At 45.1% G+C, this 72089-nt stretch overlaps 1 protein-coding gene across 1 annotated transcript; it reads right to left on the bottom strand.

Annotated features, from left to right (window-relative positions):
• Positions 1 to 14527: 14527 nt before the first annotated feature.
• LOC140690061 (P protein-like) lies at positions 14528 to 32766 on the bottom strand. Its single transcript, XM_072951581.1, has 7 exons — positions 32701 to 32766; positions 29654 to 29710; positions 28450 to 28574; positions 25183 to 25321; positions 19894 to 20026; positions 15678 to 15825; positions 14528 to 14741 (listed from the first exon to the last, which is right to left on the bottom strand). Exons 3-7 carry the CDS (start codon positions 28539 to 28541, stop codon positions 14528 to 14530), a joined length of 726 nt encoding a protein of 241 aa, XP_072807682.1. The 5' UTR covers positions 28542 to 28574; positions 29654 to 29710; positions 32701 to 32766.
• Between the last annotated feature and the right edge of the window lie 39323 nt (positions 32767 to 72089).

Raw genomic sequence — 72089 nt, forward strand, 5'->3', positions numbered from 1 at the left:
TCCCTGCTCGATTCAAGGATGTGGCTGCAAACTTCCAGCAGCAGCTTTGACGTCAAAGCTAGGAGTAAAGCTCACAGCTCCATTTCAACACCTGGCAGCTTCCAGTCAAGTTTAAGAAACACAACGTGTGGCTTCCAATCAGGCTCAGGAAACAGCGCGAGTACAAGTCAGCTGTTTTTAAAGAGGTGAAATTGAAAGAATAAAGGTGATCTTAAAATACTGATCCTATTGTTTTGCTGCAACTAAAGTTTCCCACCAGTAGTGATGGGGAATGTGGGTGGGCAGGACCCAGCTGAGCAGCCCCTTCCTCGCCACACCCCTCCAGCCCCTCCCGCTCTCTGCCCTGCGGACCACACATCAGGAGGCTCTCGGGCCCAGGACTCTAGCTGGGCTGTGCCAAGGGGAGCCCCAGCGGGAGGTGGAGTGAGGGTGAGAGGGCTCATGGCATGCGCTATTTTGGACCCCTCCCTACAGGGACTTTTCACTGAAGGTCTCACAGGTCTTGTCAAGGTGGCTTTGTCATTGCATCCTTTTAGTTCCTAGGAACCTCTCTCTCTCTGTCATACACACACACACACAGGCTCGGGGACACCACTCTACCCTTCATGGATTCCTCTATCTTGCCCACTGGTAAATTCTATTCAACTTACCAAGTGTGAGTATATGCAGTCTGTTTTCTGGGAGGGCTCTGAATGATACAGTGAATGTATTCATTAAATCATTTAATCAACATTTTCCTTGAACTATGGCATACATCCAGAAAAGGGCATCGATTTCAAAATATAATATAGCTCAATTATAACGGAAATACAGGGGGAGGGTATAGCCCAGTGGTAGAGTGCTTGCTAGCAAGCACAAGGTCCTGGGTTCAATCCCCAGTGCTGCCATTTAAATAAATAAATAAATAACCTAATTACACCACCCCCACCAAAAATACTGTATTCCATGCTGTATCTCAACTATATCGCAATAAAAAATCTGTAAGGAAAAATTTAAAGGAAATACATTCACGTAACCTCCTCCCGGGGAAAGAAACGGAACATCAGCGACGTTCTAAAAGCACAATTAAATCTCCTTCCATTCCTTAACACTTTCCCTTCAGCCCCTGACTCCTAACACGATAAAGTAGACTTGCCTGTTTCTGAGTCTTCATTCTTACACAGAATCATACAGTATGCACTCTTTTGTATCAGACTTTTTTTTTTTGTTCAACATGTTTGTCACGCTGTTTCAGTTTCAATAATCCATTTCTTTTTATTTCTGTACAGTGTTGCACTCTACAGTTATCCCACGATTTACTGATCAGTTCTAGGGTGGATACATATGTGAATGGCTTCCAGCTTGGGGCTATTATTATAAATAAATATTATAATAAATATAATTTAAAATATCATAATTAATATAATCAATATCATAAATAAATATCAGGATTTTAAGACATGTCTTTTATGTGCATACGTGTACATTTCTGTTGGGCGTATAATTAAAGACAGATTTTCTGGGCAGTAGATACGCATTGTCCTAAACTTTAGCAGATGCTGCAAAGTCATTTTCAAAATGACTTTGTACAAATTTGCAACCTTACCAGCACTGTACGACATTTCCCCCTGCTCTACATTCTCTAACATTTGGTGTTGCCAGCCTTTAATTTTAGCTATTTACGTATGGATATAGTGGTGTCAAGCTGTGGTTTAGAATCACATTTTACTGATGACTTAGGAGGCTAAGCACCTTTTCACATGCTTATTGGTAATTTCAGTTATTTTAACATCTTTTTTGTGTGAAATGTCTATTCAGGATTCCTGTCCATTTTCTATTGGATGTTCTGCCTTTCTCTTACTGATTTATAGGTATTCTTTTTATATTTTATATTTTAGTTATATTTTCCTTTTAAATTTATTGGTCATGTTTTAACATGTGGCCCCCATTACCCTGGTCATAATTTCTGGATTAGGAAAAAAAGCTAATCCAACCAGGGCCAATCAAACTCTTCACCAAGGAGTCTGGAATTCAAAATAGCCTTTTCTCTCTGTGTGGCTGAAACTGAGATCCTATAATCAGGAAACTAATGAGACCATCTCTATTCAGCCATAAGCAGAAAAAAGACAAGAAAATGGTCCATGGAGAAGTAAGGCTGTTCAGGGGCGGGAGCACACACACCCTCTGTCTGGATCCTTTCCACTTCCTAAGTCGGATGCCCCCCCGGCCCCCCTCCCGGAGCCCACTGTCCCTTGGAATCTGCCGGTTAGCCCAGTATCATTCTAATTTTCCCCTCTGTTGCTTCAGAGTGGTAATGTAGATTGCTTTATTGGTAGCTAAAAATACTTTAACAAAGACAGTAAAATTTCTCAACAGAGGACACCAAAAGACATTGACAATACCGGCAGTTTTGAAACAATATCAGGGAAATAATTAGAGAAGTATCTCCAGAACTGAAATCTAATCAAACACACTGTGAGAACCTAGGGGTTCTCTAGTTCTGAACTAGAAAGTTGCTAACCAAGGTTATAAATGTCAAAGCCAAAGATAACATTTTAAAGTCGGCTCACCGATTCTTAGAGATCAGTTGTCTGCAATTCTAAAATCATAAAGTTTAGAAAAGCAAAATTTTTTTTACAAGTTCTATGTCAAAATTCAACAAAACCTGATCTGAGCTAAAATAAGGCTATTTGTCATCACAATTTGTCCCACTTTGTGTAAATATTCACATTTCACTGCAGAAATATTAATGTTTGAAGGCCAGGATGTTGGTCCCAAACACCTCAGGGGTGTTACATTATGTACAATTCAGTGTGTTCACTTAATTGTCTTTGTAAAATACAAACAAAAAGTCTGAATTTTGAAACATCTGGCACCAAGAATCTCATGTGGGGACGACAGACCTGTCTGTACATAACAGCTGGGCAATCTGGGACTTAATTCCAGTGTATGTTTGAGATAAAGATCCTTGCACACTGGAGTACTATCGCTTTCCCAGATGCACATGAACTTGACCATGGCCCTCTTGACTTTCTTTCTTCGCTGCTGTTCCACCTCTTGCACCTTTGGGTGTCCCTTGGGGTCCTCCTGTCACTCACCAGAAGTCAGTGGCAGTGGCCAGCTCTGTGTAAACGTGCCCTCCTACAGGTGCATCCTGACCAAGTCTGCCTTCGAACCCACCCACCAACACTGCTTCCCAGCTGGGGCTCCTGTGTTGTGTGGCCTTCGTGTATGTATCAGCTGGATGCACATGCAAGTTGGCATTCCATGGGGAGGAACTTGGACCAATGGGTGATGGGTGCCAGTGGTGAACACTGGCTCTTTCTCCCACGCAGCCTCATGGACAGTCCAGAGACACATTTCCTATTTCTTCTCAGACAGTCCTATGGGATGGAGTGACCAGTGGCTCATAATGGCGCCTAAATGATGATTCAGCCTTTTTTTGACTCACTGCCTCACCATTCTGCCTCTCTGTCTCCAACTTCTCTTCCCTGGGATAACACTCCCCAGTGAAGAACCCCTACAAGCCTTTGCTTCAGGCTTCGCTCTCTAGACAATCCAGGCTGAATCAGTAATATACAAAATTCTCACAATAATGAGAATCTCAGCAATGTTCTCCTAGGGCAGTCTACCCAGGCAATAGAAACAAGCAAAAATTAACAAATGGGACCTAATTAAACTTATAAGCTTTGCACAACAAAGGAAACTATGAACAGAACAAAATGGTAACCTGTGGAATGGGAGAAAATATTTGCAAGTGATGAGACTGACAAAGGTTTAATTTCCAGAAGATATAAAAGCTCATTGAACTTAATAACAAAAAAACAACAACCCAGTCCAAAAATGGGCAGAAGACCTAAACAAGCAGTTCTCCAGTGATGACATACAAATGGCAAATAGGCACATGAACAAATGCTCAATATCACTATTAAAGAAATGCAAATCAAAACCACAAAGAAGTATCACCTCACATCACTCAGAATGGCCATCATTTTAAAGTCCACAAATAATAACTGCTGGAGAGGGGATGGAGAAAAGGGAACGCTTCTACATTGTTGGTGGGAATGCAGTTTGGTGCAGCCATTATGAAAAACAGTATGGAGATTCCTTAAAAAGCTAAAATTAGATTTACTATGTGATCCAGCAATCCCTATCCTGGGCATATATCCAGAGGAAACTCTAACTTGAAAAGATATATGCACCCTGATGTTCACAGCAGCACTATTTACAATAGCCAAGGCATGGAAGTAACCTAAATGTCCATTGACAGATGACTGGATAAAGCAAATGGTGTTGGGAAAACTGGACAGAAGCATGTAAATCAATGAAGCCAGAACACTCCCTTACACCATACACAAAAATAAACTCAAAATGGATCAAATACTTAAACATAAGACAAGATACAATAAACCTCCTAGAAGAAAATACAGGCAAAATATTATCTGACATACATCTCAAAAATGTTCTCCTAGGGCACTCTACCCAAGCAATAGAAATAACAGCAAGAATAAACAAATGGGACCTAATTAAACTTACAAGCTTCTGCACAGCAAAGGAAACCATAAGAAAAACAAAACAACCTAGAGAATTGGAGAAAATTTTTGCAAATGATGAAACTGACAAAGGCTTGATCTCCAGAACATATAAGCAGCTCATATGACTTAACAAGAAAAAAACAAACAACCCCATCTAAAAATGGGTGGAAGACCTAAACAAGCAATTCTCCAAGGAAGAAATACAAATGATCAGTAGACACATGAAAAAATGCTCAGTATCACTAATTATCAGAGAAACGCAAATCAAAACTACAATGAGGTATCACCTCACACCAGTCAGAATGGCCGTCATTCAAAAATCCACAAATGACAAATGCTGGAGAGGCTGTGGAGAAAGGGGAACCCTCCTACACTGCTGGTGGGAATGCAGTTTGGTGCAGCCACTGTGGAAAACAGTATGGAGATTCCTCAAAAGACTAGGAATATACCTACCATATGACCCAGCAATCCCACTCCTGGGCGTATATCCAGAAGGAACCCTACTTCAAAAAGACACCTGCACCCCAATGTTCATAGCAGCACTATTCACAATAGCCAAGACATGGAAACAGCCTAAATGTCCATCAATAGATGGCTGGATAAAGAAGATGTGGTATATTTATACAATGGAATACTATTCAGACACAAAAAACGACAACATAATGCCACTTGCAGCAACATGGATGTTCCTGGAGAATGTCATTCTAAGTGAAGTAAAGCAGAAGAAGAAAGAAAAATACCATATGATATCATTCACATGTGGAAACTAAAAAAAAAAAAAGTCACTATGAACTCATCTACAAAACAGAAATAGATTTGCAGACATAGTAAAAAATCTTATGGTTACCAGGGAAAGGATGTGGGAAAGGATAAATTTAGGAGTTTGAGATTTTCAAATGTTAGCCACTAAATATAAACATAGATTAAAAAAACAATTTTATTCTGTATAACTCGGGCAACTATGTTCAATATCTTCTAATAACTTTTAATGAAAAAGAATATGTGTATGTATATGCATGACTGGGACATTGTGCTGTACACCAGAAATCGACACATTGTAACTGACTGTACAATTTTAAAAAGAATCAATAAGAAGCTTGTTTATGTATTCTGTAAACCTGTATCTTGTATCTACTAATGGGTCAGGTGTTAACACAAGGAACTGAGTAGAGAAAAGCTTAGAAGACTAGGATCGTGTGTGAATCTAACTGGGCAGGGTAGCATACCAGGGCAGAGAGGTAAACAAGTGATTATATGAACGTGTGAGTTCTACATTTAAGGCATAGTCCACCTACTAGAAGAAAACATAGGCAGAACATTCTCTAACATAAATCTTAGCAATGCTCTCCTAGGGCAGTCTACCCAGGCAATAGAAATAAAAGCAAAAATAAAAAAACAAATGGGACCTAATTAAACTTATAATAGCACAGCAAAGAAAACTATATACAAAATGAAAAGATAATCTACAGAATGGGAAAAAAAAATTTGCAAATGATGAGACTGACAAGGGCTTAATTTCCAGAATATACAAACAGCTCACATAACTCAAAACAAAAAAATAAAGAAAAAATCCAGTGAAAAAATGGGCAGAAGACCTAAAACATTCCTCCAACGATGACATACAAATGGCCAATAGGCACATGAACAAATGCTCAATATCACTATTAAAGAAATGCAAATCAAAACCACAAAGAAGTATCACCTCACATCACTCAGAATGGCCATCATTTAAAGTCCACAAATAATAACTGCTGGAGAGGGGATGGAGAAAAGGGAACGCTTCTACACTGTTGGTGGGAATGCAGTTTGGTGCAGCCATTATGAAAAATAGTATGGAGATTCCTTAAAAGACTAAAATTAGACTTAACATATGATCCAGCAATCCCTATCCTGGGCATATATCCAGAGGAAACTCTAATTTGAAAAGATATATGCACCCTGATGTTCACAGCAGCACTATTTACAATACCTAAGATGGAAGCAGCCTAAAGGTCCATGGACAGATGACTGGATAAAGAAGCCGTGGTATATTTATACAATGAAATATTACTCAGCCATAAAAAAGGATAATGCCATTTGCGGCAACATGGATGTACCCGGGATCATCACACTAAGTGAAATGAGCCAGAAAGAGAAAGAAAAATACCACATCATTTATATGTGGAATCTTCAAAAAATGAGACAAATGAACTTACTTACAAAACAGGAACAGACTCACAGACATAAAAAAGAAACTTGTGGTAACCAAAGGGGAAAGGGGAGGGAGTAGGGATAAACTGGGAGATTGGGATTTGCAGATACTAACTACTATATAAAAAACAGGTAAACAACGAGGTCGTACTATATAGCACAGGGAGCTATATTCAATACCTTGTAATAAGCCTATAATAAAAAAGAGTATGAAGGAATGTGTGTGTGTGTATATATATATTTAAACTGAATCACTATGCTGTATACCAGAAATTGACACAACATTGTAAACTGACTATACTTCAATTAAAAAAAAAAAAACTTGGAATTTCAAAAAAAAAAAAGAGGTATAGTCTAATCATGCCAAGTGCTGGTGAGGATGTGGAGCCGCTGGAATTTCCTACCTACTGTGGAAGTGCAAAGTGCTACAGTCACTCCAGAAAACAGTGTAGCAAATTCTTTGAAAGCTAAACAGACACTCTGCATATGACCCAGCAGTCCCACTCTTAGGTAATTACCCAAGGAGAACAAAAACTAAGGTTCATACAGAACCCTGCACATGACTGTTTGGAGTAGCTCAAGTTGTAATAGAAAAGAACAAATCTGACTCCACATTAGATCTGTTCCTTTGGCTTTAACCCTGTGCCATGTTTCCTAAGCTTGGTCTTGCTAGCTCTGCACTTACGTAAAGATAACAAGTTGCAGAATAGAGAGCAACATTTTTTGTTGGAGGTTTTGCAGGAGCTCCATGACCTGGCCCTCGTGGACAGCTGCAAGAACAAAGAATTCCTACACCAAGAAGTTTGCAAAACCACCCCCCCTTTTTTAATATAAAAGGAGCCTGTATTCTGATTGGGGGAGGATGGTTCTCAAAGATGTTAATTAGTGTGCCATCCTCTCGGTCTGCCAGCTTTCTGAATAAAGTTGCTATTCCTTGCCCCAACACCTGGTCTCCTGATTTATTGGCCTGTCTTGCAGCCAGCAGAAGGAGTTTGGATTTGGTAACATACAACCACCAAAAACAGAAACTACCCAAAACGTCCTTCAATGGGTGAATAGATAAACAAACTGTGGTTCACCCATACCATGGAAGACTACTCAGCAACAAAAAGAATGAACTACTGATACACACAACAACTTAGATGAATCTGAAAGGCATTATGCTGAACGAGGGAAGCCAGTCCCAAAGGCTGCAGACAGTCTGATTCTGTGGATATGACCTTCTCCAAAGGACAAAACTATAATGATGGAGAACAGATTGGAGTCACAGGATTAAGGCAGAAGTTGATTACAAAAGAATAACACAAAGAAATTTGGGGCGACGTGATGGAACTATTCTGTATTTTGATTGTAGTGGCAGTTCTGTAACTCTACATCTTTGTTAAAATTCACAACACTATGAATTTGACGAGAATCCATTAAAGATATGCTAATCAATTTTTTCTCCTTTATAACCTAATTCTTTCCCATCATAATGAAAATGCAAATATACAGATTATGTATTCCAGAATCCCCATATAAAATCATTTGTACACAAAACTGAAAACACAAGATTTAAAAGCAGAAATGAAATACACTCCTCAATCCCTGACGCAGCAACCACACAAAAGGGATGCAACATCTTAGTAAAAAGCAAAGAATTCTTAGGCTAAAATTTAAAATTTCATAGTAATCAAGATTTTTAAAAGTCCATATGGTTAAAGATGTGACTTTAAATTTTGAAAGTATTGTTATTTATACTAAGACCACTGCCAAATGCTAACGAAATTGCATGCAAACTCCTATATATTTTTTACTTTAAAAACTAAAAATTTTTTTAAATGCATGATCTGTCCTTTTAAAGTGGAATCTCAAATTAGAAACAAAACAATGTGTGAACACCCTAAAGAATTAGCTGATGAAACCCCTCTGCCCACAGAACACCCAATCTGTTGTATTTGTTTAATCTTTAGAACTCTAAAGATTAATAGCGGCAGCCAAGAACCAAAGGAGCAGTGCTGTGGTTCGAATAACTAAAGCCTGCCCACATCACCCATCTATTTTACAAAGAGGCTTTGTTTTCCACAGAAGTTCTATTCTTCAAATGTTGTAGTAAAGCAAATTTTTATTAGAAGATATTTAAAACATCTTAGCAGAGCTCATTTTGAAGGAAGATCATAAGTAAAGATTTTGGTCACAGAAAGCATTCTTTGACACCACCCCCAATTTAACTTTCTCATAAATCTATACTTTAAACTGAGGTGGGTTTTGGAAGTGGTTTTATTTAGTTTAAAGTAATGACACCAATTAAGAGAACTATTACATCAATAAGAAAGATCTGAGAAACATGAAAATTGATAGAGAACTGAAAAGTCCCGGGGTTTATAAGATATCTAGTGAGCTCATTCTGCAAGATGGCGATGTCTCAGATGCGGACGAGCCATGCAACCTAGACCTTGAGGAAGTACAAAGGGAAAGCTGCAGCCCAGTGAGAGCAAGAGAGGGGAAACCCACAGGAGCAGGTGGGAGAACAGCGTTCTGCTGTCTGGGAAAAATGGAAACCACTGGGCAGGGAGAGAGACCACGACCGGTCTCTCCGGCCCTCTCACTGGTAGTCTCTCATCTAACTGTCGGGTCGGGCTGCAAAACCTGCAGGACAATGGCCTTGCTGATACGACCTCTTGCCTCTTCTGGGGGCGCTTCTCAGGCACCAGTCTGAAGCTCTGATGCTCAGGTACACTGGTCTATATGTGGTACTGAGCTGATACTACGCACCCTGTTCTCCATCCCTTCTAATGTCAGACTGTGGAAGGGCTGAGGGTGCATGGTCCTGGGGTTCATCTGTCTCCCCCCAGCCCCTTCCCTCTCCCTCTCCTCCCGAAAACCTTCCCTCAAAGGCTGGCCAAGCTCCATCTCAGCCCTCCTCGCCGGTGTTTGGGAACAAGCTTTGAAACCTTCCCTTCCATACTGTGATAGCCTATCACAAAAAGCTAATTCAAAAAATCAGACTCACCGAGATCGAGATGAACACCAGGGACAAATGAGTTCAGAAAGCACATGCAAATAACAAGTCCCAACACCGTCAGGCATTTGGCGAGCAGAGTCCTGTCTGATATTCTGTGCTGTGAGAGAGGAAAACAGCTCAGTCAGCACGGCCTGAGTCCTGCAGTGGGCCCACCAGCCTCCATGACTTGAATCACTACAAATTCCTCCTTATGATACAAAGTATAGCACCTTGAACTTGAAAGAAGGTAAGACAATGTGTTACAAGGGAAACAAAGATTGAAGATCACAGCATTCAAAATCTTCATGAAAAATAAACACAATAATACAGTAGCACAATCCTTTTGTAAGACACCTGACTAAAGAGATTTTCAGCGTGACACAGAGATGCCAAGCTGTTCCCAGCCCCGCTGCCAGCATTAGATGAGATACTGGCAAAGTCACTGTGGAGCCAACACATAAGCTCCAGAGACCTGGCCTTTTAAGACACATGTATTTCCACAGGTCCTGTGTGCTCACTGCCTTTTAGTTCACCTTTCCCTCTATTATGCAAGTCCCTGCTTATCTAGCACTGAGGTTAAAATATTCTTGCAATATGACTCCCATTGAAGGCACTTAGCAGCCCCCTGATTACCAGCTGACACCCATGGGATCCTGCCCCAGGCATTCAGGAGCCAAGGGGAGGCGCTCTGCAGCATCTCCATTAACCTCAGAGTCACAGACCTCCTTCTAGGGGACCTGAGCCACAGGGCAAGACAGGGCAAGGTCCCCAAAAGGTGCTGTGCTCTGAAGGCCACAGCTGTGTGGGGCTGGGGCAGGGAGGGAGGACCCAACACGCACGTACACAGGGCACAGGGTCGTCCTGCCCCACTAACCGGGACCCTGTGCGAGTCACGCTCACTGTGCACTCTATCCTTTCTTAAGTGTGGTCCCACCAGCACACTTGTCTGTCGGTCTATGTCTAAGATATCTAGGTCTATGTGAGTAGATAAATAAAGCTATAAATATAGATCTAGCTAAAGAAATGGGTATAGGTAGATATTGACAGAGACAGATATGGGTAAGATATGGGTATAGATGAAGATACAGATGTACAAACAGAGACAGAGACAGAGAGATGGGTAAGACATAGAGAGGGACACGAGCCTGGGCGTGGGTATACATACAGAATGACAGAGATGGGGATAGACTTTGTCTCCTGGTTTCTTCGGTCACACAGTTATAGCTGCTTCCATAAAAACCACAAGCATATCGTTCTGGGTCACAGAGGCTCTGGCTGCAGCCCCTGGTCCCCTGCTCACAGGACATGGGGCTGCCTCCTGAGCACCTGTCCCCCTTCCCCACCCACTACCAAGGCTCGTGGCTTGGCCAGCCCTCACTCATCTTCCCCCTCCCCCGCCCACCTTCCAACGAAGGCCAATTTTGCCAGATGAGTCTGTGATGGAGAATTAGGAGGAAAGGGGCAGGGCACCTCACTGGGGGTGAGGGGAGGCACTGCAAGCCTTCCCTGCAGCCAGGTCAACCACAGAAACTGGGCATGACCGCGGACCCCTCCAGGACTGGAAGTGGAGGGCAGGCAGGACAAGGAGTATTCCAGTCTCGCTCAGCTGGTATCAGATGATCCAAAGTTTGTCTTATTGGTATTTTTGGGTGTCTGTCAGATTTTTCTCCTTTGGTTACCAGGGGCCATCACAGTGAAAAGTCAGATTCTTGCTTCTCGTTTCCGCCTCTCCCCGACCCTTGTCCACCGAGTACCCAGAGAAGTATGCAGCCTCTTCCCTAACTCACAGCCCAAACTGGTCTAGAAGGGTGGGCAGGGTCTGTCTAAACCTGAGACCCAGACAAATGTCAGAGCCACACCCATCTTCCCTAACTTTAACCATCTGAGTGGGACAGAGATTGAGAGGAGGGACACAATGAACCTGTTACCTACTAGGACCCCCAGTGTCTAAGTTTCCTTTAGCGAAGGGCAAAACATTCCCATCATAGAGAGTGGGTAAGCGGTCTTGTAACTGAGCAGGACCCTGTGGGGCCTTCCCGGGCAGACCTCTCCCCTGTATCCTCTGCTGCAGCTCCTCTCTGAAGCACCCAGGTAACAGGATCTCATGTATGTTTCCTGAGTGTTTCAGATGCTTAGAATCAGCACCAAAGGGAAGACATTAACTGCTTGATGATTGAAAGCATGTGGCCCCCAGACCTCCTGGCACCTAGGGGATCAGAGCATTGACCACCCTGTTCCCTCCACATTAACCAGTCAGAGAATTGTGCACAAGCTGACCACATACCTGTGACCTCCTCGCCCTTCACCTGGCCTTTAAATATGCTTTGTTGAAACCCTCTGGGGAGTTCGGGGTTTTCCTTTCTTGGTCCTGCAATAAACCTTTCTCTGCTCCAAACTTATGTTACAGTTTATTTGGCCTCATGGTGCAGCAGGCACACGAACCTGCCTTTGGTCACAATCTCTCCCTAGGAAATAAACTACCTGGATTTAAAATTTCCCAGAGATACAAATGACTTCTGGCAGATCTTGAGCAGAGCTGTCTTGGCTGGGAGAGGGACACTGTGTGTCCTCACATGGGTTGAGAAATTCCACCAAGGCAGGAAAATGAACAAAATGACCCCAAATCAGCTTTGCCCCCTCAAAGTCAGAGCCACACGACAGAACACACTCACCCCATCTCTGCCCCAAAAGGCGTCCCATCCCCAGCAGCACACCCGCCTGTCTCAGCCTGCCTCCCCTCACCTGCACTAGAGGAACCACAGGACCTGCCTTTCCGGGTCAGGGAGGGTGAGAGCCGCAGGCATCGGCCAGCCTTCCCTGATGCCACATTACCACAGAAAGGGCTGCCCTGTCTTAAAGGGAACATAAAAAGCTTAACTTCTCAATTTCTGGACAAAATAAGCCTACCATGTCTGGAAAATGCACCCCCCCATTAACTCCTAAATAACTTACGTCTTGTGCACAACTACAGGAGGAAAAAGGGAGATGACTTTCTATAGCAGCTTCGTATGAAGCAAAGAAAAAGAATCGACCCAGTTTTTCAAGAGGCGGGTCAGAAATCCCCGAGAAAAGAAACCACGATACCTTTTTTTGTAGCTCCTGGATGTTGGTCTCCCAATTTTTATCTTCCTGTGAGATCTGTCTGAAAGACAAAAGGGCAGACTCATCATTTTCCTGGTGATGTGGAGCGGTGAGGTCAGCAGGGTGGCAGTTGGCAGGGGACCCGGCCAGGGTACCATCCATCATGTGATGCAGGTGCGGCCAGGGAGCAGCGCAGGTCTTGCTGTGCAAGGTGCCTGATGGAGCTGTGTTCGTGGACTGGGAAGGATGCTCACGCTACCTTCCCAAAGGAAAAGAATACCAGAAATGACGGGAATGCTTACGGAGGAATATGTGAACTCAGCACAGGAAACTGTTGGGGGACACGTGGCAGGCCGGCATCACAGGTGGCAAGAAAATTTACCAGAAACCAAGAGACATTTAAGAACAAAGGAAAAATTTAATAGGTTCCCTGCTACTGGCAACAGCGGGCCACAAAGACAAGAGGTGACTGCGTGTCCACTGGGATGAATATGCAGGGTCTTTTATTGAGGAAGGGACTGTGAACACAGAGGGATGGGGGAACAGATGTTTGGTTGGCTGTCAGTGAGGCAGGGGGCTTGGTATATGGAGGATCATGGATTTACGACTCCAGTAAGATGGCGACGGGCTGGCATAAGCAAGACAGTGGGATGTGTGACTGACAAGGAGGAGCCGCGGGCTGAGGCAGGTCAGCCTGAGCCACAGTGAGACTAGCCGCTTCCCAGGGCTGTTCATCCTGCCGAGGCAGACACCCACCAGGAGTTCATCTCCGGAAGAGGAGCAGGCAGACGCCCAAAGGCTGGAAGTCTGGAGGGCAGGGAGGAGCCCAGGCCGCAGCAGCACCTGCTGGCACCGCAGAAATCGGCCAAAATGGGAACGGGGGGGGGGGGGGGATGACAGGAAGCCAGCTTGGTTTTCATCTCTTCACTTTCTACTTCTCTACATTTTTTTTCAAAATGAGGGCATGTTACATTTACAATTTATCTAAAGGGAAAAAACAGGAACAGGAATGCTACTTGCTCTAGTGGTGATGTTTTTTTTTCATTTGGAAATCAACTTCCTTCCAGCTCTGGTCATGGCGCCCGCCCATCTCAGTTTCCATTTCAGTCACATCTATTTGTTCCAACCTCCCTTTCCTTTTTAATCTTCCCTATCAGCACATCTTCTTTCTCTGCTTTATTTTCTCCGTGACCAATTAGGGAAAAGAAGCTGCATGTTGGAGAATTTAGCTTTAATGAACACTCACAAGTCGTAAGTATCAAAGGAGGTTGACCAGGCAGCCAGTGCAGACCCTACAGGAAATCACAGCGGACCCAAATGAGTGGCTCCCAGGACAACTTTTTAGAATAAAATGTAGAAACAAGACCTGCAGAGCACTTGCTTCAGATCGCCCTCAGTCCGTTCTGCTCCTCAGTGACTGAGTGGCCTTACGAAGCCACTACCCCCTGCAGGCCTCCATTTCCCTTTCTGTTATCAACACAGGATGAGCTGATGGAAACTTGGCGCATCTCCGAGCCCACAGCTTTCTCCCCATTTGTAACCGTGAGATACACTGACGACATCCATGCCAGACAGAGCTCCCCGAAACTCGGAAGTCAGTAGAGTAAATACATTCGTTGCAATTTCCTCCTGCATCTTCGAGTTACAAAGCTTTTCTCTTTGGGACCTATTCCTGTTGTTGAAGGTGGTCACTCTGTCCCCAGCCTGCAACTCAGGGCCTTCCTGTAGCCTGAGGATAACAGGTCCTGCTTCTCCAGCGTCACAGGGTAGAGGCAGGGCCTGGGCTGGGATGGAGCCGAGGATGCGAGGCAGGGCTTTGTCCTGGGCTGTGAGTCTGGACAGAGCGAGTCCCACACACTCGCCTGCGGCCTTCTCTCCCCACGATCAGAGCAGACTGCAGCCTCACTGGACGACCCTCGGGGTTGGTGCCGGTTCTGTGCCCAACTCCCATCCTCAGTCTGTTTGCTGGCTCTCTGGGAACACAGGGTTGGTTTCAGCAAACTGCAACAGCTCTTGCTTTTCCTGTTAGCGCTTCCAGACTGAGGACAGGTTGGAACTCAGCACCTCATCCAAGGAAGGATGGACGTCTTATTGCTAACGTTTACATCTCAATTTTGATTAAAAACAAATGCCTAGAAATGAATTGAATAGGACTTAGGTATTCTTTAGTAACTGAGCAGGACCCTGGGGGGCCTTCCAGGGACAGACCCCTCCCCCATGTCCTCTGCTGCAGCTCCTCCCTGATAACAGTATCTCCTGTATGTTTCCTGAGTGTTTCAGATGCTAAAAACCACCACCAAAGGGAAGCAATTAACTACTTGCTAATGGAGAGAATGTGGCCCCCAGACCTCCTGGTGCCGAGGGCACCATAGGGTTGACCGCCCTTTTACCTCACCATCACCCAATCAGAGAATTGTGCAGGAGCTGATCACCTACCCTAGGACGCCCCTCCCTCCCTGGCCTTTAAAAATGCTTTGCTGAAACCCTTTGAGGAGTTTGGGGGTTTTTCTGGGTATGAGCCATCCCGTCCTCCTTGATCGGCCCTGCAGTAAACCTTCCTCTGCTCCAAACTCTGATGTTTCGGCTTGTTTGGCCTCATGGGGCATCAGCCACAGGAACCTGACTTCAGTAACATTTTGAGCTCCCTGGAAATCACCTACTTAGAGAATATTTTGTTAGATTTATTTGTTATATTAATTGTTTTGGATTCTTGTTGTGCAACAAGTGTTAGGTGTGGAGGCGTGGTGGGCAGTACTTACCCTGACATCACACTTTCCCAGATGTATAACCCTGGGCAAACTGCTCAAATTCTCTAAGCCTCAGTTTTCTCATCCTTAAACTGGGGCTCCTGGTAAAGATGAGAACTGCTGCTAAACCAAGAGTGGTGTGAGCAGGGCCCAGTGTGGTACCTGTGGAAGCTGTGCAGCCTCCGGGCCAGCAAGCGCTCCAGTGCCAGCACCTTCTCCAGGAGCAAGCCTCGAACCGCGGTCTCCTCACGGCTGGCGGGGCTGATGCGCTGTGCGGTCAGGCGCCAGACGTGAATCTCGTGCTTCAGTTCTGTGGAATATTACTCAGTCGTAAAACAGGATGAAATATTGACATTGCAGTAGCACAGATGAACCTAGACATCATACTAAGTGAAGTAACTCAGATAGAGAAAGACAAATGCTAGGTGTCACTTACATGTGGAATTTGAAAAATAATACAACTAAATCTATGTGCAAAACAGAAACAGACTCAGAAAAAGAAAACAAATGTATGGTTACCATAGCGGGAGAAGGGAGGGATAAGTTAGGAGTACAAGATTAACAGATACAAAATACTTTATATAAAATAGATAAGAAATAAGGATATACTATATAACACAGGGAACTATATTCAATATCTTATAATAACCTATAGTGAAAATAATCTGAAATATATATATAACTGAATCACTTTGCTGTACACTTGAAACTAACAATATTGTAAATCAACTATACTGCAATGTAAAAAATTCTGTAACCATTAAAAGGATAATGAGAAACTACTATAAATGACTTTAGAATAATTATTTCAAAAACAGATAAAATGGACAAATTCCTTGAGACGTAAGCCACCAGTGATCACTCAAAAAGAAATGGATAACGTTAATAGCCCTATATCTATAAGGATTTTGAATGTGTAGTTAAAAACCTCTTTGGGGAGAGAGGGTGTAGCTCAAGTGGTAGAGCACATGCTTAGCATGCACAAGGTCCTGGGTTCAATCCCCAGTACCTCCTCTAAAAATAAATAAACCTAATTACCTCCTCCCAACAAAATAGAAAAAAAAATAATAAAAAAAATCACTTGGGAGGAAGGAGGGAAGAAAGGAAGAGACAGAAAGAGAGAGTAGAAAAAGTAGTAGCAATTTTACACCATTTCTTCCAAAAATTTCAAGAGAAGAATATATTTCTATACTCATCCTTTCAGGACAACAAAGACAAGACATTTCAAGAGAGGAAACTACAGATCAATATCCCTAATGTGCACATACAAAAGTTCTGTGCAAAACAGTAGCAAGAAGCAGATGAGCTGATATTTGGTGACCAGAGGGGCAGACTCTGGTGATTATTTGTGCTTTTCAAAAAAATAAACCAAAATCTCTCCCGTTCTTATCACTTAGCAGGCTGACTCATCCTGGACCCTGCCACTGGGGGCCTGGTGACAGTGGTGACGAGCTGCATCAATCAGTGGTGGCGTGGAACACGTGGTCATCTCTGCATGACGACCAGCAGCTCAGGGCTCTGAGAACTGCTGATGAGCAGGGTGCTGCCAGCCCACAATGGGCACGAGGCCACTGAGATTTCAGAGCTACTTTTTAACTGCAGGGTAACCAAGCCTATTCTAACACTCTGGATGCCACCAGACCTTTTGAAACCAAATCTCTGGGATAGGTTTGGAGTATGGATAGGGTTTGGAGTAGGGCTTGGGAATGTGTAGTTACATCAAGCATCCCCAAATTGGAGACCCCTATACCCAACAGTGGCCCAGAGTAATTTCCCTGCCTCTGCACTGCTCCCTCTGTGCTGACTTACAGCCTGTCTTGGCATTGCTGGAGGGTTTCAGCATAATCCAGGTCCCAACCATCCCCTCTCACATCACTCAAAGCTTTTCTCACCTCCTTACTCAGGAAGAGCAGAGGAGTCTACTATGCAGATTTGTTTTCTGTATATCCAAACTCATCTCAAGATAAGACTCTCCAGAAGAGCTTATTCACAGCACAGAATTCCCAGGGGTGGGCCTCGTCATCTGCATATATAACAAGTATTCCTGGGTCACTCTGATCACCAGGGAGGTTGGGGGAGGCTGGGGAGAGGTGCTGCTGTGCCCACACAAGCTTTAAGAGACAGATTAGCCAGTGCGATGGAGCAGTATTCCTAGCTCTCCATTCCTAGCTCTCCAAGTATTCAGTTATCTCACTTTATATATACTAATTGATGACAAAACATCTTGAACACCTCTAACTGGTTGCTGTGGGTTGAATTCTGTCTCTCCAAAATTCGTATGTTGAAGTCCTAGCCCCCAGGACCTCAGAATGTGACCTGATTTGAAAATGAGGTCATTGCAGATGTAGTTAGTTAAGAGGAAGTCTTTAGTATGGCCCCAAATCCAAAATGACTGGTGTCCTTATAAATGGGGGAAATGTGGACACGGACACACACATGAGCGAGTGCCATGTGAATAGGAATACGGTCATCTAGAAGCTAAGGAGAGAGGCCTGGAACACATCCTTCCTCACAGCCAACCAATCCATGACTTTGGATTTCCAGCCTCCAGAACTGTGAGAAAATAGGCCACCTATGGTGGCTTATTAAGACACATTAACATGTACGGAAATAAGCCATCTGTCGATTAAGCCACCCAGTCTGCGGTACTTTGTTACAGCAGCTAGCGCAAACTAATACACTGGGCAATGACAAAAGTGGATCAAGATATCTCACTGCAAGAACTATTATTTTAAACAAACACTGATTAAAGTTTTCTTCAAACAGAGAAATAATGGGACTATTTGAAGGTGTCCCCTCCACTATAAAGCTTAAGAAGATATAGGAGTATTTTTTCTCAAGAAATCCACGTAACCTGCTCTGTAGACCACTAGGATGAAGAATTATCAATGCTGTCAAGAAAACACATTCTTCCTAAATAAAGTAAACTATGCTACATGACAGGAAGCTTCCGTGGCCCTGCTGCTGAAAGGACTGTCTGTTCAGCCCCCAGCACCTGTGTCTGTGTCCCCCGTTCCCTCCAGCCCCCAGCACTGGGCTCACCCCCCACAGTTCGGGGCCTGTTTGGTGAGGCTATGCCCACTCTCCCCTCCCCTTGAGCAGCCATGCGCAGGAAGCTGCCGGCTTGTCTTGCAGCTTCATCTCCTTCACTCAGAGCTGGGCCAAGTGGCCACCAAGGAATTTCTTGTTGCCTGACTGCATGTAAAGAACCATTTTTAAATCCACAAGAACACTCCAGTTTTTTTGTGTGTGTGCAATCAATAAATGTTGCCTGAAAGAGAAATTTCTGCTTATCATCCCATTTCTTTGGTAGAGATGGATGACTAAATTCTGTTAAGAATAAGATTGTTTAACATAGATGACTCTTGAGAAACTAGAACAAAGAGAGTCAAATTCTGAATACAAAAGTCACCCAGGAAAGAAAGGCAGATCTGCCTTGTGTCGTCTCCATCTGATGAGCAGGAGGGCTGGTGGGAACACACAGATTCCCAGCTATTTACATGGAAATGAATAAAGATCAGGAACACTGAAGTCAGAGGTCAGAAGAGTAACACAGGATGAGGGAGGTGAACACACAACCTATAAGCTCTGTGAGGCCACCACGAACCACGTGAGGGAGAGGTTCCCACCCTCACCACTCCGCTCCTGGACCCCAGTGTGCCCTGTTACCTGGGCAACCTGTGCAGGACCCGGCTGAGCAGCGGCTGGCTGCTTCCCAAGTAACCTACTGCTTTTAATATATGCTGATCAGCAATGTTCTCAATAAAAAAAACATGTACTAAAACTTTTAAGTGAAGAAAATATAAAACCATGAGATGGCCACGAGCCCTCTCCCTCCTGGTCGCTGTCACACCAAAATGATCTCTCTTTTTTTTTTAATTGAAGTATAGTCAGTTACAATATGTCAATTTCCGGTGTCCAGCACAGTGTCACCAAAACGACCTTGATGAACACGGTGTTTTATCCCCTGTGCTGGACTGTGTTGCCATTTGTGTAATCACATTTGGACTCAAACCATGACATATTAGAACACTGTGGTCTGTCTACAAGCCACGCGGTTTGTTGTATGTACACGTGGGTTAACGTGTCATGACGTGCAAACTGAGCGGTGGCCACTGCTTCCCACACTGCACACTCTAGAACACCAGAGGGGCACAGCTCATGGGTTTAAAGCCCCTGAAAGCTCCCTGCATGCCAGAGGCAGACGGGGGCACACTGAGTGCACGGTGTCCCAGCGACCGACACTTTCCTGAGGTCGTATATGTGATTAACCTCCTGCCTTTTTGTGGCAACTCCCCCTGGAAAAGAAAATATATATATATATATGTACATTGTGGCAGTAAACTCTGAGGCTATGGGAGGAGGCACTTCCACTCACCAACAATCTCACTGGGCTCCTTGTTATAAAGCTTTTCGTTCCAGTAGAGGAGCCTGAGGAGCGGAAAGGAGGACGAGAGAACGAAGCAAATCCCAGCGAACATGTGTGCTGTGAATCCGGCGAAGTCCAGGCCCTAGAAACGGCAGAGGAGAAATGAAACCACAGATGGCCCCTCCCGAGGTGCGGGCATCAGGGGGCAGGGGTCCAGAGAGGGCTGAGCGCCAGGCCCGCCGCGTGGCAGGCTTCAGCTGGGGGGCTGTGTACCCAGCACGGAGCCCACTGAACAGCAGGCACTCTTCACCACGGTTTTTTGGGGGGGAGGGGTTGGAGGAAGGCAATTTGACTGATTGATTGATTTCTTAATGGTGTTACTGGGGATGGACCCCAGGACTTCGTGCAGGCTAGGCACACACGCTCTACCACTGCACTACACCCTTCCCCCCAGATAGTGTTTTGCTTTGTTTTTCAGTTTGGGTCACCTGAGGAATCTATTTTCACTTCTTTTTGGAGAAGTCCATTCTTTATTTTAATGGAGCGACTGGGGATTGAACCCGCCTCGTGCATGCTAAGCATGCGTGCCACCACTGAGCTATCTACCCTCCCCTTCACTGTGATTTTGAAAACATTCAGGATTTGTTTCTTTCATATTGAAAGGCCAATTCTTACCTGAATGACAGGCAACCTGAGGAAGAAACAACATCACACCTAATCCCAACCTCAGCCGGATCTACCTATCACCACCGGACTGACACGTCCCCCCACGATCCGGTGAAACAGGACGGAGGGGAACAAAACGTAAAACTACAAGGCGATATTCACCCATTTAAAGTAAATTGGGTTTTATAAATATTTCATTTCAGTCACTGCCATCAATCTGAAAGAGCACCCCATGCCCGGAGAGCACAGCCCTCCGCAGGTCACCCTGGGGCCATCGGGACTGAGGCCCCCTCAGGGTTTCCCGACTGGCCTTGGGGTCCCAGGCAGGTGCCTCCTCCCTTCCCTTACACCTCCTTGGCCTGCCTGTGAGCTACCTGCCTCGGTAAGCCGCTGAGGACATCTTTGTGGATGGATGAAGTCCCCACTGGGTTAATTTGTCAGGGAATAGGTCAGCAGTATCACTGGTCAGTTTTGTCCTTTCTTTCAATGTGTGCTTAAACCTTCCGCAAATATGGGTGGGTGCCCCTGAACCTCAAGCAGGACAGATAAGGCTGCTGTCCCCAGGAAACGGCCGTGAGATCCAACTTCTCACTGGTGAGAACTCCAGGTCTTTCCTATTGTGTTCATGGACTGCTGATGCCACAAAAGAGGGTCAGAGGGGCAATGACAAAACACCGGGGGACCCCCAGGCAGAAAGGACCATGGGGATGAGGCCAGTGTGGTCCAAAAGAACCTAGGCATTCTGGCTCTGCACTTGGGGACCTTTGGGGGACGCACATGAGGGTAGGGAGTGTAGGTCCCAGGGGACGTTAGTGATGACTTTGAGAGACCACGCCCAAGTCAACAGTTGGAAAGCCCACCTTCTATAGGACTGAGTTGGAAGGAGTGATTTAAATTATATTAATTGTTTTTATTAAAATGTGCTTATTTGGCTCCCTCAGTTCCAGAAAAGATCTGAAACCATTTATTATATTGCTAAAGATACAATATAACTTAGAAGCCATTATCAGTAAGCTGCGTCAAAATTTCGGCTTGCCAGTGTGCAATGACCTGAAGCTCTTAATCTCTCACAGCCACCTGCACATCCAGTGGCTGCCCTTGAAAACAGCATCTGAGTAACGGATGGAGCTCTGTGAGGGGACTCGTACACAGACAGCAGCGAGAGCTCCCAAAGGTGGGACTCACAGTGTGACCAGAGGCAAGTTCGTGTGCCTGATGCCCCATGAGGCCAATCGGAAAGATTGGAGTTTGGAGCAGAGAAAGGTTTATTGCAGGGCTGAGTGAGGAAGACGGGGTGGCTCATGCCCAAGAAAACCCCGAACTCCCTGAAGGACTCCTGGATTAGAGACACTGTGTCACCAAGAAGGGACCTGTTTTAAGTCCAGCCAGGAGGGCCACTGGAACAACGAATGCCCCATGTAGGGGAAAGTCCACCAGGACCCTGCCCGATATGCAAATGAGAGGCTACTGGAAGCAGGCCTGCCCCCAGTCCCAAAGGGGGCTTGGGGCTCCCAAACCAATGAAGGCCAAGAGGACCAAAGACTGACAGGCCCAGGACCCTCCCTGGCTCCCAAAGGACACTGGTCATTTCTCCGGAGGACTCTAGGGTTAGTAACCCCTGGCGTGGCAGGTAGGAAAGTGTTTTCTCACTAGATATGGAGGCCACCTACTCTGCGCAGACTGCTTTCCCTGGACCCTTGTCCTCCCAATCCTGTACAATAACGGGGATGTACAGAAGGCCCCACACCAACCAATTCACCACCCCTCTCCCCTTAGCTGCCTGCTAGAAAATTTTACCTCTGCACATGAGTCTCTGCTCATGCCTGTGTGCCCTGTCCCCTTGTTGGGAAGGGACTAAATTTCAGACAATAGTCCAATTCAGAGACCTTTAATGGGGACGGCACCCACCAAGAAAAATGCCTGCTCTTGACCATGGGAGCCTGCCTCAGTCCCAAGCCAAAGGAGGCCTCCCACCCACCCGAGAGAACCCCGCTGTCGGGGACACTGTGGTCCCTGGCAGAGCTTCTATTGTCAGGCTCCCTTTAGAAATGAAACTGAGACAGGAGGGAAGGGGCCAGGGCACAGCCATTCAAGAAACAGCAGCAATTAACACCAAAATGGTGGACAATTCAACTCCCAGTCGGCCTTCTGAGTGAGACAGACTGCACTCTGTGGAGTGTGTATCTCTCTAAATAAATTTGTTTTCACTTAAAAAAAAAACTGAAATTTTAAACCATATTTTCTTCAAATGTGGTTTTCTGTCCCCCTCTCTCCTTCAGGGACTAGCTCTACAGATACATTAGGCCACCTGAAGTTTTCCCCTTAGCTCATTAATGCTTTTTGTTACTTATTATCTTTTCACTGTTTTATTTTGGATCCATGTTTGCCAGCTCACTAATCTTTTCTTCTGCAATTCCCAATGTGCTGTTAATCCTAACAGGAGATTTTTATCTCAAACAATATAATTTTTATTTCTGGAAGTTTTATTTAGGCATTTTTTTATACCTTTCCTGTTTCTGCTTAACTTAATGAACATCTCAAATACAGTTTTAAAAACAGCTTTAATGCCCTTGTTTATTACAGATTCTAACACCTAGATCTATTCTGGCTTGACTTCAAATGGTTCATATTCACCTTGTGATGGGTCAAATTTTCTTGCTTGTTTGTGTGCCTGGTAATCTTCGATTAGATACCACACATTATGAATTTTACGCTGTGTGTTGTCGAATATTTTTGTGTTGCTATAAGTATTCTTTAGGTTTGTTCTTGGATGCAGTTAGACCACTTAGAAACAAGCTGATTATTCTGGGTCTTTAAGATTTATTAGGTGGGACCAAGGCATTGTTCAGTCTAGACATAATTACTCGCCAACGCCAGGTAAGACCCTTCAGAGCACTCTAGCCGAGGCCTCAGGAATCAGAGGTTTCCAGGCCTCCTGGCAGGAACAGACACTGCTCCCGGCCCTGTGTGTACCAAGCTCTATTCCTTCTAATCATTTTGGGTTGTTCTTTCCCTGGGCACAGGTCGTCTACCTCTGCAAATCTTCTGGGCTTCTCTCTCTGTGCAGTTCTCTCCTCTCTGGGGCTCTGTCTTTCAAATTCTAGTCGCCCTGGTGTCTCCAGACTCAGTTTTAGCCCCTCAATTCAGGGAGCCTGGGGGGACTCCCACGGGTTCCCTCTCCCTGCACTGCATCCTGGAAGATCTCTCAGGTAACTGAGCTGGAGCAATCACAGGCTCACCTATGCTTTGTCTCCCATTTCTCAGGGATCACTATCCTTTTTGCCTGATATCCAGTATCTTGATTACCATTGTCTGAATCTGATTTGTTTTGTTTTTAGGATTTTGGTTTATTTATCTTTTTGGATGTCTCAAGCAGGAGGGTAAGTCTGGTCCCTCTTACTCCATCTTGGTCAGAGCAGAAATTATCTTTTTTAATCCATGCATGTTCACATGCAAACATTCTTGGAGACTATACGCAGCAAAATATTAAGCGGATTTATCTCTGGGGGGGTTATCACAATTTTTTATTTGTGTGCGTGTTATTTCTATTTTCTAAAAATAAATGGATTACTGTAGAATAAAAATAATACAACAGCATTTTTCTCTAAAAATAGTTCTCTCCCACGTGGATGCAGCCAATCCTGGGTGATGGGTGCCCCTAAGACAGAGCACAGAGCTCTGCTACCTTCTGATACGCCACAGGGTGACGTGACTGCAAGCACCCACTCTCCCACTGAGCTTCGCTCTCCCCCCAAGACTGGCGAGGTGCTGCAGGCAGTTTCTCAGAGCAACCAGTATCAAAGGTTAGCCAAAATATCTGAGTTATACTTTGAATCTCTAGAACATGTTGGGCCCACAAAATGACCATTGACACCTTAGGCCCATGAACTCTCAAAGGCTCACATATTTTTATGAAAGACAGCATGTACATATAAAAACATACTGACACACTGCACGGACACACACGCATAAACGTCTCATCTACAATAAATGACTCCAATTCAGAAGCATTTTTACTGATACTTCAGAGAAGAGAGACTGAAAAAACTCATGTCCAAAGAACAGCAAATGAAAATTAGTTATATAATTTAATTTTAACTCTATGATGTGTAAAATACCATTTTGCACTCTTTCTTTAATACTTTTTATTTTAGTGGACAAAGAAATTATATATTAATGTTTATAAGCGCTTTCCAAAAAAATCCCTAAAAATCCCTTCATTTTCTGACCCTGTAAAAAAAAGCTTAAGTTCTTCATCAGTGAATTTATCCACCTCAGTTGAAAAGTGAGGTCATTTTATTCTTACTATTAGTTGGAAGAAACCTCAGTTCCCACTTGGAGACTATAGTATAATATAATATACTATGTTTAATATAATGTCATCTACTATGTTTAATATAATATACTAAATAGATCATGTTATTCAATCATTTTCTTAAATAGTTATCAGAATGGCAATGAAATCAATTAGGACCACTTCCCTGCACATTGCAGCTCAGTCACTTGAACTCCCACGCTCCAGGTGACTGGAGCACTCTAAAGAGGTGACATCCACACTGGGGAGGATGTTACTAACTGTGCAAGTAAGTTGGAGTCTGCATTTATTGGAAGCCACACCATTATGATACATACCATCTTCCTCAGCTCCTGGTTGGAAACAGTAATGACATCTGGCGGGTCCCCATTGGCGGTAGCAGCCCCTCCAATGTTCGTGAAGATCACTTCTGCAATCAGGACTTGTCTTGGATCAAGGTTGAGCACCTCACACAATCTGTCGTGAGTTGTAGGGGAAGAAAACAGTCCCACTATTCACATTGTGGAAGGCCCATGTGCGAACTAAAGATTTTTAAAGCACTTGCTTGTACAAGGGCAGGGTGTGCATGCGTGCACACACACACACACCCCCTCCGGTGAGAAGGGCAATGCTGAGGGATAAACTGACAAGAATGCTAGAGAGTTACGGGATACAGCAGACTCTCCGAATTACATTTCTCAGAAAGTTAACCTGCAACCCATCTGAGCCATCCAGGTGAAGATGTCCTCCTGCCCCACCCTGCACAGGCCTGGAGGGAGCACTTGGGGTGCAGGTCCTCAGTGCAGGGCAGGCACGAGCACAGGTGGACTCGCACTGGCCACCGGCCCCCTGCAAGTCAGGGTGGAGACAGAGCAGAAGGCACCACTGCCCAGTGGCTCACACCACGCCTGCCAGCCTAGTGACTTACCCACCTTCCCTTCTAAATGCTGAGGCCCTGAGCTGTCCCCTGGCCCCTTCCCTTTAACTACTGCCTGTAGACTTCTTCCTTAAGCAGCACACACTTTACAGCAGAGGCTCTCCACCTGGCTACAAGCTAGGTTTGTCTGGGAACCCTGAACCTGGGGCCCAAGCTCAAGACAGACCAATCCCTGGGGGCGGGGCGGGGCAGCAGCATTTACAGCTCCCCAGGGGGTGTCCAGTGAGCACACAGTTGAGTAAAGAAAGTTTAGGAAATGAGACAGGAGGGAAGGGGGCAGGGCAAGCCATTACAAGAATGACACAGCCATTAGCACCAAGATGGTGGAAGGTCCAACTCCCAGAAGACCTTGAGCTTCAATGCACACTCACTGTAACCCAATAGCTCCTCAATGTCTCTCCCACTGGTGCCAGGACCGTTTTAAAGGCTGATCATAAAAGATCAAAAAGTGGATGATGGCTCAGGTCCTGGGAATCCCAGCTTCTTCCCCAAAGTAATTGGAATAATCCTGCCACTTGTTAGCATATGAAGTTACTGAGCCCATAAAAACTAACAACCCGGCACTCTGTGGCCTTTCTCTAGCCTTCTGGGACAGCCCGCACTCTGTCTGTGGAGTGTGTATCCCTCTGAATGAATCTACTTTTACTCTACTGTGGCTTTCACTTGAATTCTTTCTGGCATAAAGTCAAGGACCCACACTTGGTGGGGCACACCCCAGGGACTCACCCGAGACCTGAGACACAGCCATCCTCTTGCCCCTCATTTTTCCTGTATCAGAAACACATCAGGGTGTCTCCTGCACCAGCGCATCACAGCGCCCACTTCCATGCAGAAACTGGGCCCTGGGTCTCAATCTCAGGGGCAGGGGGCCCTGCTGCACTCAAGGGTCCTTCCCACCATCTCCACGCTCAGAGCACAGCCAGCAGCTCGCCTGAGGGGGACCAGCCTACAGAGCAGAGTGAGAGCTGAGAAGGGAGAGGTGTACGGGGACCAGGGACATGAGTCCAGAAAGAAAGGATCAGACTCTGAGCAGCAGCAGCAGCGGCTCTCAGCTGAGGAGGCCTCAGGAGTTGCTTCTAGTAAGAAAAGGACTAGTGTGTGTCCACCAACAATGCAGGACCTAGCTGTCTAACCGTAAAGTCTACATCGCTCAGGCTAGACGAGACAGCTTAAAGAGTCATGAAGAATACGGTGGTATAAACAGTGAGCCCGAGGCACACTAACTCCTCAGTCTTGAAAGATGTAATTTTTAGACTAATAAATGGAATTGCCACTCTCATATAAAATCACAAAGCCCGTTCCTGGAACAGAGAGGATGCAAACAGACCCCAGCAAGGCAGAGACGACCCTGGGCTGTCCAGGCTGCACAAGGACGCTGGGAGTGTGGGTCACACCGTCAGAGAGTGGAGCGACACGCTGGGGTCTGGTGCATCGTGTGTGGCTGTCACACCAGCGTCAGCAGCAGACGCCCCTAGTTGGAGGGGGTGGGTGTGGACGGCCTCTTGTCCCCTGAGGGATCCTAGGTGCAGAGCTGGGCGTAGCATGTGCTGCAGTTTACAGCACCCTCCATCCCGCATTTACTCTCAGAAGAACCCTGGGTACTGGGAGGTGCCACATCCCCTGTGCAGGGAGGCTGAGTCCAGCATCCCTCACCCCAAATTCATGCCTGCATATGGACCAGGATAATGTGGCCAAGCTTGCTGAAGCCCGGGCATCAGACAGACTCCGGACACCGCAGGCCACATCCCAGGGTGCTGCTCGCTCCACGCTTCCTCCTCCTCTCCCCACCTCACACTCCAGCCCACTCCTGCTCAGAGGGTCACCACTCCTCCAGCACCAGAGGCGTGGCCCAGAATGAGCCCGGAGCCCTGGAGGCAGCCCCTTTGCTGGTGACATTCACATGCGCAGGGGAATCTCCTGTCTGGCAGAATCCTCAGAACACGAGTTTGGATTAACCCCGTTGATGGTACAACCCAGATCAGTGCAGCTGAAGAGACCTGTCTAAAGGCCCTCACTACCTGGCTTCGCAGAAAACCACCGGGCGTGTCCCCGGCGTCCCCTCAGTTTCCCCAGGACCAGCCAGCACCAGCACATGATGGGTCTAAGGAAGGGAAGACCATGTGTGATAAGCTGGGAACCATCCTTAAAATAACAAACATGAAGTGTAGATACAGGTGTCCACGGCCTTGGAGGGGCCCCACAATGACCGGGCCGGAGCCCAAGCCCCAGGAGGCTCCAGGCAGTCGGCCTCCTGTGCTCGGTGAACGTCAAATGAGTAACTGGGTGGAATTAGAAGCAGCAAAATGGAATGAAATGGAATTTTCCTTTCCCAAAGTTACCTGGCAAGGCCTTGGCAGGCCAGGTCCTGGGAGCCTCCAGTGAGGAGCCTGCCAGAGCAGGACAGCGGCCCCACCTCCCACCTTCCGGCTGAGCGCCCCACGGAGCACGTGGGCTAGACCTCCTGGTCCCTGACGGTCTGTCCCGCAGGACACGGAGGCCCGTGTCTGCGGACTCCTGCAGGCATTTCTGCTGCCACCACTGCTGCTGTCACAGCCATGCAGGCAGAGCCACGGTCCCAGCGGGCGTGCAGGCTGGCCTGGGCACACGGGCAGAGGGCAAGGTCAGGAGCCCACACACGCCTGACGCCCACGGCGGCCCCTCCGCATACCTTATGGTCACGGGAGTGAAGAGGAGGGCAGTGGTGACGTTGTCCAGGAAGGCAGAAAGCACGGCGGCGATGAGACACAGCATGATGATCATGGCCCACACCCGGCCCCGGGACAGTCGTTACGCCTGGGACACAAAAAAGAACAAGCCAGGATCAGCGGGGCCAAAGAACTGATGTGACTTTTCATTAGGGTCTCTAAGAACTAGGGGTCTAAATAAACATCACACGGTGCAATTAGAACTTAGACCCACGGACGCAGTGGGGCAGGGACGGCTGGACTTGGACGTTCTAAATCCAGCCTGGCCTGCATTCCTTCCGTCCGATTCTCCTTCACGCCACCCCATGATGGTCCAGTTGCCACAGGGAGGTGGCCCACCTCCGCTATATCCTCCAGTCTTTCACACACTCCTTCTGGCTGGACAGCCTGGGCTGTGACGTTGGAGCCACCTGACCCTAGAGTCTGCTGATCTTTGGCGATCTGGGGGGTACTTTTAGTACCAAGGCATTGGGAGGAGGAGGCCAGGTAGCTCTGGCAAGGTGCAAGATGGTTCACAAAGACGGCAAAAATCACAGCACGGTTCTGTCATTCAGAGTTTGCAAAGCGCTTTGTTGAGGACATAATTTTTTAAAAGAACTTTTCAGTTCCAAAAAAACAAAAATTCAAGCCCAGAATTAGCCTTTGCATTAGCAAAGCTCTCCTCCTGCCAACCCTGAGAGACAGGACCAGGACAGAGTCTGACAGTCGCAACTTGCTGGTGGGTTTCCCAGGGTTCCAGTGACAAAAGTGAATGTTTACAGGTTCAAAGTTTAGAAAGCAGTCATTGAAACGATTTCACCAAAAAGCAAAGTAATCAGAAGCTGATGCCTTGAAATCTTTAGATGCTCAGAGAGCAAAACAGTTTTAGTGCATAGCTCTCAACCTGCCAACTTAAAGAATGTCGGACACTCAGCTGGAGCCGACTTCTCCCTGGTCCCCTTCCTCCGGGACTGCTGAGAAGCTGAAAGCACTGCTCAGAGCCACCCGACACAGGATGGCAACTCTACCCAGACTTGCAGCAGTGATTTTGAAAAAGAAGATAGAATTTTTAAACACTTTCTTTAAATAGCAGTTTTCTTCACTACATATGTACCAGTAGAAAAATAAACACGTAAGAAATACGTCAACCGAGTCATACATAACCATTAAGTGCTACATCAAACCTACCTTTACAGCGCAGTAATCAAAAAATCCAGTTTCTGAAAATATGGCTACTAAGATCATCTGTGGGGGAAAAGAAGAAAAAAAGAGGCAAGGAGAATGTTTCAGCAGAGTAGCATCCTGAAACGACACCAGAGGGGTCACTTACAAATCTGAGCTCTGGCTTCCTGAAAGCTGCCCCCTCATCAAGCCTCTCGCTCTCCTGCTGAGGGCGGTCCGCTGACTAAATCGCTGAGTGGAGGCCCCGAGCCCCTTGCTCACGGGCTTGCACTTGTATATTTGTCCAGGGGCATGTGCCCAAGGTACATTATCATTCCACCCGATCTTCACAGCGAACATCGGTGTTATTATTACTCTCTGTCTCATAGACCAGGAAACCAATGAGCAGAGATGGGAGGTGACCCACAGTCACAAAGCTAGAAGCAGGGAAGGAAGTGGGCCAGCATGTGGCCTTCTGCACCTAAATGTCCACACAAGCAACAATTAAACATTTTAATGGGGAAGAGCGTATAGCTCAGCGGTAGAGTGCCTGCTTGGCATGCAAGGTCCTGGGTTCAATCCCCAGGACCTCCATTAAAATAAGCAAGTAAATAAATAAACTAATTACCTCCCCTCCAAAACAAAAACAAAAACAAAAAATGAATAAATAAATTAAAGATTTTTAAAAAACATTTTAAGACTTTTATACTGGGTTAAATTTTGTTTCCTAAAATAATGTAACAGATTTTTGTCACTGATTTGATTAACACACGCAAGTAAGAGTAGTTACACTGAAATGATTATTCCCTGGGTTGTGTACGGACCCGGGGGCTTACTGGCGTGCATGTTTCTAGTGATGACATTGAGTTGGTGAGAATAACCATCACAGTCAGTAACAAAAAGGAACGTCCCATTTATTCTAAGTCTAATCAACCAGACACCTCAACCAGCCTGAACTTTCTGGAAGATTGTCTATTCCACCCCCTTAGATGGTGATGCACCGTGTGTTGAACTTGCAGTGAGAAGATGCAGGTTCAAATGCCAAGCCTGCCCCTCAGGAGACGTTTAACCTTCAGCAAAAAAATGTGTTTAATTCTCTGCACTTTAGTTTTCTCGCCTCACCTCTGAATGTCTGTTCCTTATAAGATGGTTGTGAAAATTCAACAGAATTATGTAAATTAAAGTACTTAGAAAATAGTGGGCCCAGTACTGTCTTTCAAAGAAACCATGCAAAACAGAACACGTCCCAAAATTAATTTAGCCCAGTACCAACACCTGCGTTGTCTAAAGTGACCACCACATTCGTCCTAACCCAAATGGCCACGTGGATGGGCAGGTCCTGCATGGTCTTCCACTGTCGTGAGGAAGCTGTTCCCCACGACTGCTGCCAGAACCCCCAAGAGAGCCTGGAACTCAGGGCCTGGGCAAGTGGCCCCATGGGTGACGGACTGGCATGAAATAGGATGGAAACGGAAGGGCCTGGCTTTATAGGCTGTCTTTGCACCCGAAGTCCTAGCATCATAGAACCTTACTAAGCTGATTCCAATTGAAAAAAATTAAACCACTCACATGTTGAAATCCTAAGCCCCCAGCAGCTCCAAGTGTGGTGACTACATCAAGGGGGTAATTAAATTAAAATGAGGCCCTCGTCCAGTATGACTGGTGTCCTTATAAGAAGAAGACAGAAGCCTCAGAAGAAACCAGCCCTGCTGGCACCCTGACCCTGGACCTCTAGCCTCCAGAACTGGGAGGAAACGCATGTCTGCTGTCTGAGGCACCCAGTCTGTGGTACTGCGTTACGGCACCCCAGTAAACTAACGCCAATCGTTGAAGTTTAAAAAAAAAAAAACCTCATTTTATAGAACATCTGATACGCCTTCCTCCTTCCTCCCATATGCCCAAACCCCACAGCCTTTTCGGGACCCAACACAACTGTTAGCTCCTCTGTAGAAGCCTAAGTTCAGAGCATCGACCTGCCTCCCACACTACACCCACAGGGGAGGCAGCCAGTCTGGGTCCCACTGAAGCCTGGAGCAGCAGGCCCCCCACAGTGCCGGGGTGGGGAGACTGTTAGCAGGGAAATGAGGGTACATGACGACCTCCTTCACACAGGGTGAGTCCTCGAGCCCAGAGAGGGAAGACCCTCCTTCAGATCACGGAGCTGTGGGGTCTGTTCAAGAATGCATGAGCTGGGGGGTGGGTACGGGGTACAGCTCCGTGGTAGAGTGCATGCCTAGCAGGCATGAGGTCCTGGGTTCAATCCCCCGTATCGTCATTAAAAAAATAATAATAATAAATAAACCTGATTACCCTCCCAACCAAGAAAAAAAATAAACAACATATGAGCCATTCCCACTGCTGTTCAGACCCTTGTCAAACTCCACGTACTCAAAGTTGAATCTATTTATGATTCATGTTCCACACTCGCCCACTAGTGTGTCTTAAAGTTCCCTTCCTACAGGTGGATTTGATGACACCTCACAGCACACAGGACACAATGGCCCCTTGACAATGATAAATTAGGGATGACTTTTTTATTTCTTCCTTTATCCATATAATTAAAGGTACTTTTCCAATCACTGAAAACCTTGTATGGTTCATTTGCTTAGGACATCCCATTTTAAATTTTAAGGACAGTAACTCGAAACTTTGCTTAATTTGCTAAATGACCATGATTTCACTATCAGACAGGCTTTAGACTAAAATTTTCCAGCTAACTCACCAGAGCACTAATCATTCCACTCCTCCGCAGGAGAAATTAGCTAGACCGCACAAACACTTCTCAGTCAAGCCCTAACTGTCAAGTGGCACGGTGTCTTTAAGAATTAGTTGCAGAAGAGGGGGAGGGCATAGCTCAGTGGTAACAGCACGGGCTTAGCACGCACGAGGTCCTGGGTTCAATCCCTCCCCAGTGCCTCCACTAAAATAAGTAAGTAAATAAATAAACCTAATTACCTCCCCCCAAACAAACAAACAAAACAACAACAACAAGGAATTAGCTGCAGCAGCAGCAAAAGAGAAGTCGTAGGTTGCCGCAGGCTTGGAGCCCTGTCCCGCTGGGAGGCTGCCATTACCATTCCAAACAGCAGAGCCAGGGTCTCGAAATGAATCCACTCCACCACATGGGTCAGGCCAGGCCTCTGCAATCAAAGCACAAACTCGCCAGTTAGTCCCGGACATCAGCCTCCCGGTGATAAGCTTCAGACACGCACAGCCTTTTACATCAAACCCACTCGTTGGGCCAGAGTCAAAAATCACACCATCCACTTGCTTTTGAAGTCAGATTATGTCATCAATGAAAAATACTCATAATGAAAACATTATAATGTCAAACCTATGCACTTAGTACTAAGAAAAGCAGATTTCTTAAACCTGGCCCCTGTCCCTGCAGGGAAGGCCGGGTCATGGGGAACTGGGAAGCACAGACTTCCATGAAGCGAGGGCACCTGGAGAGCCCGGTTGTTGGAAAAGGACTGTGTGATGGTCCAGGTAGCCTCCCGCAGCACGTGCCACGAGCCACGTCAATGATTTCTAAAATTAAGTAACTACCACTACACTATTTCTTAATAATTATTAAAAATAACAGTGATTTATGTCTCAATGTTAGGATTCTGGGACATTTTACCCTTAAGGTTAGTGTTTGTTTATACCAACTCTGACCAAGAAAAAAAAACTATAACTAATTAACTGAACATAGCCCCACACAGATTTTTAAACCAGCTAGTATTCTTTGGTTGACTGCACAGCCTTTAGTAGCAGTTTTCAGAACAATCCGTGGACTCCCACAGAGTTGTTTTCACTCCAGGTTCTGTGTGTTGCCACGTGGTCCGTCCCAGCATTCCTACTCAAGCAGCTCTGGCCTCCAACCTCGGCGGGCACTCGGCCTCTCCTGCCTCCCCATGTCCATCCTTATGTCCCCGCTGGACAGACACGCTCAGAGCCTGAGGGGGTGCCATCACCGCCCACACATGCACCTCCAGGGATGCCCTGATTTCTGCCTGGGACAGAACCGTCCCCCCACCACCGCCTCACTATCTCCCACTGCTCTGCTCCAGCCAGGATGGCCTCCTCCAGGTACCAAGGGCTGACAGCATGCAGGGCCAGCTCTAATGTGGCTCAGCTACACGGCCTGGGCAAACGCGTGACCACCATGAGACTTTCCTCAGCGAGGATGAAGGATAACGCCGCTGGGATGCGTGAGAAAGTCAATGTTAATTACTTGTCTGTGCTGTGAAGTCTGTCCATGCCTCTAGCACAGTTCCCAGGGGAAACGTGAAAACAGTACATGAAAATTAAAAGCACCAGCTAACGCCTAATTCTTGGACTGTCTTTGAATCTGGCGCTCTATTGAGGGCTAAGCCTTCGACTCAAAGCATCAAAACTTACGTCACCAATCACAGCCAGGGCTGCTAACGCCGCAAGGGAACCCAACATAGCTGCCAGGGTTCTGTGAACGATCTGGAAAGAAACACAGAAAATTACTGCATTCTAATCCACAGGGGTTCAAAACACACAGAAGCCGGTTTTGGTATAAGTATCTTTCAAGACTGGCCATCCTATACCATCTCTACTGGGACAATAAACAAATCATGGGTTTGTCTGTTTTACAGTGTGGATGCCCTAGAGACAGACATAACCACCACCAGTCTGCCTTCTAAAGAAAGCTGCTTTCTAGATAAAAAAATGAATTTCTTCTGTATAGCACCAGGAACTATACTCAGTATCTTGTAATAACCTTTAATGAAAAAGAGTATGAAAATGAATATATACACACACACACTCATATATATATGTACACACACAGGTATGCATGACTGGGACATTATGCTGTACCCCAGAAACTGACACATTGTAACTGACTATACTTCTACTAAAAAAAAAATGAAAAAATAAAAAATAAAGGAAGATGCTTTCATTTCCTGCATAATCAGATGACCATGAAGTAGAAGCAGAAGGCTGGATAAAGTATGTTCTATATGGAAGCCTGCAGTAAATTCTCATTAATTATCTATCATTTAATTTCTAGGCAACTGGACCATTAGTTCCACAACATAAATCAATTCTGCCCAATTACTGAGACTGTTATTAAACCAGAAGTATCTAGCCAAATGCTTAATCTAATTGAGACTTCAGTGTTATCACTGAACCACAAAAGTACTTTTTCTATTTAATTATAATTCAAATGGACATGGAATTTCTAAGACAAAATATAAAGAAAGGCAAGGATGCAGAGGAATTGGAACACTCAAACGTTGCTGGTGGGAATGTAAAATGGTGCAGCCATTGTGAAAAAGTTTGGCAGTTTCTTACAAAGTGAAATAATAAATTTACCATACGACCAGCAAATTCTACTCCTAGGAACCTACCCAAGAGAAAGAAAAGCACATGTCCTATTAAAATAAACAAGAGATACTGAGGTGGCTCTAATCTAAGCAGCTCTTTTGTTCCTTTTCTGTCCGTTCATCTCTGTTTCCCTCAAGCCTTGATCATAAAAATGAAATCACTACGTAACATTTAACCTAACTCCTGATTTTTGCTTTCCTGAATGTACACAATGCCTTGCCTAAGCTGTCGATTCCTTTCCTGGATTACAAGTAGTAAGAATGAAGAATTAACTAGTTAAAGAATGACGGCTTTCTACCCCTACCTTCCCCTTAATAAATTTACAGGCAGACCCCATGGGCAAGAGAGTATCTAACTGCAAGTGGACCATGCAGGCAAGACAGCATCCAGAGAAAGACCAGAAGTCAGCAGGTCTGCACACGGTGGGAAAATGACAAAGAATCTGATCTCTAACCTTAATGATGAACTAGAATTATATCCCCTTTTCCCTTTAAAAATTGTCATGGCTGAGCAGGATCTTTGGAGGTGGTCTCAAGACATGAGTCCACCTTCTCCCCAGATTGCCAGCTTTTCTGAATAAAGCAACTTTTCCTTCTACCAACACTTGCCTCTCAATTATTGGCTTCTGAGTGGTGAACCACTGAACCTGAGTTCAGTAACACTAATGCTTTAGCAGCCTATGTAAGAAAACAAAAAGCTACGCCTATAATACCTCAAAGATAAGAAATCAAACCCTAAGGACAGGTGATTATAAACAGCTAACAAGCCTTTCCCAAACAAGGCAAATGCTTACGCTATAGCTACTCAGATCATTTCCCTGCTTTGCTTCTGGCTTTTCTCTATAAAACTTTCTCCCAGCTCCTGTTGGTGGAGTCTCCTAACCGCTTCTGGTTTGGTGTGGCCCAATTTGAATCAATTTTTGCACAAATAAACTCTTAAAAAATTTAATATACCTCAGTTTCTCTTTTAATAGTCCATATAAAGCATGTATGTTCATAGAAACATTCAAAATAGGCAAAAAAAAAGGAAACATTCCAAATGTCACCCATGATGAGTTGATAAAACAAAATGCAGTACATGCTGCAACATGCAACTACTGATAGATGTTGTGTAATGGATGGACCCAAAACACATCAGGCTAAGTGAAAGAAGTCAGACACAGAAGACTGTATATTGTAACATCCCACCTATATGAACTGTCCAGAAAAGGTAATTTACAGAGACAAAAAGATCAGGGTTGCCAAAGGCTGGAGACAGCAAAAAGGACTGACGGCAAAGAGGCCCTAGGGAACTTGATGGGGGGATGGAAGATCCAAAACTGTACTGTGGTGATGACTGCTGCTATGGTATATGTTAGGGCAGGCAGACAGCTAGATACAAGCAGAGAAAGGGGATGCAGGCCAAATGGCAGGAACTGGGCAAAAAAAGAGGGGCACGGACCAAATGCAAAAATCCCTACATCATGTAAGCACCAAGGGCTCCCTGGGCAGAGAAAGAAAAGCAGGAACCTCTGGACTGATAAGAAATTACACATTTTGGGGTGACAAGTGGCCTGCAGGGAAAAGGCAAGAGTCTCTAGTGTCCGAATGCAAGCTTTTGCTCATTATGCCCTCATTTCAGTAAAATTAGCCTTGCAGACTAGAAGTACCCATCATGCACCAAGGCCATGACACTTCCAATCCACGCTAAATAAGGACAAAATTCCTCTTCCCTTTGGGAAGGTGGAGCTGAGGTGAAAATCAGGGAATAGGATCCCAAACCCTTCCCTCCCCAATGAATATTCTGCTCATTCATTTTCACACCTTATTTAACCAACTTGCCAAAGAAACTCAGGCCAGCTGCTCACCTGAGTCTGCCCGCTCTCCCCTTGAGAGTGTACTAACTACCCCTTAACAAATCCTCACTTTAATTTCTTAACCTCCACATCCTGGCTCTGAATTCTTTCTGGGATGGGACAAGAACCTGGACACTGGTTCCATCTCCCAGCAACAGCACCATCCCTCCCTGTGGGGATCTGGCTGCCCTCCACTTTCAGCTGGTCGCACAGCACCTGCAGAGCCACCGCACGGGCGGTGGGCAGGCCTCTGTGAGACCCAGGCTGCCTCACACGTGCTGCCACAGAGGCAAGAAGAAGGGGGGCGCTCTGCTCACATCCCTACATCCAGGGCATGGGGAACAACCACGCCTGACCTCATAGGGTGAAGGAATAGGAAACAAACTGCCTTCCCTGATGCTGATTCTTTCTGACTAAGAAATGCTGTAATTTGCTTTCTCTCCCTTACTGTTTTTTATGCTAAACAACTCCCAAACATTCAATAGCTTTAACCAGAAAGGAGACAATGGGCTGATAATCTCAGAAGAAGGACAGACCCTCCGAAACTCCTCCATGAAGGAAGATCCACTGGGGTTAAGAGGAGTGCACCGCCCTGTAAACTGCCCTGATCGTTACTACTTTTTGGTTCCATCCAGTTTTTCTATAAAACCTCAAGGCTCCAACCCCAAGATGGACTCAGTCTCTAAGGCAAGAGCCCGCTGTCACTCCCCTTTGCCTGGCAAAGCAATAAAGCTGTTTGTCCTTTTTCTCCCAACACTCTATCTCTGAGTCTCAATCTGGCTTTCGGGGTGTAGAGGCCAGTTTTGCAGCAACAAGGGGAGGGCAGGCAGTCCACCAAGAACCAAAGGACCAGGCTGCATTCACAAGGAAGGCAGAGGGACAAAGGCCCACCACCTGCAAAGGGGCCAGAACATCCTCTTCCTAGGAGACAAGGGAGGGTAGAAGCAGGACCGACCTGGCAGGCAGTGCAGGAAGTAGAGCCCGATTACTAACCTGTGGTCCAACAGGACCCAGTGCAGGAAAACAGGAGCTGGCCCAGGTCCCACAGCTGGACATGGCGGGCCAGGGTGGCACCTCCAGGGACAGCCAGTCCATGCCCCGCCCACACCGCCCTGTTTGTCTCTCACAACAAACTGAAGAGCTCTCTAAGTTTTGCAGACGAAGAAAGTGAAATGCAGAGAAGTACTGAGATTTACTTAGCATCACAAAGCCCACGTTCACCCCACAACGTCACGGCAGTGAGAAGTGACTGGTACACGGCTTTCAACTGGATGCAGCCTGGGGGTGCCGAAATGCCTATGATACACAGGGCCGTGTGCCATCAAGTTCAAGACCCAGAACCGTACCACTTGTACACTCTCCGGGGTGTCTAGAAACACAGGACTCAGAGCTGAGGAACGTCCAGGAGACCCACCCTCACTGCCGGCCCCGTCACTACGGACCAGCTGGCTCCTGCCATTGCCCCAGGGCACTGGGAGGGAAGGGGCTCAAGAAGACACAGGCACCGCCCTGCGTGAGCAGCCCCTCCCCAAACAAGGGGCCCCTGCTGCCCACTGCTCCCCAGGCCGGCAAAGAGTTTACTTGAAATGAAACAAAGTAAAGGCTCTCAGACTTCCCTTCCCAGCTCATGTGGGGTCTGCCGAGCCCAAGGCACACATGCATAGCACGCACGGGCTTGGGGACAGTGTCCAGCAGCCACTACATCACAAGGCAGAAATGGGAGCCGTGGGGGTACCGCGTGTCTGCAGACACTTAGGCACCTCATTCTTATTCTGATGGGTCTCCCAGCACTTCTTTTATCCTTCCATTTACCAAAGAGGCTCAAGGAAGAACATTAGTTACCCATCTCAGGTTCTGAACATTTAAAAGCAAACTGGGAGGTGACGTCAGCATCACGGCAGCATGAGATGTCCCTCCGTTTTGTCCCCCGTTTTTGACAGCTAACTAGGCATCTGCCCATGAAGAAAAGTGTCTCTGTAGGAGCAGCGGGGTCCAGCACACATGCCAAGGGGCCTGGGAGGAGGCTCGCTCACCTCTGCGTCCAGTAATAAGCAGACAGACCTTGGCCAAGGCTGCAAAGCCAGCAGAAGCCAGCAATGCGACCCCAACCCGCCCCTGGCCACGGTCAGGGAAAACCTGGAGAGTGCTGACCTGGGCAGACACCCGCAGGCAAGAGAGAATTTGTAGAAGTCCAGCCTTTTTGGGAGGAGATTTCAGCACATCATTGGAGAAAAAACACAGGTTAGGACACACTGGAGAGGGTGAGAGGAACTTGGCCAGCACTGCCCCTCCCCCAAGGCCACCCCGCATGGGGCTGAACCAGCTGATGGAGGAGGACAGCAACGCACCGACAGCCACTTCTCCCCGCCAGCACCAGAGCGCTCAGGCAGGGCCTCCATGACTGGGGAGGGAGAGAGGAAGGGGTCAAACAAGAACATCAAAGGGCATTAAGGAACACAGTTCCTGCACTCAGCCCTTCAGCAGGAAGTCCTACAAGGAACCTTTGGGAGAAATTCACCCTCCGACGCCCCCCAGGCCCACAGGTGCCTGTGACACCCCTCCCCTGCCTCTGCAGCCGCCCCGTGTGTGGGGGTGGGGTGGGGTGGGGGGTAGTGCGAGCGCTCCCTGTCAACGGTAAATGAAGTGCCATCCGAAAACAGACCAGGTCTGTGGGCCAGGGAGAGCCACAAACGGAGCAGTGGCACCACCTTCCGGAAAACAAAAGAGAGGTTTCTAGCAGCCAGCCTGGTGAGTTGTAAGGACCAGAGAAGCCATAAAAGCTTATGAATTCTGCAACAAGAAGGAGTAAGAAGAGTGTAGCACTATTTACACAGCCAAGACACATAGAAAATAAATACCAAAATGACAGATAAACCCTACCTCATCAGCAATTATGTTAAATGTAGATGAATTAAACATTCCAATCAAAAGGCAAAAAATGGCAGAAAGGTTAAAATAAATAATGCAAGAATACACTTTATGAGACACTCTTTAGAAACAAAGACACAAATAGTTTGAAAGTAAAAGGGTAGAAAAAGATATACCATGAATATATACAATGGAATATTACTCAGCCATAGAAAAGAATGAAATAATGCCATTTGCAGCAACATGGATGGACCTGGAGATGATCGTATTAAATGAACTAATAAGTCAGACAGAGAAAGACAAATATCATACATGGAATCTATTACTTATCTACAAGCCAGAAACAGACCCGCCAGACATAGAAAATAAACTATGGTTACCAAAGGGAGAAAGGAGGGGGGACGGATAAACTAGGAGTTTGGGATTAACATATACACACTACTATACACAAAATAGATAAATGACAAGGACCTACTGTATTACAGTAGGGCACTGTACTCCATATCTTGTAATAAGACCCTAAAATGGAAAAGAATCTGAAAAAGTGTGTGTGTGTGTATGTGTGTGTGTGAATCTGAATCACTTTGCTGCATACCTGAAATGAATACAACACTGCAGATCAACTATACCTCAATAAAAATAAAGATAATAAAGATGAGAGCAGCAGGTGTGTCCATACCAGATCAGAGAAAGCCTCCTGTATAAATAACAGTATATAACAAACAGTATATCCCACCTGAATACAACTAGTAAAGATTTGAGAAAGTGTCTGCTACTTCCAGTGAGAAAAGAGCAAAGCAAAACTACAGGGAACACAAAAAATCTAGGAAAAATGTCATCCCCAAAAGAGAGCAGTCTTCCAATAACTGAACTGAAAGGCACAGAATCTTGTGTGCAGTTGATAAAGAATTGGAAATAGCTGTACTGAGGATACTCAACAAGCTACAAGGAAACACAGAAAGACAACTCAATGAAATCAGGAAAACAACACGGGAATAAAAAGAGAAAATTCACAAATGGATAAAAATCATAAAAGAGAACCAAACAGAAATTCTGGAGCTACAGGATCCAACGACTAGGAAGGAAAATGCAACAGAGCATCCACAGCAGAGTAGATCAAATGTAAGATAAAGTAAGTGGCCTGGAGGACAGGAACTCCGAAACAACCCAATCAGAGGAGAACAAAAAAGAATGAATGAACAAGAGCAGCAAGACCATCTCACACACACCAGCCCAAACGTCCTTCCAGTGGGTCCCTCCAGCTCACAGCAGCCAGATCTTCTTTTCTTTAAACACCTCCATTGTGGTGTGGTTCCTGTACAGTAAACTACACGTATTTCAGGTGTACAATTTGATGAATTTTGATAGATGTGTAACACCGGAAACCACCACCACAATCAAGATAGCTAACACTTCCATCACTCCCCAAGAGGTGCGATTTTCGAATTCTCAGTTTATTTCTGATTACAGGTAAGGCCTTGCCTGATCATCAGACTCGGGGGTGAGGCAAGCCCCCTCTGAACCTCAGATTTCCTCTTGCATGCAACAGCGAGTCGTCACTTCACTGCACGTGCCAGGGACACTGGGGTCAGAAGGCTGGGGAGGCCAGGCTGGGATACCTTCTCTCAGCTGTCCCTGCAGCCCAGTAACCACGAGGCATCCGCTGGCTCCCCCACCCTCCTCTTCAGAGAAGGCACCTCGACATGGCTGAACCTGAGCTCAATCCTGCCTTTCCCACTTACCACGGTTGGGACCTGCATGGAGTTACCCCCTCCGGGCCCCTTGCAACTTCTCCACCTTGAAACAGGAGTGTCACATCTCCCTCATGGGAGGCTCCCGTGTTCATTTCCTAGGGCTGCCGCCACAAACCAGGTGGCTTAAAACAACACAGACTTAGTGGGGGGAGGGTACGCAGAGTGCGTGCTTAGCATGCACGAGGTCCCTGGTTCAATCCCCTGTACTTCCTCTGAGAATAAGTAATATAAGTAAACCTAATTACCTCCCCCCACCAAAAACAAACTAACAAAACCCCAAACCTCTCTATTACCCTGATTCAGGGAAATGGACCCACCTGGATAGAATAATCTCCCAAAGTCCTTAATTTACTCACATCTGCAAAGTCCCTGTTGCCTTATAAGGTCACAAGCAGGTTCTGGAGACTAGGAAGTGGATGTCTTGGGTTGAGGGCAGGGAGAGGAGTCGTTATTCATCTTTATTTCTGATATTTTTAGAATTGGATAATGGAACATATTATTCTATGTCAAACACAAAGGCAGGCCATGGCAGGTGCATAACAGATATTTGTTCACCCCTCACGTTGCTCTCCCCCGCTCTGGCTACAGACACTTCCTTGCTCCTTGAGAAGCTATGCAGCCTGCAGGGAAGCCTGAGCTCCCAAGGCAGACCACCAGGGATCCAGCCCTCTCTCCATCTTTACCACCTCAAGGACTTGGACAAGTGATTTGACTTCTCTGTGCTTCCATTTCCTCGCTTATAAAATGGGGTCGCGGTGGGGGTCCTATTCACACACAGAGAATTCTCAGAACTGGGCTTCCCCTCTCTACCCACACACGGTAGCCCGGCTGAATACCAACATCATCATTTTCTTTGAAGTCAAAGCCCTCAGGTCTTACTGTGGCTCTTTGTGCTCTGGCTTCCTTTGTGTTCCTCCCTCCCTCCACACACACACCCCTCTTATTTGATCTGGCTGCAAACAAGCCGATCCAGGTGACCGACTGCATGTTCAGAAAAGCTGAGGGTGCTGGAACACCTTCTTCAAGACAAGTCTACAAAATACCGCAAGCTTTACTAAAGAAGCACTTTGAGAAACCCTGAAATATCAGACAGTGAACTTGTCAGGAGAAACTGGCATGGCTGGAAGACCTACGCCCCATGTCAACTCCTTCAGTTGCAAACGCGTCTGTTCAATTCAGCGTATTCTGTCTTTTAAGGGCTTGTGTTGCATAACCCATGAGCTCTCCTGCAGTTCTGAAGTGTCTGATTTGAGGGGAAAAGAAAAAAAAGGAAAGGTACCTCTGGAACAAGGTAATGGAGTCTGCTAGAGAAAGTTTGCCAGACGCTGCCAGAAGCAATCTGTTCTGTGAGTCCCAATACTGGGTGTATAAATAGTCTCAACAGTAGGAAGAGACTTGCAGATAGAAGGAAACGAATTGGAGAGCAGAACCATTAGCCACGGCTGTAATTTAAACTCAGCCATGTAAAATACAAGGACAAAAATCAGGAAAACCGAATGTGGACGTTTCCACTGAGAAACAGCATTGTGATATGTGCGCTGCACTCTGAAACATGGCACCTCCCCTCTCTCCAAACGCACTTCCCATTTCTGTAAATTAAAGTAGACATCCCCTGGATGACTAAAAATGTTCTCTATGCATGTTTCTTGAATTGCACTCCACAGTTAATTCTTGAACCAAATGCTACGTGAGATCCTAGATTAAATATGAAAGGGTCCAACAATGAGACACACAATCTCACACAAAGGCCGCGTCATTTTGCTTCAATTAGATAAGGTGAACGAAAGGGCACGAAAAAGCTGTTTCCAGCAGCAAGGAGCAGAAAGGCAATCCTTCTTCAAACTAATTACAGGGGTTGGATGAAAGGCACAGGGGGGAAAAGTCCTATATCCTTTATGTTGTGAGATATTTTTCATTAAGACGGTGTCAAACTGTTTTGATACGACTTTATACAGTATGAGCATAGAAGCCTAGCTGTGATAACGGGATTTTTAGGATATCGCATTTGGAAATCTCTGGAAGCCCTATTAGAGATGCAAAGTTCAAGAATTAGGAAGATCAGTCCAATTTTATTCTTGGGGCTTTCAACAAGAGTTATTTCGCAAGGATGAAGAATACAGCACCAAATCCTCAGGTTAAAAATAAAAGTCCCAATAAGGATTACCTGCAGGGCCAGAAGTTTACATACGCCAAGGAATTCCCTGAAATGATCTCACCCCATCAAGCTATTAAAAGTTCAAACTGAACCACGGCAGCCACTCATGGGTAGAGGCAATGGTGCTCCCACTCCCAGGAGCCAGGCTAGACCAGACCCAGAGCAGGACCTCAGCCCCCGGTCAAATACTTAAAGGTGCTCTAGAAACTTTCTTGTGTAATAAATACTTATTAACCTGTTTCAGGTAATGTCAAAGGCACCAGGAATCAACACTGAACACCAGTAGTCGATACACTAATGTGAACTGGATGGCACACTAGAAAGTGATGTGTGACACTTATCACAGAGCGAGTCAACAGGGATCAGGGAGCACGTATGGAGAGCAGCTGGAAATAGCAGAGAGAAGGGCAGGTGGGCGGGTCTGCAGGCAACCCCAAGACTCACTCTCCTAGAGTGAAGTGGGGTTCAGGTGGCAACACAGCCTGAGGGCACCTGCCCACAGAAGATAGAGACCTCAGGTTGCCCCAAAACAACTTCTGAGTCCGCACCTAAGGCAAATTCTACCCCTAGAATAGATTCCCAGAGTGCATCTCAGGAACGCTGCAATGCTGACTCTGTGGAAAGGGCTGGGGTATGCATCCATCCCTCCCCTCATAGTGGAGCCACCCCAGGTGGGGTGCACCAAGGGAATTCTGGAAGCACAGGAGTTTCAGAACACATGGTCGAACATACCCGTCTTTTGACACCTCTGTGACACCCTCCACCATCTGTAACTAGAAGCACAACAAAAGGGCAGTCTTGGGGTTTCACAGGTTATTGCTTGGCCTGATTTTGTAGTTTCTATTTTCAAGTTATGTTAGTGTTATAATACAGGAAAAAATCATGTTACTTTAAGCTCACGGAATATTCACTAAGATAGGCTATAAAGCTGAGGTATAACATAAAAAAATCAGATGACTGGATAAAGAAGAGGTGGTATATTTATATAATGGAATACTACTCAGCCATAAAAACCGACACATAATGCCATTTGCAGCAACATGGATGCTCCTGGAGAATGTCATTCTAAGTGAAGTAAGCCAGAAAGAGAAAGAAAAATACCATATGAGATCGCTCATATATGTGGAATCTAAAAAAAAACAAAATACAAAACAGAAACAGACTCATAGACACAGAATACAAACTTGTGGTTGCCAAGGGGGCGGGGGGTGGGAAGGGACAGACTGGGATTTCAAAATGTAGAATAGAGAAACAAGATTATACTGTATAGTACAGGGAAATATATACAAGATCTTGTGGTAGCTCACAGTGAAAAAAATAAAATGTGACAATGAATATACATATGTCCATGTATAACTGAAAAATTGTGCTCTACATTGGAATTTGACACAACTTTGTAAAATGACTATAACTCAATAAAAAATTAAATTATTAAATTAAATTATTAAATTAAATTAAAGTTAAAAAAAATTTAAAATGAGGTCATACAAGATAAGTTCTCTGACCATAAGTTAGTCAAACCACAATTCAATAACAGAAAGACAAGAAAATCCCTAAACATTTAGAAATTTAAAAACACACTTCTAAATTATCTATGAGAGGAAGTCTCAAGGGAGATTTAAAAAACAAAACTAAATAAAACAATAAAACTGAAAGCACAATGAATCAAAAGCTGTAGGATGCAGCTAAAGAAGTGCTGAGAGGGAAAATTATAGTAGTAAATATTCACATTAGAAAAGAGATTTGTTCCAGGTATGCAAGGCTGGTCCAATGTTCTAAAATAAATCATATCAGCACCATATCAAACAGCTAATGAAGAAAATTAATTGATGCAAAAAAAGTCACCGACAAAATTCAACACCCAATTATGGTAAAACCTCTCAGTACGCTAGGAAAAGAAAGGGGTTTGCTCAATCTCATAAAGAAAACCTACACAACCTACAGCTAACGCCATACTTAATGGTGAAGACTGAAGGCTTCCCCTTAAAGATCAAAAACAGGCAAAGATATCCACTCTTTATTTTAGCCACTGCAAAAAAAGCAAGAAGAAAAAATACAAAACATCAGATTTAAAAAGAAAGCTACTACAGAATCTACTACCCCCAAAATTCCAAGAACTAATAAGTAAAAATATTATTAGTATTGTTACTAATGATACAGTAATAACAGGATATAAGATTAACATGCAAACATACACAAAACGCATTTACATATACCAACAGTAAGAAAAATGGAAACCAAAATACAAGCCCAGTGCTGATGAAATAAAATTTATATTTTAAGGCAGGACAAGAAAATTTAAACATACAATTCTGTTTCCCTTGGGGCCTCCTCCCTCCCTCCCTGTCTGCATCACACATTACTCAGGGCCCCTCAGAGACGGCTTTGCCTGCTCAACTGTAAAGATCGACTTTCCTTCCTTTCTTCTGATGTAATTTCTTGAAAGATCAGCATTCTTTCCTAACCCTGTAGGGGGTCATGGTGACTTACTGCTCACGTTGAATGTGCTTAGCTGGACTACACATCTGTGGTGAACTTTATATAAAATGTCAGCATGTCATTTCAATGCAGGATCCTTTGTCTCCAAGATGAATATTCATTTTCTGAAATGCAGATGTATATGACTGTGACTTCAACAGGTGGAACAGTTCTCAAGAGTTTCTGAGTGTCTGTCTATCGGGTTATAATCTTCTGTCTGGCTGAAATAAAATTCTCTTTTTTCATCTTAATTTGATTGTTAATTGAATATCCATCGACATTTGTTCGGCGTGTTTGGCAGGATATCAGAGGCAACCAGCAGAAGACGCCTGGAGTCCCCTGAACGGGTGCTTAGAGTCCCACCAGTCTCGGTATTCCTCAGGTGCTTTGGTGAGCTCTCCTGGTATCAAGATATTGTTTTAAATGATGTCCTGAATTTTATTCGAGCGGTTTTTCTTGGGACTTGGAGTCCTAAAGGGGTACTAGTACATTTCCTAGCAAGAGACCTGGGGAGAAATTCCTAGGCAGGAACTAGGGGGAGCTCTGGAGTGAACTGGGTTGGCTGACCTTTTTTTTTTTTTTTTTTTAATTTGGCTTAAATTAGGAAGATTGTGGATATAGGATCTAAACAAACTGCTTGATGGCAAAATGAGAAACTGAGCCTGCTCCGCTCTGAAGAAGAGGGGTACTTGTTCCTTCTATCCACAAGGTATTCTCAGTCAACTGAGAACCGAGCTTAAGTGTCTGAGGATCAATCCTCGTGACATGCAGAAAGCCTACAGGGGATCCCACTACAACCACGAAGTAAAGTCTGCTTGCCAGGGATGCACAATATAAAGATCACCGTGTGCTCTGAGCACTCATGGCAGCCCCGATTTTTAATGGAGCACGTGATCTATGATTAATCTTCAATGAATAAAACAAGTTCAAGTTGATGGTTTAATTAATATAAACATGTCTATAGAGTCATCAACATTAGGTATAATACTTTTATTGTACCTGGGTTTTACTGAAAGTCAATAAGCTCACGTTATCTGTGTTACAAAATGTGTCAGAAACAAAACAAACTTAATATGATAATATTTTCATAAGTAATTAAAATAGAGATAAATAAGACAAAAGTTTTTGGCTGAACTCTTTAAGAATAATTATGTTTTATGGTATATCTACCTAAAAACAGTTTCTCCAGATTTTGGTAACTTATAACTTTAGAATTCCACGAAATTGAATGATGGAAATTCACTGAATGTCTAGATCACTTTTTAAATTGAAGTACCATCAGTTACAATGTGTCGATTTCTGGTGTACAGCACAATGTCCCAGTCATGCATATACATGCATATATTCATTTTCATACTCTTTTTCATTAAAGGTTATTACAAGATATTAAATATAGTTCCCTCTGCTATACAGAAGAAACTTTTTAAATCTATCTTTATATATACAGTGGCTAACATTTGCAAATCTCAAACTCCCAAATTTATCCTTTCCTACCCCCTTTCCCCTGGAACCATAAGATTGTTTACTGCGTCTGCAAGTTTGTTTCTGTTTTGTAGATGGTTCATAGTGTCTTTTTCTAGATCATTTTTAGTAAGATAAAATACTGAAACATTACTTGCTAACATAGTCTAGGTTTATCTACTTTTGACCTCCTATTACAGAGACACTAGATATGTTTTGAGACTATTAATACATCTATTTTGGACCTTATTGAAGTGACACATTTCTAGATATTACTTTTTTTAAAGAAACCCTGAAAAACGAATTTATGCATGGTCAGGACTGACTAAGATTAGATCAAATTTAATTAAATGAGTGAATTTTAATATTAAAGGTAAAAATAACACAAAACTAAAATCTGGGGTTTTTTTCTCTGTTAAAAGGACAAAGTTTTCTTATAGTATTAATGTGCTTTTATAGCAAGATCCCAAGGAACAAAAACCTTAAGACTCACGGATTACAACCTAGAAATTTTGTTTATTGGAGAGGAAATCAAATGAAAGATTATTTGCAGCAATGATGGAAAGGATCTTATCAGGTATTATTAACTAATCCGTGTGCAGCCAAACTGAAAGACATAAATTCACAGATTCACATCTCTCATTTTATAAAGGCCCTTCCACCTCGAATGGGCTTTGACTCTTGTTTCTTTTTTCTTTGCTTTTTTTTTGGAGGGGGGTTCTCTAATTTTTTTTATTGAAGTATAGCCAGTTTACAATGTTGTGTCAATTTCCGGTATACAGCATAATAAATAGTTCAGTCATACACATATAAACACATATATTAATTTTCATATTCTTCTTCACTGTAGGTTACTGCAAGATATTGAATATAGTTCTTTGTGCTCTGCAGTAGAAACTTGTTGTTTATCTACTTTACATATAGCAGTTAGTATCCGCAAATCTTGAACTCCCACTTTATCCCTTCCCACTCCCTTCCCCTGCTGATAACCATAAGTTTGTTTTCTATGTCTGTGGGTCTGTTTCTGTTTTGTAAATAACATTCATTTGTCTTTTTTTTTTTAAGATTCCACATATAAGTGACATCATATGATATTTTTCTTTCTCTTTCTGGATTACTTCACTTAGAATGATGATCTCCAGGTCCATCCATGTTGCTGCAAATGGCATTATTATATTATTTTTATGGCTGAGTAGTATTCCATTGTATAAATATACCACAACTTCTTTATCCAGTCATCTGTCAATGGACATTGACTCCTGTTTCTAACCCCTGACTTCAGCTAAGACAAGCATCCCCAAGCTAAGATGAGATGATGACAACAGTAGCGGACACCTGACCCCAGAGTCTGGACCAAGCCTGTAAGACCCAACCCACTGGTCAATTGCACTGTTTACCAAATGTCTATCTCTCTGCCAAAATGGAAAGTTACTGTTTTACTTCTAGCTATACTTTTGCCCCAGTGCTTCAGATGGAAGGAAAATTCTTTAGTAAAGTTGTTACAAGTATAACTACTGGAGGTAGCTATATTTAATCAACTGTTGGATCTGTCATCAAATTCCTTGGCTAATACAAGACTGACACAGCCCCCTCATACTTAGACAGACCTCCCTCTGGTCTAACCTTTCAGGTCCAAATTCTCCAATATATAAATGTGTCCATGCCTTAACTAACACTATCCTTGGTCCTGAGAACTGACAAAACCCACTCTAGGATCTTCCCACTAACTCTGTCCCTTACTTAACAAACGTCTTCAAGAGAAAAACACGAGTACCTTGTGCCAGCAACTCCCCTATATCAAATACCGTACAGATGGCTTTTGGAAAGCCTACAGGAGAAGTGATCAAGGTTTAAGGATTAATACTATGTTAACAGACTTCCAAATGATGAAGTTATCCATGAGAGCACTCTGGGAGGGATCACTTGCACTCCACCAGGTTTTGTCTCATAAGGAGTTGACCCAAGGGTGAGCACATAAATTTCTTAATAGCTGGAAGGTAGAAGGTCTATGCTTACTGGGACATCTACATACAAAGAGATAGAGGCACCTCCTTTCTCTCCCAATTACAGAGTCAAGAGAGCCATGTGAGCAGGATACCAAGATGCCAGGTGGCAAAATCCTTTGGGAATCTTGGTGCCTAATGCAGGAGTATATATGTTAACAGAGATATACTCAGAAATCTATCAGTCTTCATTGGTCAAAAGGCTGAAGAGACTGCAGAACCATTGTAACACAACAGATCATCCCTAAATCTCTAACCCAAGTAATATTAGATACTAGGGTTGCCTTATAAAATGTATTGACTATAAAATGTTTCCCCATCCACATGTATCTCTATGTTTGCTTACTACATTTGATTAATTTACTTAATTCTGAGGTTCCTATGATGGGAAAGCAATTTTGCAAAACCAAATGGCTCTTGATTTTTAAAACCACTTTGCAAGGGGAACTTACGCTATAATATAAACCAAATATTGTATTTTCATACCAGATGAGCTCTCTAGTATGACTCATATGACACACATGGAAAATCAAATTTCTGCATTGAAAGATCCCTTTCCCAGTCTAGGTGAAATCTTAGGTAAAAGGTTCAGCTCTGGGATGGCTTAAATCTCACTTATGACTTTATTAGCTATACTGATTGTGTTCTATATAATTTCCAGAATAATAATCTCTTGGGCATCTTGGTTCATATCCAAACCCCAACTAAAATAATGATGTCTAAATGTCTTGAAACTACTGATCATATCTACAGTTCTAGATAAGATAATGGGCATGCACGATGCACATACAGGGTAAAATTGGCATGTCCTATGGGCCACCCAGAGTTGATGATCAGTCCTATTCTATGAGCCTAACTTCGTAAAAGGAAGGAAAGAACCAAGCTGCTAAGACCTGGCATCAAGAGACACGACGGATCCAGGGCAGGCAAGCAATCACTCTGGCACTGGGAGACCAAATATTTGCTCACTTAATACTTTCTATTGGAAGATTAATGATAAAAAAAGGAGAAATTGATCAAATAAAATTTACATGTTAAGGCAAGACAAGAAAATTTAAACATAAAATCCTCTCTCTCTGTTTCCCTTTGGGCCTCCTCCGTCCCTCTCTAAGGGGCCGTGTGCGTCTGCGTTACACATTACCCAGAGCCCCTCGAAGATGGCAGTGCCTGCTCAACTCTAAAGATCAATTTTTCTCCCTTTCTTCTGGTGTTAGCAATGTAACTTCTGAAAAGACTAGCATTCTTTCCTAACTCTGTAGGGCGCCATAGTGACTTACTGCTCACTTTGAATGTGCTTAGCTGGACTACACATCTGTGGTGAACTTTATATAAAATGTCAGCATGTCATTCTGATGTAGGATCCTCTGTTTCAAAAACGTATATGACTGTGACTTCCACAGGTGGAACAGTTCTCAGAGCTTCTGAGAGTTCATCTCTCAGGTTCTAATCCTCAGCTTGGCTCAAATAAAATTCTCTTTTTTCTTTCAACTTGATTATTAATTGATTTTTCATTGACAACATCATTTATAATTGTCCCAAAGAAAAGGAAACACAGTTATAAATTTAGCAAAATACGTACATGATCTGTGTGATGAAAAATATTTTTAAAACATCAAAGAAGACCTAATTAAATGGAGAGGTATACCATGTTCATGAAGTGGAAGGCCATTCTAAAATGTATATGAAAAGAAACGGGCTATAAAATAGCTAAAATAATTTTTTTTAAGTGGGAGAAATCACCCTTAACATTGTCAAGACTTATGATAATCAAGTAGTAATCAAGATAGTGTTGTACTGGTGGAAGAAACAGACACAAAGATCAGTGGGAACTCAGAAATATATCCACATGAATATGCACAATGAATTTTTAGCAAAAGAGCAAAAGCAATTCAAAAGGGATAGCCTTTTCAATAAATGGTGCTGGAGCAACTGGACATTCATAAGTTAAAAAATGAATCTCCCCCTAAACTTCACACCTTAGAAAAAGCTAACTTAAAATAAATGTATCATGGACTTAAATGTAAAAAGTAAAACAATTAAAATTTTAGGAAAGAACATAGGAAAAAATCTTTGGGATCTAGGTCTAGGTAAACAGTTTTTAAACTTGACACCAAAAGCACAATCTATAAAAGGAAAAGTTTATAAATTAGACTGAGAAAATATTTACAAACCACATATTTAACAGTTCTTACATCTAGAATATACAAAGAACATATTAAAATGTTTTTAAAACACATTTTCATGTTTTTTAATGTTGAGTTTTAAATGTTCACAGCAGCTGTATTTATAATAGCTCAATACACACACACACACACACAGAGATTTTTTTAGCCCTTCAAAGGATAGATGCTTAAACAAACCATTCCAACCATATGAAATGTTATTCAGTAATCAAAAAGAACAAACTATTGATATATGCAACAATTTGGGTGAACCTCCAGGAAATAATGATAAGTGAAAAAAAAACCAATCTTAAAAGATATACATTTCAACAGTCCACAATAAAGCATTGGGGAAATAACATAATTATAGAGAAGAAAAATTAGCAGTTTCCAGGCCTTAGGGATGGTGAGAAAAGGGATGGATGTTGCTTCACAGGACTTTCAGAGGGAACACATCTGAATTAACTCTATGGATTGTACGAATGTCAATTTCTTGGTCTTGCTATTGAACCGTAGCTGTGTAACACGTTAACATTGAGGGAGGCTGGGGAAGAGAGCACAGGACTTCCCTGTACATTTCTTTGCAACCTCCTGTGAATCTGTAATTATTTCAAAACAAAAAAAGGTTTTAAAATAGGTAATATAGCTAGTACCTTAGAATATAGAGCAGCAGTGGAGGAGGGGGGGTGGCACTGCCTTATCCCGAGGGGCACCAGTTCACCTGACTTACAAGGAGTCCAGGGGTGCCCTCATGAGCTATAATCGATGAAACAATATATCTAGTTTCTTCTCACGTATCCACTGTTTCTGTCAGGGTATAAGCCATGTTGAGTTGGCCTCTTTACAGGACTTTAATAACCTCAGGATGGTTTTAGCAGGGAAGGAAAGGGAAGGGTTTTTCTGAATTGCTATTAATAATGGCTGTCATTTAATGAAAAATTAATAAACATTTATAAATTATGTAATTTTCACAGGTTGTACAATTATTAAAAACAGACCAAAAAAGCCTTAGAATAACAGAATGTCTTTTCAAAAATAAATCGGCATTGGGCTGTATTTTTCAAATTACTACTGATTGTAACTGATTACAGCACATTGAATATATTAAATCCAAAATGACAGTCAGAAAAATCTAAGACACAAAATAACTCAGTGGATACCACTGAAAGCACTGGAAGTGGCTCATTACTATGAAAATCAATAATTAAAAATAATTTATCTCATGTCTCTGGCAGGAGGTGTGTTTCACATTAATGAAACTGGGTGGAAGAAAGTTCTTCAATACAGAACGACTCACGAGATGGAATGACAGAAAATTTATCATAAATGCGAATGAAACAACTGAATCAGGCAATGATCCCTGGGGGATGTTAAAACCATAGGAGCAAAGGTAGTAGGGAGGGTGACAATGAACAGCCTGGGCTGCCACCACCTAAACTCACTGAGCAATCTCAGTGCTCCTGAAAGGGGGACACCCAAGCATCACTCTCCTCCTCCCTGAGTCCCAGCACACCTGTGGAATCTGTGGGCCCCAAAACTGAACCTTGAGGGCTTCAGATCCAAATTGTAGTCCGTAGGAAATAGAGCAAAAACTTAATCCCCTAAGGAAGCCCTCAGGCAACACGGGGTGCGGGATATCCTGCAGAACAACAGAATCCGATTTTTCAGCTAGCTGGTGGGGCGGCAAAGACCTGGCAGGCCTGAGGTTGTCATCATCAGAGGGGCCTTTAGAAGAGCCTGCTCTAGGGTTAGCCCTTGGCTGACACTTGGGGACTTGGCTTTTGGGCTGTTCCCTGCGTTACCAAGTGATAAGGTTGTTCTGTGGGCCTGGAGCCCCACGCGGTGCTGCACCAGGGTGCCAAGACTGTTGGTACAGAAATGTGATTCATGGTTAACATCTGCCTTCCTTCTGGGAGGCTGGGACTTTGGTGGGCTGAGGGTGCCCTTGTGACAAACCCCCAACAAAAACCTTGGGTTCTGAGTCTCAAGGAGCCTGCCGTGGGCAGAAGCACGCCCGCTGGAGGAAGGAGCATGTTCTTGGGAGCCCCTTGGAGAGGAGATCGTTCAGAAGCCTGCTCCTGGACTCCTCCAGACTCTGCCTGGCAGGCCGCTCCCCACTGCTGGTCCTGGCAACAAACCCCAGGCCTGAGCGCGGCTGCCTCTGAGTCTCTGGATCTCTGAGTCCCTCTAGAAAACCACAGAGTGTGTTTGTGGTCATAGGAGCTTTGAAACAATGATAATATTGATTGAAAGGAAAACAGAAGAAGAGAGAGAACAGAATGCCCTAGAATAAAAGAAACATAAGAGACATGGCAACTAAGCCAACGAGTGCACCTTGCTGGACAACTGGGGCTCAACTTCCTGGAGCCAACATTCCTCACAGGCAGACCAGACAACTGCGGGAATCCTGGGGAACCGTCCCGGCCATTCCTCCCTCGGGCCATCTCCTTCACGCTCCAGAGCATTTCTCATCCCTGCCCCGTGCTCGAGAAGAAACACGCCTCACAGTCACACGCTCTCCTGACCCTTCAGGCTCAACCTGCTGGAGCCAACACTCCCGTCAATGTGTTTCTGTCAGTCTGGTTTCACAATTAAGCCAACAGTGGATCTGCCCAGCCCAGGCAGCATCTGTGCTTTGCCTCATACTATTGAAGGTACAGCCACACTTAGCGTTGCCCAGGAACATCGAATTTATGGGACATGAGATCATTTGTGAAAAGGCTCATTAGCTGAGTCGGTAAATAATAATAATTCTCCACATCTGACCCAAGGTCTCCTAGGTTCCCATCTTGTACACAAGCCTATGAAGCAGCTAGGGGCATCTTAACATGCCCATCTTACAGAAAGAAGACCCTGAGTTTCAGAGAGGTTCAACACTTGTCCCCTCAGGGTCAGACTTGGTGTGAGCAGCAGAGTGAGGGTGAGAAAATCGTGTGCATATTCAGTTTTCTCAGTAAAACTGGTTCCCCGCCAAAACTCATCTTGCATATGTCAATTGCTAAGATTCAGCAAATATTCCAGCACAGAGCAATTTTCCACCTAGAATGAAGGTACTTTTTAGGAAAGACGAATTCAATTTGATTAAGAAGCAAAACTGAGCCCATCCAAAGTGCCCACCATGTTCGAAATACACTTACTTGTGGGCACAGATAAAGCCCGGAGAGCAGACACGCAAATTACCTCAAATATAATCAGCACGTAGACCGCGGTGAGGATGACCGCAGCGATGGTCACTTGTGCTTCCACGCTTGTGCGGAGGTAATGATGGGCCAGCAAAAGAGGAACCATCTGGGTCTGCTGGAGGGACACTCGGATGCTGATGAAAACAGGTTCCCTGCAGAATGGAGCAAAGGTCTTACCACGGTGGAGGAAACAGACTGGACATCAACTATAGTGCTTGCTCCCTCTGTGTCCTCCCCAATTCCAGTCGTCCATGGCCGGAACCATGGCCTGAACTGATCGCAGAGTGACTCAGCACAGTGCCCGACCTGGCAGATGAGGAGCCCTGAGCACAGGCGAGCTGTGGGAGATGCTGGTGCAGCCTCCACGCGGCCAGGCCCATCTGATGGAGCTCCTCAGCCCCCGTCAGGGGCTGACCCTGCCGACAACTCGAAGAAGTAAGTTCCTGCTGTCAAAGCCACCCAGGCTGCGGTGTTTGTTACAGCAAGCCTCGCAAACTCATACGGTAACCAAGAGCACAGATTAACTTGGAGTGGCATTAAAGAAAAAAAGAATCCTAGAATTTCCTAGAATTCCCCACTGCAGATATCAATGAATTTAAAGTATCAGCTGTAAAATACAATTTGCTTCAAAACAGACCCTGCAGTCAGTCCTCTTGCTTCCCAGCACGTGTGGTTCTGACACCCGGCCACCACCTCACATTCACTGTCTACCCAAGAACATCTCATCCAGGTCCGTAACTGATCTGGCAATTCACCCGACAACAGGGTCCCATGGGGCCCACATCTCCAGGCGAGCACATCCCAGAGGAGCTTCCCTGAACCCCCAGTTACCGAGACCCACCTGCTCAGAACCTCAAAGGTCCTGCTGACCACCACGCGCTCACTTCTTCTCGGATTTAAAAATACCGTCCAGTTGTGAGTGATCTGTCAAAGTCAAAGCGTAAAATTCTAGTAAGGCTTTGAACCTGAGCCGTCCCCTGGGATCCAGCGCTGCTCAGTGTAGGTACTTGTTTAGAACAAGACAAGGAGAAAGAGAGGAGCACAAGGCCTTTTCACACAGAGACATCAGAGATGGCCAGGGGGTGTGGAGCTGGCATTTCCACCATCTAGGGGGCTTTGTTGAAGAAAAAGCACACCGAAGTAGAAATACAGCATCCGTGTATAGCAATATAGGTATAGAAATAAATACGGCTTGTTAAAAGGAAATCACTGCATGTTACTGGAGACTTGGCTTCTTGAGCCCTTGGAAGCAACTGACGAGAAAGGCTTGCTTAGGACTGCTTCCTGTTTGCAAACTGGAGGCAGGAACCTCTCCACGTCACAGGCGCCCGTGGGAGGGCGGGCGGCAGGCTGCGCTTTCTCTGCTGCAGGCCTGCACGCTCTGGTCGGGAGCAGGGGAGCGGAGAAGCCAGCTGAGTGGGGCCAGATGTGTGCAGGGAGGCAGGGGCTGGCCGGGCAGAGGCAGGCAGCTGGGCTGGGGGGCCAGGGAACTTTCAATGGGTAGACAGGAGTCATGTCACCCACAAATCATAAAAGAAACTGAAATAGGAACTATGAAACCAGTCAAAGCCTGAATGAGAGAACAAAAGCTCTCTTGAACACTTCTCTGCTAGAAACAGAGTATCAGTAAAAAATCCTTCCCTGAAGATCTCTTGTGTTCTTCATGTTTCCAGAGCAAGGACATCCGACACTCATCCAAGGGCAGGCAACTGTGTCAGCAGGCTGCAAGGGCCATGCCATCCTCCATGCAAGATCACCAATGGAGCAGACAGAAGTGTGCCCACCTCGTCTTTACCGGGGAGCCCTTGCCAGGGTGCCGTGCGCTGCAGGCGGGGAAGGTAAGTTTATGTCCTAAGACCACGGCCGGAACAACCGGTTTAGAATGTCTGTGCTGTATCCGCCATCATCCATGAAACTGCAGCTTTGTTCATAATGAGACTTTGGCACTGGGGACCCTGCTGTGCATGGCAGAAAAATGAGATGGGTGTCGGAACCCATCAGACACTGCATTTTGGATGACACAGCCTTGTGTACCAGCCAGGTTGCCTTCTCTTAGCTGTAATAGGGAAAACCCGGGAACTAGGGATACGACGTCATACAGACGTCACCATGGTAACCCAGAGGCGTCACCGAGGCCAAGACTTGGGAGACAAAACAGGATGCACAGAGAGGAGCCGGGCCTTGTCTGGGCTCCGGGACACAGTGACAATACCACTGCTGGCTCTCCGAACCTTTGCAGGATGTGCACTCATGGCTTTTGCTTGGATGCTGAGCACAGGTCCCATTGCTGTGGAAGCAGAAGCTCTATAAGGGAAACCAGACCGTCTCAGCCACGTGTCCACGAACCGTGGGGTTGGAGTATCTTCTGCACCCCGAGGTAAGGCCCAGGTTTAACTACACTTTCAAATAATGTTTCCCTGAATTGCCCAGTAAAATCACTCCGAATTAACAAAAAAAAACCTCAAAAGCTTGACTTTACTGAAATGGTGACAGTTTTATAATCCACTTAGAGACAAGAGAATCTCAAAGACAAAGGTTTGCCTAACAGTGGTGTCATTACCACACTGCTCCCAGCCAGTTCATTCAAAAGGAAACTCTATGGAGATGAAACAAGTTTTTACAATCCCTTTCAAGTTAACTTATAAATGTAACCTGCTGGGGCCGCCGCCGCCGGGAGCCTGGAGTGTTTGCCTGGGTCACCTCCACCGCCAACTGCTCTTCTCTCTCGAGATGAGTCGGGCCGCTGGCCACCAGGGCCCCTGCCAGGTCCACCTGGAGCAACGTGGAGTCTGTGTGGCTGCTGAGGTTCACGGCTGGGGCGGCGTCAAGGTGAACCACAAAGCAAGGCGGAGAGGCCTGGAGTGCCCCCCACCCCCACCCTCCCCAGGAGCACCCTCCTCCGAAGGTGCACAAGGAAATGTGCCCTCCACCCGCACTGCCGTCCTGATGGCTCCCGGCTTCTTCAGCCCCTCACCCCTGACCTGCTCAAGTGGTTTCACTTTGCTTAATTGTGCTCCGAATCCTCTGGCTTAACATCTAGGTGGTGCCTCCCACTCTATTATCATCCCTGCTTCCGCTCTTAGCTGCCAGCAGAAGACTCCTGCCCCAGTTCCTGGAGCCATGGTGAGCAGCAGACAGCAGCGCTGTGTGAACGAACAGATGATCTAATTTGCATCCATGCCCAAACCCTAAGGCGCCCAATGAGAAATCACAAAGAAGAATTGAGCTAAAAAATCCAAAATCAGCTAAATCAGTAACGTCCACTGCAGTGAGAAGACAGAAATCCCTTCAAAGCATGTGAAGGCTCTTGGTTAGGGAAGAGTTATCAGGACAAGAGGCTCCTTCCCCTCAAAGTGCAGCTGCCATGGTACCTATGCCCCCACCACACCCCGGCCCCTCCGCTCCTACATCTGGGGTTGGTGTGTTGCCCAGATGTCTGAACTACTCAGGCTTCTTCTCTCTGTGCCAGGCTGACTCTCACGAGATCTGGAGGCTGTGGATGCTACACAGCAGCGCCCAGTCATGTTGATCCAGCAGAGAAAGCTGGTGGAGGTAGAAAAATGAATCAAAATGATCTGTGCTCTACACTGTTGGTGGGAATGTAGTTTGATGCAGCTGTTATGGGAAATAGTATGAAGATTCTGCCAAAGACTAGGAATAGACTAACAACATGATCCAGCAATCATGGTATGTTTGTACAATGGAATACTACCAGCCACAGAAAATGACAACATAACGCCATTTGCAGCAACATGATGCTCCTGGAGAATGTCATTCTAGGTGAAGTAAGCCAGAGGGAGAAAGAAAAATACCATACGAGATCACTCATATGTGGAATCTAAAAAAAAAAAAAAACCATAAATACAAAAATACAAAACAGAAACAGACTCATAGACATAGAATACAAACTTGTGGTTGCCAAGGGGGTGGGGGGATGGGAAAGGACAGACTGGGATTTTAAAATGTAGAATAGATTAAACAAGATTATACTGTATAGCACAGGGAAATATATCCAAGATCTTGCGGTAGCTCACAGCAAAAAAAAATGTGACAATGAATATATGTATGTTCATGTATAACTGAAAAATTGTGCTCTACACTTGAATTTGACACAATGTTGTAAAATGACTATTACTCAATAAAAAAATGTTAAAAAAAAAAGAAGTTGTGGTATATTTGTACAATGGAATACTACTCGGCCATAAAAAACGATAAAATTATGCCATTCGCAGAAACATAGATGTACCTGGAGAATGTCATTCTAAGTGAAGTAAGCCAAAAAGAGAAAGACAAATACCATATGAAATCACTCATATGTGGAATCTTAAAAAAAGATAAACAAACTTATTTACAAAACAGAAACAGACTCACAGACATCTGTCCAAAGACCTAGGAGCCTTGGACAGGCCTCCCCTATAACAAGCTCAGACAGCACCTGAGGGATAAAGAAATTCAGGTGCCTGCAGTCACGCCACTTCCTGTTTCACAAAGCTTCTCAAATAAACCTTGTAATTACTGAGTTGACAAGCCAGATGGTTACAAAAGAGACATAAAAGTTCACAGCGGAAGGCAGCTTTCTTATTCTGCAGCTAAAGGAGAGTGGAGCTTTCTCCCAGAGCACTTCCAACCCAAACATACAGCCCTGGTATCTGCCATCCAGGCCTCTCACCTGGAAAGAAAAATACCCTAAGCTATCATTTATATGTGGAATCAAAAAAATGACACAAATAACTTATTTATGAAACAGAAACAGACTCACAGACACAGAAAACAAGCTTATGGTTATCAGGGGGGAAAGGGGATGGGAAGGGGTGAATTGAGAGTTCGTGATTTGCAGACACTAACTACTACATATAAAGTAGAGAAACAAGAGCCTACTGTATACACTTATATCTTACAGTATCAATGTCTTATATCAATATCTTATAGTAGCCTATAATGAAAAAGTATGGACAAGGATGTATATATGTATAACTGAACACTACTGTACTGTACACCAGAAACTAACACAACAGTGTAAATCTACTAAACTTCAATTAAAAATAAACAAAGAAATAAAGAAATAAAAGAACCAAGGAGCTCTGTTACCAAAGGGGAAGGGTTAGGGGTGGGGTAGGGATCAATCAGGAGTTTGGGATTAGCAGATACAAACTACTATATATACAACAGATAAAAAACAAGGTCCTACTGTATAGCACAGGGAACGATATTCAGTATCTCATAATAAACTATAGTGGAAAAGAATCTGAAAAAGAATATATATATGTGTATAACTGGATCACTTTGCTGTACACTAGAAACTAACACGACATTGTAAATTAACTACACTTCAATTTAAAAAAAAGATTGAAAAAAAAAAGAAATACTGGAACTGGCCACAGCTGCCTCCTCCTCCTCCTCCTCGTGGGCCTCCTCCCCTTCCACCTGCCTCCTCTCCCAGCCTCCTCCTCCCAGGACCCGCCACTGACTCTATGCTCTGAGCAGGACTGAGAGCTTTAGAGGTTCTGATTTAAATGTCCATTCTAAGGGGCTCCGGGCTCTAGACTTGTAGTGTCAGGGCACATATCCCAATGCAGACAGCTGGAAACCCACCCCTCCCATACTTACAACTAGAGAAACACGGACAGATATAAGTTAATGTCTTATTCCATCAAGACTGAGGATGCACCACAAACACCTAAGCTGGATTCTAGAGTGAGACAGGCCCCTGCCGGCAGAGAGGGACGGGGCTGAGCAAGGCTGTTCTGGGACGGGTGCCACCACCACACACAGAAGCAGGCGAGATTAAATCAGAAAATGTTTAAGTCGTTCAAGGTCAGATGTGGGCTAGTATGAGAGTGGGGAGCCCCTGGGAGCTACAGAATAGAGCTGTTATCCTCTTCTTATAGACTCTTCTCCATGAATCCCAGCAGGTACTCAGGGAAGATGGGCAGAATGGGGGGGACCCCTGACAAAGCCTGAGTTTGCAGGGGGAGCACAGCAAATCTGGTATGTAGCCTGGGGGTGCAGTGGAACCCCAGCAGCAGAGGGCAGGTGAGAGGGAAAGGTCATTCTACCCCTAAGGTAGGGGGTAGGAACAGCGCAGGGTCTGGCAGACAGATACTGAGAGACCAAGAACTCCAAGGGACTGAGGCACTAAGGGTTACCAAGGCAACTACAGACTACAACACGGCCAAGCTCTGTCTAGATTTACACCAACCTCCCCAACTAACACCACAAGAAGCTCAGGTGTGCTCATCTCCGAGCTTAAAGCTGTTTCCCTCAGTGCCACATACCGCATATCCGTATGTTGAAGCCCTCACCTCCAGTGTGAGGCCTTGATCTGAGAGGATAAGTTCCTTATAAGAAGAGACACCAGAGAGCCAGCTCACTCTCTATGCAACAGACAGACACACACACACACACACACACAGAAGAGAGGCCCTGTGAGGACACAGCAGGAAGGAAAGCAGCCATCTACAAGCCAGAAAGAGGCCCACACACTGACCTGAGATGTCCAGCCTCCAGAACTGTGAGCAATAAATGTCTTGTGTAAGCCACCCAGGCTGTGGTCTTCTGTGATGGCAGCCCGAGCCAACAACACACTCAGTATCTATTATCCTATAGAACATGCCTGACTTTTAACAACAAATTACGAGTCCTACAAAAAGACAAGAGCACACAGCGTGAGAGACCAATCATCAGACTCGATGACATAGCCAAGGAAAGAACCAATGAACTTAGGAATCGATCAAGCTGAAACACACAAGCTGAAACACACAGGAGGAGGGGAAGGGGGCACAGACCAAGGTCCAAGAGCCCTAGGAAGCCGGGCCTTAACCAGAGTGCACTGTCTGGCTGCTGTCACCCTTTCATGGAAAACCTCACCACCACCACCCACCAACTGTAGTCTCGCTAGTGCCCCTCCCCTTCTGTTCCGCGGCCTCATCATTCATCAAACATCTTGGAGAACCAAAATTCGGGTGGGGAGGAACAGTGATCGCCCGTGCTGGGACCTGGAGCAGCAGTTACAATAGTTCTAGTTCTCGAATCTCTTCACTTTGTGAGTCAACCATGGGCGACTGTCCGTCTCAGAGTAGGTTTGGATACAGTAGCTTTCCAGTGGTGATATGGCCAACAACTGCCAGGACTTCCCTTGATCTGGATACAGGCTAAATAAAACCTGTAACAGAAACATTTTACGATGGACTTGTGGTTATGAGAGCAGTTGGATGTAAGTAACTGCGATGACAGTTGAAAACGGGGGTATGAAGATGATGTTGCTTGCTGTAGCCCCAATTCACCAGCTTACTCTAAGTAGCTCCTCTGAGATATTAGAAAGAGAAAATTCTGATTCATTATACTATTTTATGCTACAATGGACCTTGATTATTGATAGGTGCCAATTTTAAAGATTAAATACCAAGCCATAAAATCAAATCATCGGAGGTGGGTAAATGTGGTTTTCCCATAATGGAGAGCAGGGACTCCAACCCACTGACAGAGGGAGCACATGCTTGGGGAATTTGCAAAGCATCTTACGCACCATCACAAAGTAAATTAAAGTGATGATGAGGTAACAGATTACAGAAGTTCAAAACAAACTCCTCAAATTCTATTTTGGCTGCGCCTACAATCACCGACATTTTCAACTCCCAGAAGAAGTCAGAGGACCAGCCACAGAGCTCAGGGAAGCTCTCGGGGGAATCAGAGGGGACTTGGCTCATCCTGACCTCCTCCTTGGAAACCCCAGTGCACCTAGCTCCCACGCTGTGCTAAGCAGCAGGGGCTTCAGAACCACACAATTGTGTGAGTAGGAAATAGGGAAGCAAACTGGTAGCCAAAAAAGCAAATTCATGAAGTTTTCAGCATTCCACGTAATTGGGTTTTTTTTTTGATGCACAGATTTCCTTTCTCTGGGTCACTACTCCCATCCTTTGTGGGTTCTTAAAGAGCTGCCTATACTCAATTCATTGCAGCCAGTACTGACTTCACGTACCTTTGCAATGTTATGAGTTGCAACACTGTTCTCTACACATCACACTGAGAAGAGGAACTCAATCTTGCACATGTGGCCCCCATCCTCATGCTCCCACACACAGAAAATGAGGACCATGTATTCACAGTTGCATGTGGTTACGCACACAGCTTCCAGTCACCCAGGGCACCCAGCACAACTGTCGTCACGAGCCACCTACAGACAAGAGCCACAGCCACCCAAGTCCCGGAATCCACAGGGCACAGGTAATCACCCATCCCTTTCTCACTCACAATCTCACACCCTGTCACAGCAGCACACACTAACCACCTACTGGGGTCTCCCAAAACGGCCCACACAAACTGTCTTATGCCATTGCTAAAACCAGGTACAAACACAAAAATAATTCCCTGGGCACACACACAAATCTCAGAATGGTCACAGACCACCAATGACCCACATGTCCCACACAGGCATGCACATACACAGAAACATAGCCAGGTACAGATACCTCACACCCGTGTGCACACACACACAGACACACAGCCAAACACAGGGCCTCACACCCATTCATTCTGCAAATAAATTTTGAATGCCAGCAGAGTGATCCCAGCTAGGGCCACACCAGAGCACACCGCATGCTGATGCTGGCAGTGAAACTCGTGACCCCTCAAGTCAGACAGCACACTCAGGTCGCCTCCAGCCCTTTAGCCCTCCCTGGGGATGTACAGGCAAGTTGAATCAGGGCAGCCTCCAGAGAAGAGGCAAACACAGAACTTCACTCCCCCAAAACAGGGTGGTCCAGCTGGGCACCATCTCAAAGGGGCACTGAGGCATTCCTGGGACCACCCATGAATGCTAATTTGACAACACAAATAAAGAATGTTTACTGCGTGTGGTTGAAAAGAGAATTTGGCAAGCCATGTAAAGTGAGAATTGAGACCCAGGGGGACAGGTTAACTCCTTCTCCCGTGTGACTGGGGACAACAGTAGGCCTCCCCCAGACTGCCACCCCTCAGCATCTCCTGCAAAGAAATGTGTGAGCCCCACACCCCCGCTGCCCTGCCACCGGGCCCAAGGCCCATGTGGGCTCTGCAGGCGGACAGCAGAGTTGGGGGCGCCGTGGTACTCACAGTGCACAGCACCACAAAGACAAACAGGCCTGAGACTTTCAGCCACCGCACACAGCACCTGCAAGAGAAAAGGCTGGCCTGAGTCACACCCCCGGGAGCCCTGTTTTCCTGGGCCCAGAAATGCCAAACCTCAGACACGTGCTGAAATCTCGGGACATGTCCACCTCAAAGCATATGTGTGGAACCCTCTCCACAATATGGGCTGAAGGAGGACACTGCTGAGGACACCGCTGGCCTGCTGTAAGCATACAGTTTCATGAAATGCAGCTTGGTGGGGGTTACAGAGGGGAACCAAGTTAACCCCGAGTGTTTGAACATGGCTTCTGGCCAGAGACCCTTAAATTCAAGACTTGGGCCTCTTCACTAGCCTTTTAAAGACTACTTTCCTGGAAACAAGCCTTATCTTGGCTCTCAGATTCATATTTGCCAATAATTTGCCCCTAAGTTTTTTGAAAGATGGGAATACAGATTTGATCATCAAATAAACATTGACTGAGACATAACCAAACAATTCAAAAAAGACATTGCTGTGCTATAACCACTTGTACCAGCAAAGTCTGCTAAGAATTCCTTAGAAGATAATGATTTACTTATTTTTATTTTAAATTTTTGCCCTTATCGGAGGCACTGGGGATTGAACCCGGGACCTTATGCACGCCAAGCACCAGCTCTACCACTGAGTTACAACACTTACCCCCAGGAGATAATTTTATAGACAATCAGGCCATGTGCTTGGTACCCTCTGAGGGCTCCTAATGGGGCCCTGGCCCAGCCACCAGACTTCTTAACTGTGGCCTTTAGGCCCTTGGTGCACATGGGCCTGGCCCACCCTTTTGGCCCCTCCATGCTTATCTCTGCTCATGTCACCTCCCCAGAGCCCTCCAAATCCCACCTCCTGGGAGACACTATCACTGCCCAGGCCTGGGGGAGGGGGTGCTCTCTCACTGGCCACTCCTCCAGGGCAAGCCCGGAGTATCTGTGCTCTGCCCCTGCACAAGGAAGCAGGTACGCAGTCTGTGCTTGACACCTGTTTGTAGAACGAAGGAAGAAAGTCTACACTGGGACATCTTTTTCAAAAGTTTTCTGATCCTTTAAAATGGTAAAATCTTGTTTTGCATTCTCTTAGAGTTAATAAATCTGATGATTCATCATTTCACACTTCCAAATTATGACCCACGGCTCCTATTAAAATGGGAATCAAAATAACACTTCTTTTTAAAGCATGAAGCCTTAATTCAACTATTCTAAACACAAATTTCTTTCCATATAACTGACATATTCAGCAGAGCTGACAATCCAAAATGTTTTTCGTAAGTTTCTTCAATAACTCTGCGTAGTACTTTCTAGACATGTTAAAAAGAAGGATTAAGTCTTTCAGTTAAGTGGCAAGTGTGAGGCAGCTATTCTGTGAATAGTAGAAGATAAAACCACCATTGAATGTAAAGTCTCAAATGTATTTGATTCTGTTTTCCATGGTATGGGATACTTGAGGAACCTGGCGCCCTGTGAAGCTGTGAGCCAGCCAGCTGGGGAAGGGTGTTCAGAGTGTCAGAGCTCACCATCCTGGAGACCCACGGGGCCAGATCCTTGTTCACACGTCTTCACGTGATTAAAATAATTTTACAGCAGATTCACCCGCCAAATATTTGTCACACCTATTCAGCCAAATATTTGTCACACCCACAAGAAGAGCTAAGACCAGTCATGGCAAAGAAACTACACATGGCTGGGTGGGAAAAGACATCTCCAAGGTCAAGTACGGGTGGGGGGCCTGGAGTCACATTCCTCCCCCTAAGCTCGCTGCACAACCTGTATGATCTCAACAAAATTCCTATCCTCCCTGAGGTACCTTCCTACATCTACCACCCAGGATTGCCTGAAAGATCAACAGGACAATGGGAGTGGGTCTTTCTGGGTACAGACAGATGCCCTTTGGGATGCAGGCAGGCACACCTGCAATCCGCCCTTCAAACAGCTTCAGAAAAGACGGCTCCTCTAATGTAGAGAAACAACAATATTTGATAGTTGCGTGGTGTCTTCTCACCTATTTACGGGCTTCTGCACAGACCGTCTTAGTGGAAGCTCACCGAACGCTGGGGCACGAGGGGGACACCAGGCGACAAAGAGACAGTTGCACGGGCCTACCTGGCCCCGCGGGTTCCTCAGCTACCTCGGAGCAGGTACAGAATGAGCACCCTGATGGTCCTGGTCCTCAAGCCTTGTTCTGTCCCTGGAAATGCCACTTTCAAACGTGCTGCTCTCAGTAGAAGCCTCCCTGCAGCTGTTGGCACGGAAGCCTCAGCGCACAAAGCCGGGAGACCGCGCTCCCGCCCCCGCCTGCGCGGGCGGTCCTGCCAAAGCGCCCTCGGTCCCGGCGCCCGCGCCGCCCCCGCCCGCCCACGCACGCGCGGCCCCGCCCGCACCCGCACCCCCGGCGCCCCGAAAATGCTTTCTCCCGCGTGTGCAGTTCCCCTCCGGCAGGTGTGGCAACCCTGCTATTAACGTGCTCTGTCAGTAACTGCGAATGATGACGTGCGCTTCTCAAGCAGGCGGGCACTGCTGAAGCGCGTCTGTTCCATCCGCGGCCGCAGGCCTCCGGGGTGTGAAGGCCCCGGTCACACACAGGAAGGCGAGGGGTGTAGGGGCCATTCAGGTCCGTAACTGGGCTTTCCCGTAGCCTCGAGGGCTGCACGCTGGTTCGCTGTCCTCCAGGGCCTGGAGAAAAGGTAGCTAACCTTCCGGGAAAGTGCCGCCTAGCCTTCTTCCTCACCTCCATCCACCCTGTCGCCAGGAGGATGCCCTGAGGCCAAGAGCCCCCAGCCCTGCCCCAGGCGAGAAGGACGCGCCCGGCGACCATAGCCCTGTGCCAGTGACACTGACACTCCGAGTGTTCCTACCTCAGCTTGGAAAGACGGCGGAACCTGATGGGAGTGCTGTCCAGAAGCTCTCCCTTCTCTGGGGAGGCAGATCCAGAAGAACCTGCCAGCAGGGATCCTCCCTCCCACTCAGCCGAGCTGCTCTCCCAAGATTCTTCAGCAGTGATGGACTCCGGATGGCAAACGGGCATGCGCCGTGGCCTGGAAATCGAGGCTTTGTGGTTATTTTCACGGAAATAGTGGCACCTCCAAAACACTTCATCTCAGTTGTGAGTGTGAAATGTGGAAGCAATCCTGGTTCTTAAAAGGACCACAGATATTGTAGTACTGTCCAACTAGTGGGAATGGGTCTTTCTTGACATCACAGAGCCTTGGCTCAACGGACATCATCCAGGGTCACTCAATCTTCAAAATAAATTGTGGACCTTCAAAAAACATCTGCTTGTTCAGAGTTTGGACCTTTCCAGCCTTTCTCAGGCCAGCTCCATCCAGCTCACGACAACGTCACCAAGTTTGTAATGTGTGGTGAGTCGGGACAACGAACAGGTGGCTCAGGCTTCCAGGAGTCTGCAGGAGGGAGAGGAGATGAGGCTGGAGGCCTGAGTTCACCCCTTCATCCCAAGGGAGAAAGTCTGTACAGATCAGCTCTGCTCAGCAGTTCGAGGACCACCTGGGTTTATCCCCCAAAGGAACTTCAAACACATAGGAAGTGGAGTTTTTTTTTAATTATACATTTTCAACCTCATAACTATTGACATTTGAGCTGGATGCGCCTTTCTTGTAGGGCAGTGCCCTGTGCATAGCAGGATGTTTAGCGCATCCCCGGCCTCTGCCCTTAAATGCCAGTAGTGCCCCTCCCCCATCTGTGACAACAACATCTCCAGACAGTGCCAGTGCCACCTCCAGTTGAGAAGCCCTGGCCTGGCGAGATGGCCTGTCAGAGCTGTGTGCATGTGCGACTGTGTACATGTGCTGTTTAAAGTTACTTGGAAATTCAGCAGCCACAGAATACAACTGCCAGACACAGGAACACACCTTGAATTGACAAGGATCTGGCAGAGATATACATTTCAGGTAAAAGTTCATCTCAAGAAGAAGTTCTTCAGCATAAGCGCCAAGGGTAATTCTCAGAGATGTCTTCATTTTATAAGGAAGGGGAAAAAAAATAACTCACCCTTTCTCTTGTGAGAAATTCCTCAGCAAAGGAGTGTTTTCTGTAAAGCAGGGATCTTTAGACCTGGTGCTGAAGAACGGGGGTAAAGGAGAGCGAGACCTGAAAGACACAGTGAAGGAAAGGGATCATCAACACAAAAATGACAGCGGTGCTCAAGAACGAGCCCAAGAGTCAGTGGTAAATTCCACATGTTCTATCTGAATTGTGAAAAGCTGGACTTCTAGGAGAGACCATTAAAAACAGCCCTCCTCCCCCGCAAACACCAGGTTGGAAATGCAACGCAGAAATTCACACAGGAGACCAGACGCTGTGGGGTCCATACATTTAGGCTCGCTTTAGTATTAAAATAGATTCCAGCCACCTTTGCTGTTCCGTGCAGTTTTTCCTCGAGAAAACCAGAATATGATGGGCGCTTTTATATTAAGAAATTTCTATCCAGAAAATTCTGTTTCCTAATATCGGAATATTTCCATATCCCACATTTAAAATATCCTAATGGCTTCAACTTCCCTTGAGAGATCAAGCAGCAGCAGTCTGGCCAATGGAGTTATAATAAGATGATAAACAGGATGGCAGGGAGGGGGCCCTCAGCGGGTCAGAAGCCACAACTGAAGCAAAGCAAACCTTCACACTGCACTGAACCCCTTCCACTGGGCTTTGGCCTGTTCATAAACTTAGCGTCCAAACCAGGAGACTTTTAAGAGGGAAATAATGGCACAGACACAACAGAGCCCCCCAGCCCCCGGATATATGATCACCCTCATTAAGGGACATCTGATGTCTAAAAGCAGCTAGTTTTTCATGAAAACTTGTGGAAATCGTTTTCATTCCTAATTGTTGGGAATATGTCACTTTATATCCTAGTACATCGCCTTTCCTAAAGGCGCCGAGGCCACGTGGAGCTGCTGTGGATGCTGTGAAACACTCACCTGGGGAAATAACTTCAGATCATAAGAGCAGAGCAAAGCAAAGCAAACTGTTTCCACCCATTTTCTCTTTCTCAAGCATGCACCTGTGACACAGGCAAGAAGACTGGTCTCGCTGATGAGTGAAACCGAGAGTCCCGGACTGGTATCTAACAACACCCATCATGTCGCACTCCAGTCAGGGAAGGAGTCTGTCTCCAGCCAGCTGGTGTCCTCTGGGCACCACCTCTGAGCAGCCCTAGGCACTTACAGTGGGGAACACAGATGACTGAGGACTTCAGGGGCTTTAACAGCCAGTGGAGGAGAGCCTGGCAGGGAATGAGGTGTCAATGCCTTGATAAGCACAGATTAGAGTGGAGAGGTGGAAGTGGAATTCTGCCTGAGGGATTTTATAGTTAGTACACCTTCTTTTATCTGTTCAATTAGCTGGGTTTTTAAATTTTCACCTCTCATAACTGCAAATCCAGAAGGGCCTCAGGTGCATTTAGCTAAATGTCCCAATAAGTCTATTAATATCCAGGTGTTTTCTGTCACTCCCTGGGCTGGTTTGTTACACAGCATCTGGGAAAGCTGACTGTTATAGTGACATCATTCACATTATTTAACCACCCTGAGCTTCATTTTCTCAGCTGTATAATGTAGATTAAAAGGAAATAATTCAGTTTTGTTGCATTAAATAAGGAGATGTAAATGGAAAGCAGAAAAGAGAGTTTGGCTATTGATTCAATTATTTCTATTAGACCATAAGCTCCTTATGAATGACTGCCATGTTTTCCATCTTGTTTTATCTGGTACCTTAAGTGGTACCCAGGTCAGTGCAAATTCTTAACAAATACTTGATAATGAATGAGTTGAACTTCAGCAATCATAGCTTATTTGCATCATAAGATTGGCTTTTTGACTAAAATAAAACAGTTTTCTAAGCCATTAAATCAACAATATGCTTGTAATCACCACTGGCCCTCTGAAAAGGGGAGACTGTTCAAGAGAGCAGAGGTGCTATTTCTCCTCAGAAAGCACAACCTCGCAGGGTCTCAGAAAGCTCACAGCACAATCACGTTACACAATGAGGACAATTCGACTTGTTGCCATGAAAAAGGAAAATCAGAAATGGGAAAATTCAAGAGTACATTGTGTTTTCTCTGAGGTGGCCACGCTCACCTGATTTCATTATTTAACATTTCTGTTGCATTTTGTGCACACAAAGTATTTAATAGTCGTGATTAAGTGTAGGGAGTAGGTTCTAAGCTTTTTTATATTTAGTTATGCCTCTAAGACACCAAAAATAAAATGAATTTCACTAGGAAGTATCCCAAAGAGACTTCAGGCTGTTCCAAATTTAAACTTAATTTGACACTGTCCAGATATTATTTTCCATTGTTCCAAGAGCCTAGGAATAAAAATGGCAGTCCACCATAGTAAACAGACTTATGGTTATCAGGGGGGAAAGGGGGTGGGAAGGGATAAATTGGGAGTTTGAGATTTGCAAATACTAACAACTACATATAAAATAGATTAACAAAATTTCTTCTGTACAGCACAGGGAACTATATTCAATATCTTGTAATAACTTATAATGAAAAAGAATATGAAAATGAACATATGTATGTATATGTATGACTGAAACATTATGCTGTACACCAGAAATTGACACATTGTAACTGACTATATTTCAATTAAAAAAAAAGACAAAAATGACAGTCCACAGAACTGAAATCCTGGCATTTTTCTTTCTGACTTAAGGCAGAAAATATTTATAAGATCTGTATTATTCCTGACTCTTTCTCCTTCTAAAAAGAAGAAGTCAGAGGGGAAGGTACAGCTCAGTGGTAGAGTGCCTGCTTAGCATGCGTAAGGTCCCGGGTTCAATCCCCAGTAACTCCATTAAAAAAAAAAAAAAATCACATCAACAGTTCTCTAACTTCACATCTAAGCCAGGGTGCTTTCAAAATTCACAACTTTCAAACAGCATGTATTTTTCCCCATGTCTCAGTAACTCTGTATATATTTGCAAAATTCATATGTGCCTACAAATTTCTAAGGGGGAAATATTTATTTTTAATAACCTGGAAACTATGGAAGAGGATAACAAATAAAATAACAATTGTATACAATTCTATAACTCAGAGATGCCCACTGTTAACATTTAAAGAACTTCCTTTCAGTCTTTTTTCCTATATATAAATAAATATTAAATCAAGTTCAAATATATGCGTGAATAGACATAACTTACATATAGAAATTGCTTTGTCCTTTGATTATTCAATTTAGCCATGTTATTAGCATTTCCTGTGTTATTAGATATTCATCTACAAGTAATTTTAATGTTGGCATCATATTCCATTACATGGATCACCATATTAAGCTTTACCATCAATCTATTGTTGGAAATTTAGGGAATTTCTAGTTTGTCACTAAGATAAGTAACAAAGGTTATGAGATTCCTGGTAGATAAGTCTCTATGTTTGCTTCTGATAGTTTCTTAGGACAGTCTTAGAAGTGGAGTCACTGGGTCAGGAAGTGTCTTGGTGCCCACGGTCCACAGAGCGCCTGACCTCATTATGGTGCAGTTAGGGGAGGGAACAAATCCTTGTCCCCGCAGCCCTGGGTATTAGCCACATTTTAAATCCTCAAGCTGTAAATTATAAACAGCCAGAATTGATTCAAGTTCACCATTGTCAAGAAATTCCACTGCCATGGTTATTAGCAAGAGCCATTTGTACCAACCTGCAGGATGGACACACTATGTTGGCCACACCTCCCACCCCTCCCATGTTGTTTCCCTAGGTCTTCTTAGATTCAAACACTTGACAGTCCTATGATGCTTTTGCCATTTTATTAAGGGAAAAAAGGCTCTGAGAAAGTTGAAAATATTGAGTACCTAATATATTAGGTACTCTTCTGAGAGGATTTACATTTCTAAAGACCAGAAAAGAGACAACGGTTATTGCTAAGGACACTCTGGGGAGGTGGTGATTTGGGTATCAGTGGTGGAGAAAGAAGTTTGTTCCCTGTCTTTCTCCAGCCCTATGTCATGTAGACACTGTCAGTGCAGACACAGTGGTCAGCTCTTCTTGGCAAGGGGCCTAGGGCCAACAGCAAGGAATGCAAAGTGCCTTTCTATTTCTGTCTGTCTGTCTGTCTATCTATCCATCTA

Source organism: Vicugna pacos, chromosome 28 (genome assembly GCF_048564905.1).
Source record: "Vicugna pacos chromosome 28, VicPac4, whole genome shotgun sequence".
Taxonomy (NCBI): Eukaryota; Metazoa; Chordata; class Mammalia; order Artiodactyla; family Camelidae; genus Vicugna; species Vicugna pacos.

Bases quoted from the DNA above. Each gene is read 5' to 3' on its own strand.
- LOC140690061 (XM_072951581.1), bottom strand. From the start codon at position 28,541: ATGATCATCATGCTGTGTCTCATCGCCGCCGTGCTTTCTGCCTTCCTG. The intron at 15,826-19,893 runs GTGAGTGGAAGT...AATATTCCACAG, and splicing joins GGAGCCCAGTGAGATTGTTG to AACTGAAGCACGAGATTCAC. The intron at 14,742-15,677 runs GTACCACACTGG...CTGTGTTCCCAG, and splicing joins AGGCTGCACAGCTTCCACAG to AGAGCCAGCAAACAGACTGA.